Source organism: Mercenaria mercenaria, chromosome 4 (genome assembly GCF_021730395.1).
Source record: "Mercenaria mercenaria strain notata chromosome 4, MADL_Memer_1, whole genome shotgun sequence".
Classification (NCBI taxonomy): Eukaryota; Metazoa; Mollusca; class Bivalvia; order Venerida; family Veneridae; genus Mercenaria; species Mercenaria mercenaria.
Window position 1 is genome coordinate 7,390,503 of NC_069364.1, and position 72,089 is coordinate 7,462,591.

General features: G+C 36.4%; 5 protein-coding genes across 7 annotated transcripts; 1 reads left to right on the forward strand and 4 right to left on the reverse strand.

Annotated features, from left to right (window-relative positions):
* Positions 1-1,750: 1,750 nt before the first annotated feature.
* Positions 1,751-2,677, reverse strand: LOC128556110 (uncharacterized). Its single transcript, XM_053540027.1, has one exon. It carries the CDS (start codon positions 2,675-2,677, stop codon positions 1,751-1,753), a length of 927 nt encoding a protein of 308 aa, XP_053396002.1.
* Positions 2,678-9,077: 6,400 nt separating this feature from the next.
* Positions 9,078-30,557, reverse strand: LOC128556177 (toll-like receptor Tollo). 3 transcript variants are annotated; one of them, XM_053540311.1, is made up of 3 exons: positions 30,260-30,557; positions 26,727-27,543; positions 9,078-15,567 (listed from the first exon to the last, which is right to left on the reverse strand). In XM_053540311.1, exons 2-3 carry the CDS (start codon positions 26,753-26,755, stop codon positions 11,781-11,783), a joined length of 3,816 nt encoding a protein of 1,271 aa, XP_053396286.1. In that variant the 5' UTR covers positions 26,756-27,543; positions 30,260-30,557; the 3' UTR covers positions 9,078-11,780. The 3 variants fall into 3 exon arrangements, with proteins under 3 accessions (XP_053396286.1, XP_053396287.1, XP_053396288.1); XM_053540312.1 differs by lacking the exon at positions 30,260-30,557 and adding an exon at positions 30,053-30,166; XM_053540313.1 differs by lacking the exons at positions 26,727-27,543; positions 30,260-30,557 and adding an exon at positions 21,196-21,215.
* A 6,657-nt stretch (positions 30,558-37,214) lies between these two features.
* Positions 37,215-50,013, forward strand: LOC128556722 (uncharacterized). The gene is made up of 2 exons (XM_053542375.1): positions 37,215-37,369; positions 48,203-50,013. The coding sequence occupies exon 2, from the start codon at positions 48,205-48,207 to the stop codon at positions 49,564-49,566; it is 1,362 nt and encodes a 453-aa protein (XP_053398350.1). The 5' UTR covers positions 37,215-37,369; positions 48,203-48,204; the 3' UTR covers positions 49,567-50,013.
* A 12,403-nt stretch (positions 50,014-62,416) lies between these two features.
* On the reverse strand, positions 62,417-62,881 carry LOC128556111 (uncharacterized). The gene has a single exon (XM_053540028.1). It carries the CDS (start codon positions 62,879-62,881, stop codon positions 62,417-62,419), a length of 465 nt encoding a protein of 154 aa, XP_053396003.1.
* A 3,081-nt stretch (positions 62,882-65,962) lies between these two features.
* Positions 65,963-69,036, reverse strand: LOC123548571 (uncharacterized). Its single transcript, XM_045335938.2, has 2 exons — positions 68,852-69,036; positions 65,963-68,663 (listed from the first exon to the last, which is right to left on the reverse strand). The coding sequence occupies exons 1-2, from the start codon at positions 69,001-69,003 to the stop codon at positions 66,557-66,559; spliced, it is 2,259 nt and encodes a 752-aa protein (XP_045191873.2). The 5' UTR covers positions 69,004-69,036; the 3' UTR covers positions 65,963-66,556.
* Positions 69,037-72,089: the final 3,053 nt, after the last annotated feature.

Genomic DNA, 72,089 nt, shown 5'->3' on the forward strand with positions numbered 1-72,089 from the left:
GGAATTTGTCAGGCCGGGTCCCACTCCATGTCTCGTGTGAATTTTGTCAGGCTGGATCACACTCCGTACCTCGTTTGGTTTTGTCAGGCCAGATCACACTCCGCATCTCGTGTGGATTTTGTCAGGCCAGATCACAATCCCGTCTCGTGTGAATTTTGTCAGGCTGGATCACACTCCGTACCTCGTTTGGATTTTGTCAGGCCAGATCACACTCCACGTCTCGTGTGGATTTTGTCAGGCCAGATCCCACTCCGCGTTTCATGTGGGTTTTGTCAGGCCAGATCACAATCACGTCTCGTGTGAATTTTGTCAGGCTGGATCACACTCCGCGTCTTGTGTGGATTTTGTCAGGCCCGGTCCCACTCCATGCCTCGTGTGAATTTTGTCAGGCTGGATCACACTCCGTGCCTCATTTGGATTTTGTCAGGCTGGAACACATTCCACGTCTCGTGTGGATTTTGTCAGGCCGGGTCCCACTCCATGTCTCGTGTGAATTTTGTCAGGCTGGATCACACTCCATGTCTTGTGTGGATTTTGTCAGGCCAGATCCCACTCCATGTCTCGTGTGAATTTTGTCAGTCTGGATCACACTCCGTGCCTCATTTGGATTTTGTCAGGCTGGAACACATTCCACGTCTCGTGTGGATTTTGTCAGGCCGGGTCCCACTCCATGTCTCGTGTGAACTTTGTCAGGCTGGATCACACTCCATGTCTTGTGTGGATTTTGTCAGGCTAGATCCCACTCCATGTCTCGTGTGAATTTTGTCAGGCTGGATCACACTCCGCACCTCGTTTGGATTTTGTCAGGCGGGATCACATTCCGCATCTCATGTGGATTTTGTCAGGCCAGATCCCACTCCATGTCTCGTGTGGGTTTTGTCAGGCCAGATCACAATCACGTCTCGTGTGAATTTTGTCAGGCTGGATCACACTCCGTGTCTTGTGTGGATTTTGTCAGGCCCGGTCCCACTCCATGCCTCGTGTGAATTTTGTCAGGCTGGATCACACTCCCCACCTCGTTTGGATTTTGTCAGGCCAGAACACATTCCGCGTCTCGTGTGGGTTTTGTCAGGTCAGATCACAATCACGTCTCGTGTGAATTTTGTCAGGCTGGATCACACTCCACGTCTTGTGTGGATTTTGTCAGGCCCGGTCCCACTCCACGTCTCGTGTGAATTTTGTCAGGCTGGATCACACTCCACGTCTTGTGTGGATTTTGTCAGGCCGGATCCCACTCCATGCCTTATGTGAATTTTGTCAGGCTGGATCACACTCCGTGCCTCGTTTGGATTTTGTCAGGCTGGAACACATTCCACGTCTCATGTGGATTTTGTCAGACCGGGTCCCACTCCACGTAACGCAAACTCTTGATCGCAAAAATATTGTTAAAAAGAAACAATTATGTTTTAATTGTTTAGGGAGCCACAAGGTTGCTGCATGCAGATCTAACCATCGATGTCGTATTTGTAGCCGAAAACACCATACAAGTATATGTGAGTTTAGCCGATACAAAACTCTACTTAGAGTGACAGCATATGTCAAAATGTGGGGTTAGAGAGCAATAATTCGCGTTGTGGTTTTATCTGTCTTTATTTACCGGAAGAAAAACATGTAATAACGGAAAGCTGACGTCTGATCAGTGACGTTGACGTTGAACTCGATCCCGCCGTCATGACGTTGTTGGTATTCGAGCCAAAATAGTTGGGTATGTTTCTCGACATCCTCCGGGCCACGAAATGATAACTTTAGTCTATCTTACTTCCAAGGGGTAGAGTTTCACAATGGGTCTGGATGTTATAAGTCCATTACTCAGGCGTAACGTCGCCGCACGTGTAAGACCGTCGTTTCCGGTGATGAGCTGCTCTATAGTTCCAAGTTTCCAATGAGTCCTTGGTGAGTCATCGTATATCTGCACCACATCGCCAACCTTTATAGTCTGTGTGTTGTTTCCTGTCGTCTGGTGGTATTGGCGTAATGACGTCAGGTATTCATGTCGCCATCGTTCACGGAAGTTGCCGATCAGTTGTTTCAGTATCCTTGCACGTTTGGATATGTCCGTTTGTGTAGAGGGTTGGGGTGCAGGAACTTCTTCTAGATGCGGAAGGGGTGTAATACGACGTCCGTAGAGCAGGTGCGCTGGCGTAAGTGGATCCGGATCTGCTGCATCAGTTGTGACGTAGGTAAGCGGTCGGTCATTCATGACTCCCTCTATCTCTGTAACGATCGTACGTAAGCTTTCGTAGCTGACAAATGCACGACCTAGTACCTTTTTAATGGTGGTTTTCATTAGTCCAATCATCCGTTCCCACCACCCACCGAACCATGGTGCTCGCTTAGGTATGAATCTCCACTCGGTGCCTTGGCTATGGAAAGTATCTTGGATAGTCGCTGATCTCAATAATAGCTGAATGCTGTTGGCTGCTGCGTTAAAGGTAGTTGCATTGTCAGATACCAGGATACGGGGTAGTGAATTTCGGCAGGTAAATCGTCTGAAAGCCTGGATGAAAGATTCTTCAGATAAATCTGGTACCACCTCGAGATGAACAGCTCGTGTAGAAGCGCACGTGAAGAGGCAAATGTAGGCTTTCTTCTCAGCATCGTTTCTGTTTCTAACATAAAGCGCCCCCGTGAAATCGACCCCAGTTACTGTAAAAGGGGGTGCGTCTTGAACTCTCATCTTAGGTAGGGGCGGGGGGTCTGTGGCTGCATACGGTCTTCCTGTGACCTTTCGACACTGGGTACACTTTCGCAGAAGGCTCTGGACGTACTGTCTGAGAGCAGGTATCCAGTATCTTTGTCTTAAATGTGTGATCAAGGCACTCGTACCGGCGTGTAGCTGGGTCTCATGCGCGTCTAAAACTATCAAACGCGTCAGGGGGTGTTTGTTCGGGAGTAGGTACGGGAATTTCGTTAATTCTGTCAGTGGTGCATTGTGGATTCTCCCACCGCAGCGAATGTATCCATCTTCGTCAAGGAATAATCGTAACTGTTTCACGAGTGTGACGTTTCTCGTTGGACTTAAGGTTTGTAATTTCGGCTTCGTAATATGTTGACTGGCAGCTATGCAACCACATTCTGCTAGCTTCTTGTAGTTCTAGCACGGTCAAAGGTTCGAGTTTGGACGGACATTTTCTCATAGATCTGTGTCTGGACTTGCATCTGTTTATAAATCTTTTGACATATGCTGTCACTCTGAGTAGAGTTTTGTATCGGCTAAACTTGTTGATGTCGATGACATTGTGAATGCCGTACAGGGACTAAGTTGGATTAAAGGGGCTGCTATTCCTGTCGTTCCCTTGTTCATCGATCGTAGTGAGCAATACAGCGTTCTCGTCAACTTGCCAACTCGTGTGAATTTTGTCAGGCTGGATCACACTCCATGTCTTGTGTGGATTTTGTCAGGCCAGATCCCACTCCATGTCTCGTGTGAATTTTGTCAGGCTGGATCACACTCCGCACCTCGTTTGGATTTTGTGAGGCCGGATCACATTCCGCATCTCGTGTGGATTTTGTCAGGCAGGATCACACTCCACGTCACGTGTGAATTTAGTCAGGATGGATCACACTTCGCGTCTTGTGTAGATTTTGTCAGGCAGGATCACACTCCGCATCTTGTGTGGATTTTGTCAGGCTGGATCACACTCTGCGCCTCGTGTGGATTTTTTTCAGGCCGGATCACACTCCACGTCTCGAGTGAATTTTGTCAGGATGGATCACATTCCGGGTCTCGTGTGGATTTTGTCAGGCCGGATCCCACTCCACGTCTCGTGTGAATTTTGTCAGTCTGGATCACACTCTGCGCCTCGTGTGGATTTTTTCAGGTCGGATTACACTGAAATTGAAAAAAACTGAAACTGTTTTATTTGATTAAACGCCTATTTTTACGCAAAACATATTCAATGGCGTTTTACAAATACATAAAAATACGACAAAAATTAAGATATTTAATGACATATAACATAAATTAGCATAAATACCATTGTGAATAAACTATTTAGTAAGCATTAAAAAAAAGATCATACATCAGATAAGATTAATAAAATATTAGAATATTAAGATACAGTAAGACAGCTGTTTGTTATTAAGTAAGAATAAGTGGGTTATTGCGACATGTCCAGAAGTTATTACAAACAATTGTATTTTGTATTTGTTATAATACAGTTCATATTCGAATGTATTTACACAATAAAATCATCCAGTTCACGTTACTTCAATTTCTTAAAAAATACAGTCACAGTCTCTAAAAGAGTGCAAAGTAATTTCCAAAATAATGAGTTTTCAACTTCTTTTTGAAAACATTTATTGTGTCTGAGTTCCTTATTTCGAGAGGCAATTCATTCCAGAGTTTAGGTCCAACAGTACCAAAACTTCTGTCGCTGAACGTTTTGCGCTTGTTGAAAGGAACAACGAAACACCCAGTAACGGAGTTTGAAGAACGCAAGTTTCTTGTCTGTGTTTGTTTTATGAGAAGTTCAGAAAGATATTCTGGAGAGTTTCCAACTGAACAATTATACATGTAGGTGAGCATTTTGAATGTGATTCTGGCTTTGATTGGTAGCCAGTGAAGGTCATACAGCGCTTGCTTGGAACTGTCATATTTTCTTCGATTTAGGACAAATTTTGCACACATGTTCTGAATTCGTTGCATTTTGTTTACTTCGCTTTGAGCAATACCATACAGAATGGCATTACAATAATCTAAATGGGATATCACCAATGACAGGACAAGGGTTTCGGTAGCCTCCTTGGTAAGATACATTTTATTCTGAAGTAGTTGAGCATTGCTGTTCTACAATTTCGTTTTACATGCTCTTTTAGATTCAAGTTTTCATCCAGGAATGCACCTAGATATCGAATAAAGCTCACTGATTTCACTTCATCACCTACAATGCATACTTTGTCAGTTGAACACTTAGAGAGCTGTTGCCTACTACCAAACATGATGAACTCAGTTTTGGAAGTGTTCATTTTAAGCTTATTTTCATTCATCCAGTTGTTGATTGTTTTAGCACATTGTTCAAGTTCTCGTATTGCCTGGGATTCTACTGTTGGAGATGATGGTTTAAGGCGTTTATTAGCAGTGTGGTCATCCGCAAAGCCGTAAACTGAAATCGACGGCGGAATAACATCAAACAGTGTCCCCGCATATGTCAAATATAGCCACGGTCCTAAGCAGCTCCCTTGTGGAACGCTACAATTTAATTGGCGTGGAAATGACATGGCTGAATTGACACTTACACGACAACTTCTGGGGCGCAGATAGGAATCAACCCAGCTCAGTGCTGTTCCACGAACGCCATACTGCTTGTTTAACACATCAACAAGAATGTCATGATCTACAGTATCAAAAGCGGCACTGAGATCGATGGCAATCAGCGCCGTAACTTCTTTCTTCTCCATAGCATCCAGTAAATCATTTACAAGACGTAACAGTGCTGATTCGCAAGAATGGTTTTTCCTGTAAGCAGATTGGTTTTTTGGTAGAAGTTTGTGTTTGTTTACATGATCATTGAGCCTGAACAGAGCTGCTTTTTCAATTAATTTTGACAGAAACGATAGATTACTAACAGGCCTGTAGTTTGCGAATTCAAGTTCCAGTCCCATTTTCTTCAACAAAGGTCTTGCAATTGCCTGTTTCCATTTTGTTGGAAAGATGCCGTCGCGCAACGACAAATTAACCAATTTGGTAATAACAGGCAACAGCTCATCCAAGTATGATTTTAGCACTTTTGTTGGTAGAATATCAAGTTCACATGATTTTGTCTGTAGTTGGTTTATAAGTTTTCTAACCGTTGTGTAGGTATTGAATAACCCACACTCCACACCTCGTGTGGATTTTGTCAGGCCGGATCACACTCCACACCTCGTGTGGATTTTGACAGGGCGGATCACACTCCGCGCCTCGTGTGATGCGGCCTGACTAGAGTCGGATACAAGACCGGATACAACATCCCAGATCAAGCTACTGTTATTAAAACCGTATTGTATTTCCCTGATGGTAATTACGAGGAGTGTTCGATATGAATTGCTTATTGTCCTCTAGCTCGATATCCACGTGGGGCACGATAAAAACCAATACCTACCTGTATAGGGTTATTCAATACCTACACAACGGTGTATAAATGTACATGTTAGACTAAGTGTAAGACATAAAATTTGCCATTTGAATACACGCAATCATTGACCACTGTAGTAAAAATGGTTGGTAGAAGCGTCGACAAGAAAGATGAAATACGGGCTTACACCAAAGCTCGCTCAAAACTTGGTTGTTCTTTGAAGCAGCTGATGACTGAACTTTCTACTGCTTATGGACCTTCTTGTGTGTCTTATGACACAGTTCGGCGGTGGAAAAAGAAATTTGAGTCTGGTGTAGAGTCCATCAAAAATGCACCGAAATCAAGTAGGCTAAAATCTGCATCTCGTAAAGAAATCCTTTCCAAAATAAAGGAAATCATTGAAGGAGATGCCAGATTTACAGTTCGTGACATTGCACGAAAGGTAGGCATATCACTATCAACGGTTCACCTTATTTTGAAGAAACATTTGAAAGTCAGAAAGATTTCTGCTAGATGGGTGCCACATCTGTTGACTGATGAGCAAAAGAGGCAACGGGTTAAAATGGCCAAAAAGCTGCTTCAAATGTTTCCAAAATATGACAAAAAGCAGTTTGCCAATGTCGTCACAGGTGATGAATTCTGGGTCCATTATTTTGAGCCCGTCAGAAAGGTTAGCAATAAGATCTGGGCCACTAAACACAGCAAACGCCCAATAATTGCCAAACGTTCTTTGAGTGCAAAGAAGGTTTTGTATGCAATCTTCTTCTCTGGTGAAGGAGTCGCAATAAAAGTGCCGGTGAAAAAGGGCAAAAGCATCACCGGAAAGTACTACAAAGACGTAGTACTGAAGAAACTGAAAAAGTATTATCAGAAACGACGCCCTGCCACTGGATTTAAACATGTCCGTCTTCTACATGACAATGCCCCCGCTCATACCTCCGCAATAGTTACGGCGTTTTTGAAGAAAGAAAAAGTAACTGTTTTGCCTCACCCCCCGTATTCCCCAGACCTTGCCCCATGTGATTTCTTTTTGTTTCCGAAATTGAAATCATTCCTTGCTGGGCGGAAATACCAGTCCCGACAGGCACTTGGATCTGCCATTCATCAGTACCTTATTACTGTGACCAAATCAGCGTACCGTGACGCCTTCAAGAAGTGGATACATCGGCTGAAACTTTGCATTTCTAGCCACGGGGAGTACTTCGAGGGCATGAAATGAGCCCTTTTGGGCTAACTTGAAATTTGAAGTCTCCAGATAGAAATAAGCAATTCATTTCGAACATCCCTCGTATATACACGATTTGCATGAAAAATTGTGAAATACAGGTATTTAGATACCAAATAACTGTGAAATGTATTAGACCAAGACAATGTGTTTCATGTCTAAACATTTTCATGAATTCTGCACATCGTCTTGATGAGGTGATCATTTGACCCAAGTTTCATGAATATCCTTCAAGGGGTTTAAGAGATACAGAGCGGATACAAAATGGAAGGCTCAAACCTTTGACATTGAGTTGTGGCCTTGACATTGAGCCGACATGACTGGCTCATGAATTCTGCACATCGTCTTGATGAGGTGATCATTTGACCCAAGTTTCATGAAAATTATTTAAGGGGTTTAGGAGATACAGAGCGGACACAAAATGGAAGGCTCAAACCTTTAACATTGAGTTGTGACTTTGACATTGAGCCGACATGGCTGACTCATGAACTCTCACATCGTCTTGATTAGGCGATCATTTGACCCAAGTTTCATGAAAATCCTTCAAGGGGTTTAGGAGTGTTACGGACGGACATCATTCCTATAACCCCCACCACTCGTGACAGGGGATTAAAAAGAGACTGACTGAATATAAGTTGGCAAATGAAGCTGTGAAAACACAATCATTAATTCAGGGAGGTCCTAAATTGTCCACCTGTCGTTTTGTAGTATAGCTGTGTTACACCAGTATTATCAGAATGATTTTCACGAAGTTCATTGGGGAGGGAAAAGTAGGTCAGTATGTTATGGTGGGTCTTTAGGTCAGGTGTTTTTATTGAAACGCGGCTTTGGATTGGTTGGGGGGAAAAGGTGTAGGGAAACCCGTAATCTTGAGTCAATGAGGCATAAGCTGATTGTATAAAAAGGTAATGTTTACAATTATAAAATTTGTCAGAACCGAGCAATACAATGTTTTCTGTAAAATTTGGAATATTGTAAATACAAGTGTCTGACTGAATGCATGACTTTTCAGTTGTCACTTTAGAATAGTAATTGTCTGTGTGCATTTGACCTCTATATGCCATTCAACAGAGGGAGTAGCCCCGTTTGAAGAGAATTGTAAAAAATGAATCGGTTAAGCCTATATAAAATTACTATTTTTTGGTGTCTGACATGTTACTTTATTAAAAGAAGCACATTTTAATTGCCATCTCTAAATTTTTGGTTATGCGACAGTCATTATGACCTTTAATAGTGTAAGGGAAAGTAAACCTAAGAGACAAATTGATAATTTGATTTTTATTACTTCCCTTAGATACTTCATAGAAAAATCATTAGAGAATGATCTATCCGTTCACTGTTATTTTATAGAAGAGTTAAACCATTTCTGCTATTATTTTGCTAGGCTGAACTGCATGCAGAATAAAGGCTGGTCAATAGTCATGCACTAAGTCCAAAGGACCGTGGACTAATAGTTTTGACTATTAATAAATGAGCGGCAAGCCATTTCAATAATTGTTTTTTTTAAAGTCCCGCAATATTTCCGCTGCAGAACTCGTGCACATTTCTCGATATAAATCTAATAAACTGTAATTATTATGTACGCTATAATGCTGTAAGCGGTATCTTTTAATGTAAGTGTCAAGTGTCAATATGGCAACCCCTGTACCGATAAGGGGAAGTAACATTGTGATGGAGTTTGGTGCTATGGTCAATTGAATTGTCTCCCTTTCGCAAGACTATGCGATGCAGCAGGGCATATAACAGAACACAATGTTACCTATTTTTACCCGTAGATATAGAAAAACAACCAAACATTCAAAGTTAAATTTTATTACTTTACAATTTATATGGCACATATATATCATACTGTAGCTTTCTATAATAGTGTTCTTAGCACCACGCCGAAGTAACATAAAATACAGTCTAATCTCGATACATTGGACATTGTAGAACTTTTGTTAAGACCTCGTAAAATACTAATATGCAAGTCAAAATATGTCAATGTGTTTTCAAATAGGTCAATATGACCGATTTTGTAAATTACAACTTAAGTCGGAGGCGGCTTTACAGAATTCAGATATCAATTTTTACATGTACGAAAGTAAAAAATTTCCCATCCGAGACAACTTCATTTTATAAAACAATAACAATTAAAAAGGAGCATTTCTTTCTCAGAATAATCATACACATTTCTTGTTATAATCTCAAAGTTTTTCTCTTCAGAAACAATTCTAAAGCAATAATTTGCAAATGGAATGATTCAAAATACAACTTACAAAAATTTAATTCAACAACAGCAAATTCAAATTTAACAATTCTATACACTAAAGACGACATCAATTTCCCACTAAATGTTAAAATGTCTTAATATAAAAAAAATCAAGATCGGCATGAACAAATTTCGAATACGAGTACTTTTCAGACTTTGCAACTACGGGTCTGAAAAAAAGTTCTGTAAGTTTAAAAGAAGTAGTCTGTTATTCTCCTTTAAACAATATATCTTGAAACGTTACAATCTATCAAACATTTGAATTTCATTTACTGTTTGCCCAACCCCAACCCGCAACCCCCATAAAAGGTAAAGTAAAGTAAAACATTTCTCGTTTACTTATTTCAGGAACTCATGTTTTCGCGTGCGCCATTATGGTTTCGTCAACAGAGACCGTACGGCTTTTTTGTTACTATTTATAGTAAGGTTACTGTAACTGTGCAATATACATGTACTATTATATTCATAACTTGAAATTTACCCTGTATAACACTATGTAACAATAGTCAAAATCCTATCATTTATAAAAGTATAATAAATGCTTGATATTATAATAATGAAATAATTTACCCAATGTTTTATTTCTCAAAAATCACTAGAATGCGAAAACATGTCGATTTTTGTTAAAATTATTCTAGTCAGCAATTTTCTACAACACATAAACTGACTAGGTTATAGGAAAGATAAAATTTATAGAAATATTTAAAAACATATTTACAATATAGACCATACTAAACAGAAACAATTAAGCTCTATTATATTGAACACTATGCATATTCACACCGGAAGGTTTAAAAATAGTCCAGACTTAGTCTGTTTATATGGTAAGTATGAAAATATTAAAACACTAAGTAGGAAAGCACCAATACAAAGCAGGAGCGTAGTAAGAGGTGTACATCTATTTTTCTCGGCTTGAAGTTTTATGAAAAACTAATCAGTTTTCAAAACTGTCAATAACCTACGTACAGACGGTCAGAGATTAAAAACTGTATGTACTTTAAATATCTTGCAGACTTAGGCGGCTTTTGATACAGTTCTAATAATGCTTATGGCGTAATATGATTATTAGTAAGTATTCTTTTTAATTACGCGAAGGATACCTAACTGATGGTTCAATAAGGCGTAAAAAATTGTTTGTTTCCGGTAGCCCGACCTACCCTAAATTTTTGGCCCGACCATAAATGTTTTTATGGCCTTGGAGATTTTTTTTTTCCAACTTTTTAACAAAAAAATTGCAAAACTGCACTTTTTATGCTTTAAATATGGTCAGTGATGTTAGAAATCAACGTATTGATGCTCTAAAGGCATAACCCCCATATTTGTATTCATTTTTTTTGACACAAAAGTAATTTCCAAAAAGTCTCCCTTAATAATAATAATAAAAAATAAGTAAATAAAAAAATAAAAAAAATATATATAATCATTTCCGACCTACCTTCCCCATTTTTTTTTTTAGCAATTTACCGGAAACAAAGATTTATTTTAGGCCTAAAGTGTCTATTTATTTTTACATAAAACTCCTTCGTGTAGCCATATTACTCTAGTCTCCAGCTCATAAAAGATACACTTTTTTGAACACAGAAAAATGTAACATATCAAATGTATTTTACATTACTTCATAAAAATTATTAAACAGTATTTTTCATAACTGTTCAAGGGCTAAGTCAAATCATTACAGATACCTCTACCCGACAAGGATTTGGCGTTTTTGAAAAGTCAGTTTCAAAACTGTATTCAACACACAGCGTGAAAAATCCATACATTCATGAATTAATGTCATGTAGATCTATATTGACTTTTTACCAACGTTTAAACTAACAACATTGCCAAAGAGGCCATATTATAATACAATAGAGAATATGGTTATTATAAAAGCTGCTTGATCTTGGCAAACTCAAACACAGTGTTGCGTCCCCTTACCAGTACATTGGATACTGTATTCGGCTTGAATTGTCAGGTCGGAGTTTGATCCAGTCTGGCAAAATCCATGAGAGCGGAATACAACATCCTAGATGTAAAATGAATTGTACTGTATTGATAAACTTGTAGTGAATCCTCTGTCGGATGCATTCGAGTGCATGTCGATTGAGTTTGTCAAGATAAATAAATTAAGCTAGTACAAGAAAGCTAAGCAGTTAGCTTTTAAATATAAAAACCAATAGATTCAGTCAATATTTCACAATATATAAATCAAATATGGGTGTTATTGGTCCTCTACCAGAAAGAATGAGTTTTATAAACGACGACGTTACGCCTTCGAGGCGCGCGACAGCGTTTCTACATTGGTCTGAAGCTGGGAATCAGTCCAAGGCTCTGCGTATTTCAATGACGTGTTTTCTTGGTCTTTTATTTCTTCATAAATGTTTGAACTCTGCTGAGAACCAGCTGTATACTGGTATGATTGTGATGGTGGCGTGTAATCGGCAACCGCCGGTAAAGGTCGGGTTGCTAAGGAAGAAACTGAAAACGGTTCCTCGTACGCCTGGTTATCCATCATGGAAGAAGAAAGTCTCGCTAGATCCGTACAAGCGTAAGGATGAACCTCAGCACGAGCAATGTCTCGTTCAACTTTACCTGGCTCTGGGAGGCAAAGTTTCAATTTTTCCCAAAACCATCTTTCGCCAAACTGAAGACATTTTTCACTTTTCACAACTGTCTGCATAACTGGGTCTAGTTTTGACTTTTCTACCTTATCTAAAACTATAACAATAAGTCTGCGAATAGAATCTAGTTTAACAGATTCTAGAACATATTTTAAAGATGCATTATCAGCGGCATAGTCTTTAGACAACACAATGATTGTTCTATGACTGGACTTCACACTGCTGTCTATATAGTTTGGAACTGATGTCCCTGAAGGACAATCACGGTGTTGAAGTTGCAGAAGATATTTATGCTCTCCGCGTTCAAGTCTTAGTGCCAAATCTCTGATGACGTAGAGCTCATCACGTGGATGATAAGCAACAAACGCATCATAGAAACGCTTTTTGTCATATAAAAGCTCAAGTTCGTCTGTTTTGCCCCTAAATTTGGTAAGAAACCAACATTTTACGAATTCTCGTCTGCACAAAACTATTAAAACAACAATGAAAAGAATCGTTGCTGCGACAATGGCTGGAATGAATATTTTCATCGTATCGTTCCAAATGTTTCCATCAAGATTCTGGCGAATGACGTCATTTCCGTTACTATTTTCGGGTATTTGGTTCCGGGATTCTTCAGTGTTTGGTTTGTTAACATCTTCACCAGAAGATGCTATTTCTTCCATAAACGAGACTGTCAATTTCGCAGTAGGCGTTGTTTGGCGTTCACAAATTCCCCTGTAATCTTGCAAAGCTTTTGCTTGATTCAATCCATTAATAGAATGCACGGTACAGTTTATTTTAGAGGCGTCCTTGCTTTTTCCTGCTGTCATATTGATAAATGCCCTCGGCTTTCCTCTTGCAGAGAAAAACAGGATGCAATTACACGTCCATGGATTGGAATAAAGTTCTATATCTTTTATACTAAATACTAGAGCCGATACATAATCGCTCATATACTGAAGGAAGTTATTTGTAAGACTTAATTTTGTCATGGATGAAATGTGATTAAATACTCCATCTTGAATCACAGATATATAATTGTTGTCCAAGTACAATGTTTCTAAATTATCCAAACCGTTGAACATATCTTTCCAAAGAGTTTTGATTAAGTTATGGTTAAGGTAAAGTGTCTTTAGATGCGTTAATCCAATAAAAGTTCCATTCGAAATTAACTTAATATTGCTATTGTTTAGTAATAACGATTTCAAATTGACCATTCCGATGAAACTATGACTTTCAAGTTGAACGAGGTCACTTCCGCTGTAGTCAAGTTTGGTGGCTATCTTTGGAATGAATTTATCTATGGCGGTTATATTCTCATTGGAACATTTGATATAATGTGTTGTCAAATAGTCGGCGCTGTTATAGCATTCGCAGTTTTCAGGGCACTTGTACTTACAATCACAAGCCATGAAGTCACAACATTTACACGCAGACGTACACACACTCTCATATTTACACAGAAATCGTTCTTCCGGCACTGCTTTTACAGGGGATTGTGGGTAATTGTACGCTCCGCTGCACCGCGTGATGTTTAAGTTGACTATGATTGGTCCGCTTGTGGCCTGGTTCCAGTGTTTTAACCAGAGGAGATTGCAGTCGCATTTTAATGGGTTTTCGTTTATCCGGAAACCAGTTTGTGCATATTGTCCAGTAGACACAGTCAATGATTCTTTTGAAAGCGTAAAAACTCGATTATATCGAAGGTCTATCATTCGAATCTGATCGAGACCGACAAATGCGAAAGGTCTGATGTGCTCTATTCTGTTATAAGACAAATCTAACATAACAAGATTTTCTGGGAAAGTAAGTCTTTGAATTGTATCAGTAATTTCATTACTGCTCAGGTTCAATTCCTGCAGTTGTTTAAGACTGTAAAACATTGTCCCGACATCCTGGAGACTGTTTCTCTGCAAAAACAATTTCTGAAGATTCATGCCAAAAAATAACGATGGATGAATGTACTTAATGAAATTGTTCGATAAATCCAGATTTTCCAATGATTTGCATGACAAGAAAAGAGTGTCTGGAAGCTCCGTGATATGATTATCTGAAAGGTTTATGTCTCTGATGTTGTTATGAGCTTTGAACATTTTCTCTGAAATCTTCTCAATGCTGTTGTGACTGGCGTCAAACACTTTCAAAGACAAAAGCTTATCCAAGGAAGGTAACTCCTGCAAATAATTGTGAGAAATGTTCAGATGAAATAGTTGAGTTACTGGAGAGAAGGTGTTTTGATTCATACTGTAAAGTCTATTATTTTGAAGCTCTAGTCGAGTAAGAGAGAGCAGCCCGTATAGAGCCTCGTTATCAAGTGTATGAATCATACTTCCGTCAAGATTTAGCGTTTTTAAGCCTTGCTGGTTCTCGAATGTCCTTACGGGAAAATGCGAAATCCAGTTACGTGCTAGGTTCAAATAAAGCAGATCAGGCAACACAGTTATTGTAGTTTGATTAAGGAATGTAAGTTCGTTGTCACTTAAATCTAGGTACAGAAGGTTTTTGACGTCTGCTAGTTCAAGCCATACGGAATCACCCAAAGAATTTTCCTGAATCTCGACTTGAAGAAGACGACTTGACTGTCTGAAGATATCCGACGGTAAGTGTTGTAAGTTATTAGCCGACAAACTTATTTCTTGAATATCTTTGTTCGCGTCTAACAATGTGTCTGGAAGTACAGATATTTTATTTCTGGATAATGATAATACACGTAGATTCTTAAAGTTACTAAAAGGATTTTCATTGGACGACATTTTGATATCGTTATCGGAAGCCATAAATATTTCAACATTTGGACAATGTTTGCCGATAGTTTCCATTTCTTTGACAGTTTGAAAATAATTATTTGATATATCAATAACAGTAAGACTTTGAAGAGCTGAATCACCCGTGCAATTAATTCCTGCAGTCTCAAATGATACAAGCGAATTAGACGAGACATTCAACACGTTCAGATCACCTAAGTTACAAAGGGTTGGTACTTTCACAATACCACTTCCGGTTAGGACTAAAGTATTGAGTTTTGTCACCTTTTTGAACACATCCGGGTGGAACTGAAGATGTAAATTTGATGCCGAATTAATAGCAATGGTGTGTAAATCTGGAACTCCGATGAAGGCATGTCTGTGAACATATGATATTTTACAGTTGTCAAATGAAATTGATTTCATGTAAGGTAGATAGGAAAACATGTTGTTGTCCAGTTCAACAGGAATACCAGAGTCACAAACCAACGTCAACTCAAAATCTTCCTGCACTACTGACAGGGAACGTGAATTCACGTCATTTATATCCCAAACAAAACACTTAATGTCCAGAATTCTCTCTTGTGCATTCTTCTGCACGTGATTGCAGTCACATGACCTTGGGCACGGGATGCTCAATGTGGTTGCAGACGATGCTATGTAAACACTGAGTATGATCGGGAATATGGAAATCAACATCTTCATCCTGAAAAGACAATTAAACATATTATAAATACCTTTAATACGAATCATGACGAGCACGTGCTTCGTATAACGTCGGTGCAAATTTTCATTATTTTTGTCGTTTATTTCACTCATTAATACTCTAACTATGTTTGTTTTAAAACGGATTCAACAACATAACTGGGTTATTCTTAATATACACGGATACAAGTTGATATTCAAAATTGATTATATTGAAAAAGCAAGTTTCTGTGAAGCTCGGCGCGTCTTTATTAATTCTGTATAAAAACTGAAACTAAGACGTGTTATACAATGTTTTTTTTTCTTGTTCTATATCTTTTGTTTACAGATATCTGTGCATAACCTGTTATGCCATTTGAACAGTATTTCAGTTGTTTTTTACTAGAATACTGAATTCCACAAGTACCTACAACGTCCCAACACGATTTAGTTGCAGAGGACGTATGGCTCGAGGCATGACTGTTTTTATCAAAGTTTGCCCCGTGTGGAGACAAAACTCTCGACATTCTGACTTTTTTTTCAACGTTTGTTTGACAAGTTTGGAAATACTGATTCGAGGCATACCTCAGCTTAGCCTTTGTTTAAGCTCAAAGTAATTTTAGATGCATACAATGCATAAAGGTAAAAGTTCATATTCATATTGCAACTGCATTTTGTTTCTGAAAAAAAAAATCAAACTCGAACCGTTAAGGATAAACGATGGTAGAGCCGCGAATTCACTTTATTTTTTTTGTTGCTGAAAACCGCACTGCAAGTTATAATATTAAAATATTTATATTATTGTCGGAAACTGTTGTAAATGATGTCTCGAGCAGGCTATTACGCATAAACAGATGCGAAACAAAAGGCTACAGACAAATTAGTTTTACAAATTGCGATATCATCTGTCTATTTTGTCGACAAATTGGTGCTTATTGTAAGTGGCTGATAACATTTATGATAAACATGTGAATATGTGTAAACACTTTGTGCATTAATATCTGTGAAAATATCTAGAAATGTCTGAATAAAGTGCAATACAATTGCAAATCTTGAAATGTCTCTGTTTCCAGCACCCCCATTAATGTCCCTTATCCACGCGTGCAGGTCTTTCATCACAACATATTTTTTGTTTGTTTATTCCATCTAAGAGATATACAATTACCAAAAATAACTCTCATTAAAGGCACATAATGTCATTGTTTAAAATGTGGCTGTCACATTATTCGTTATTAACATAAAATATATTAAGTTCTTGTTAAATCCTATGTATGATAATTGTTTTCTATTATTTTTACAATGGTTTGAATATTGATGAATATAGTAGAAGGTTTTATTGAATCTGTTGTCTTTGATTACCTCCCTTTGTAGCTCTAACTGTACAGTCTCATATGCAGTATTAAAAGTAACGCTTTTCTAACCATATAATTTTGCATGACATCTACTTTGACAGCTGTTTTATCAGTTTTTAAAAAAAAAATTTAAAGCCTTATGGGACTTTAAAATAAAACTAGGATATTTTGATTATGATATGAAATTGTGAGCGTTGTGTGTATGAATGAGTGTGGGGTGAATAGGTGGGAAGGGGCTATTTACTTAAAGAATAATATATACGCGGGTTGACGAAGAAGAAGTTTCCAAGTAAAATGATTTGCCTGTCAAGAATCATAGAAACTTTATTCCTCCTCAAAAACCAATGCATTTAAATATACTCTCCTAACATAAGAGTTCCCTCTACAAATATTTCCGTATTTTGTTTTCTGACAGTTTTTCATCGCTGTACTTATAGTTTGCCGACATCTTTGCTAAAATATCTTCCTCTCAAAACTACAATATCCCAAGGGAACTCGAATAATGACACACTGAGAGGAACAAAGGCGCCTCTGTCACCAAAAGCGTGAAATTCGCTTAACAAATTGAATCAAGACAAATTGGAAGATCAGCAGAGCAGACAGACAACTAACTCCAAACTCAAAATGCAATACTTGCCGCTAGCTAATTTTGCTCAGAAAAAAAAAAAAACAATCAGATTTCTGAGTTTTTGTTTAAAACTTGTCTATAGTCTTGACCCTTGGACGATTATGAACAGGACAGAACAGATATTTTTATTAAGACTTATACATAAAGTACATCGCCTAAACACATCTGTAAACATTTTTAACATGTTATGAACCTGATCGCGTTAAGTAGGGTTCCTTCTAGTTGCTCCTTCGTAAGGCAACATAGAGATACATGCTAATTTGAACCAAAAGTTATTATACGTTTTAAATAATAACGTTTTATGAGTGAATATAATAAACCATGGGAATTTTTGTTTAAGAGTTTAGAAGTGAAACGATGTTTTCTTATTATATTGACAAACACCATATTGAGAAGGGGGTGATACTGGACGATAAGAAGCGGAAAGATCCAATTTCCTGTTTTACATCGAGTACAATATGCACTTTGTTGTACATACTTTACAAAAAGGCGTCATCTGACTTATACTGAAAAACAAGAGGGCCATGAAGGCCCTGTATCGCTCACCTGACCTATTGACCTAAAGATTAACATTCTGACCAAGTTTCATTAAGATACGGTCATAAATGTGGCCTCTAAAGTGTTAACTAGCTATTCCTTTGATTTGACCCTGTGACCTAGTTTTTGACCCGACATGAACCAGATTCGAACTTGACCTAAAGATCATCAAGATTAACATTCTGACTAAGTTTCATGAAGATACAGTCATAAATGTGGCCTCTAGAGTGTTAACAAGCTTTTCCTTTGATTTGACCCCGTGACCTAGTTTTTGACCCAACATGAACCAGATTCGAACTTGACCTAAAGATCATTAAGTTTAACATTCTGACTAAGTTTCATGAAGATACAGTCATAAATGTGGCCTCTAGAGTGTTAACAAGCTTTTCCTTTGATTTGATCCCATGACCTAGTTTTTGACCCAACATGACCCAGATTCGAACTTGACCTAAAGATCATCAAGTTTAACATTCTGACTAAGTTTCATGAAGATACAGTCATAAATGAGGCCTCTAGAGAGTTAACAAGCTTTTCCTTTGATTTGATCTAGTGACCTAGTTTTTGATCCCAGCTGACCCAGATTTAAACTTGACCTAAAGATCACCAAGATAAACATTCTGACCAAGTTTCATTAAGATATGGTCATAAATGTGGCCTCTACAGTGTTAATTAGCTTTTCCTATGATTTGACCGGGTGACCTAGTTTTTGATCCTACATGACCCAGATTCGAAATTGACCTTAGGATCATCAAGTTTAACATTCTGACCAAGTTTCATGAAGATATAGTCATAAATGCGGCATCTACAGTGTTAAAAAGCTTTTCCCTTGATTTGACCTGGTGACCTAGTTTTTGACCCCAGATGACCCAATATCAAACTCGTCCAAGACTTTATTAAGGATAAAACTCTGACCAAGTTTCATTAAGATTGGGTCAAAATTGTGACCTCTAGAGTGTTAACAAGCTTTTCCTTTGATTTGACCTGGTGACCTATATTTTGACCCCAGATGACCCAATATCAAACTCGTCCAAGATTTTATTGAGGGTAACATTCTGACCAAGTTTCATTAAGATAGGGCCAAAATTGTGACCTCTAGAGTGTTAACAAGCTTTTCCTTTGATTTGACCTGACGACCTAGTTTTTGACCCCAGATGACCCAATATCGAACTCGTCCAAGATTTTATCGAGGGTAACATTCTGACTAAGTTTCATTAAGATTGGGCAAAAAATGTGACCTCTAGAGTGTTAACAGTCAAATTGTTGACGACGGACGGACGGACGGACGGACGGACGACGGACGACGACGGACGCCGGACACAGGGTGATCACTAAAGCTCACCTTTGAGCACTTCGTGCTCAGGTGAGCTAAAAAATGCACAAAAATATGCAGTTATTTATATATCTTTATCATCATAATCATAATGGCAGTTTATAAAATCGTGGGAAAAGAAAAGAAACTGGTCAACAATTTGATTAAAATACAGGAGAGTAACAGGCGTGCAAAAATTCACTTTGCCCTAATATCTTTAACAAAACACTTTTATTAATCCCAGAAACAGAGTAAGTGTTTCAAACAAATATTAGTTTTTCCTGGTAAATTTACTTTCGTCCCTGGAGAGAGAAACTTTTCGTTTTATTCCGGAATCAATGATGTAGCGCCTGAGTGGAATAAATCAAACTTGTATCAAAAATATTAGTTTAGATTGGACCTAACTCCCCAGCGCAGTCAATATTCATGGAAATAATTGAACAGAAGATGTGGAGAGGAAGTTAGGTATTTTTATTTTCCCAGGAAAGGAGATTGTATCAACAGCAGGGTAATAAAATACAGGAACGGTTTAAGTTTTGATATCTATCTCAAGACAGTGGATAACAGCTCAAATAAAACGACTATATTAGTTAGGGCTAAACTACCTGTGAGTTTTAAGTACCCGCATTCACTTATGTTTCTTAAAGTCTCTAAGTGTTCCTGGATTCCTTTCCATAACTGAACTATTCTCCGCTAGTAACTGACAACTTCCCTACGTTAATAATGGGTAAAGAACAAACCTCTAAATTTATCACAATTAAAAATCATGTGTTCTACCAGCCTTCCTATAAAGTTATACATTAGAAAATACCAGATTAAGTCTTCCTAACTAGATAAATTTCGGGTCAGCCTTCCTTTAACCCTTAGCCTGCTGGCGGCAGATGATTCTGCCTTTGCGACCAGTGCAGACCAAGATCAGCCTGCACATCCGTGTAGTCTGATCATGGTCTGCACTGTTCGCTATTCAGTCAGTAAATTTTCAGTGAAAACCCCTTTGAATAATAAGTGGTACTGTCCAAATTGAAAGAGGGATCAGTCCATTATAAAAATTTAGCAGGGTAAGGGTTAAAGCAATGCACTATAAAATACCGAGTCAGGATGCCTAAAGTACAGCAGTCGCTTTGAGATGTTCCCAGATCTTTCCAGTTTATCTTTTATCTGCAACCAATTGATCTAAAAAGCACCTAATTTTAAGAGAAAATTTCAAAATTGATCTGGAATGAAGTTAGTATGGATTTGATATCAGAAAAGTCTTATAAGTGAACCAATCACAAATGCAATATGCGGCAGAAAGTGGCCATTAAGTCTGAGGAAAATCGTGGAAGCCCTCTCAAAGACGACTATTTATGTTCTCCATCAATAACATATAAATGAGATATCGATAGAGAAACGATTAATTTGTTTGTTTTGATGTTGTAAGAACCACTACATATTGTGCAATTGTTGGCAGAGGTAGAATTTTCCTCTCTGTATGTTCATTTCCCTGCTTGTAGCGAGAGAGATAATGCTTTAGATTTTCCAGGATTATCTAGAACGTTGTAGTGATGTAAATGGAACATGAAACGTTTTCATTCAGTTTTTGAGTTTTTTCCCCCCTGAGACATTCGTCAGTAGTAAAATAAGGTGCAAAGTTTACTTGTACAAATATTTTAGATAAGTGATGAACTATTAATAAGCCGCACCATGAGAAAACCAACATAGTGCATTTGCGACCAGCATGCGCATCGGCGCAGTCTGGTCAGGATGATGCTGGTCGCAAATGCACTATGCTGGTTTTCTCATGGTGCGGCTCATTTGTACATTTGATACATTTATATTAATCACCTGTTTGCAGCGATTTTGAGTAGAAGTTTGTGTTCCTACATCATTTCTACTTGGCCTCAGGAGAAAATGTAATGTCTCCACCTCTGTGCAGCAACACCGCTATGTGATTGCTCCGGAGAGGCAATTCAGTTTAAACCAGGACTACTCTGAGAAAGAACAATGCATCAGTAAAAAGGTATTCGCTCTACAGAGGTGTCGTTTATAGAGGGTATACGTAGAAAGCTGTGTTATAATTATGATACCTGTGATTTACTGAAACAATTGTTAAACTTGTATTTACATATCTGCAATCTTGCTATACATGTTATATTTATTACTTTGTATGTATACTGAAAATATACTGATGGATCCTGTTTGATTTATTGCATAATAAAGATTCTTCTTCTCATTTGTCTTCATTATCATTTTATAATTACCAGTACTAATTAAGATTAATGGTTTGCATTTTCTTGTTTATAAATAAATGTTTATGAGGTTTTTCATGTTTTTACAGTTTTATCATTTTGACACAGAATCTTGGCACAGAAACGATATGAACAGTCGTTAGTCACAGGCACGTGTGTTCCATAATTATGCTCGTTTTTGAATTTCATATATTCGTTTTCTATTCTATATTACTTTTTATTGAATCAAAATGAGATTAGTATAATTATAGAAGCATGCCAGTCCAACAGACCGGAAGTGAAACTTCTTATACTAACCCTTACCCTGCTAAATTTCTATAATGAACTTGTCCGTCTTTCAGTTTGGACAGTACCATTAACTGCTAAAAGGAGTGCTTACCAAAAAGATACCGACTTAATAGCGAACAGTGCAGATCATGATCAGACTGCACGGATATGCAGGCTGATCATGATCTACACTGGTCGCAAAGGCAGAATCAGTCATGTCCAGCATATGATAAGAGCTAATACATCAGACTCTCTTCATATTTGCCAGATCTATATAATAGCGAAACACACTTTCGGAACAATATTATCGTGCGAAACCTGCTGATTAGCGCTTAATTACGGCCACATTCCTGTAGCGCCATATATACGAGGAAACCAGTGGATTATGTAGTAAACTTCATCATAAATTATACATAAATATTTAATATACGCAGTAATCAAAAGAGTCCAACGTTAATCAAAAGAAACTGGCACTGTTTTATGCGGCAGATCAGCCTGTACCTCTGTGTACTTACACCTGCTTCTGTGAGGTTCTGTAAAATTGGGGTGGTACTTGAAAGTTATTTGTGAGCCCCGCCAAAGGTTCAGAAAAAATACTTCAATGTGCTCATCAATGAGAGAAAAAAAAAACACAACTTTATAGTTATTTACATTTTATAACAGCCGGCGTAATAGAATTCAGTAATTGATGACTCAAGTCCACGTACTGCCCTCTTCAAAATACTGTAAACGCATATATTTTCGCGGTGTCAAAATTTCATGAAATTTGAAATTTTGAGTATGTTTGCGAGGTTAATATTCCCGAAATTGTAAAAATTGTATCCTGCTTGAATTAGAATTATAATAATGGTGAATATTTACGCGAGGATTAATTTTCGCGAGATGTAGGGCCTCGCGAATATAGCGAAAATTAAATACTCGCGAAAATTTCTGCTTTTACAGTATCCTAACGTATCTACAATGTTAGCACAATGCTCCCCGCTTCTTACATTTGTTTCACACAAATAAGTGCACAAGCACATGCTCACCTTGGCCAAATTTCATCTGCATCACTACCTTAACATCCAACACCTCGATGCGGCATCGAAACTATAAACAGCATCCATTATATTAATCTGACAGTGTCCGTAAGTTCATGTGCATAGTTAAACAAATCAGGCACTTATTACAAGACACCTCGAGAACCTTGTGCCGCCATTGTAATAAAACAAACATCATCGATACAGAGTGTAGCATAACAACTGACCCATACATACCGCCATCTCTTCACACTGTAACCTACCAAAATTACCCTTACTGCATTAAAGCTAACAATAGCAGCCTGATTATACACTTAGGTTTCCACTAGACGTGATATTCGCCACATTACACTTATATACACATCATCTTTGGCGTTATGCACCGCTACAAGACAGGAGATCTTCATTGGGTTTTCCACTATCATAAAGGCTTAAAATTTCTGTTCCGCCTCTTATTCAATATCTGATCATACCATCGCCTGTCACCCTCTACTATCCAGTTTCTGATCTTATCATCGTTTACCTCTCTCTACTATTCCACATCTGACCCTATCATCGTCTTCCGCCCTGTACAGTCCAATATCTAGTCCTACCATCGTCTATCACCCACTACAACCCCATATCTGACCTTACTTTCATCGACGCATTGAACGTACTATCCTATATCTGACCCTGTATCATCGTTGAAAAGCCTTTACTGCCCGATATCTGACCCTAACATCGTCTACCGCCCTCTCCAATTTCTCGTCTACAACCTTCTCCCCTATCTGACATTACCATCGTCTGTCACTCTCCTCTGTGCAACCAATTTAGTACTATACCATATCTGACACTACCATCGTCTGCCACCTTCTGCTATTCCATATCTGACACCGCCCTATACTGTCTCATATTTGACCCTACCATCGTCTACCGCCCTCCACTATCCCATATCTGACCATACAATCGTCCAGCACCCTCTAATATCCCATACCTGACCCTACCAACGTCTATCACCCTCTGCAATCCAATATATGCCTTTCATCATCTACAATCCCATAGCTGACCATACCATCGTATTTCGCCCTATACAGTCTCATATCTACCATACCATCGTCCACAACCCTCTACTATCCCATATCTGGTCCTACCATCGTCTTTCATCCTCTACTATCCCATATCTGGTCCTACCATCGTCTTTCATCCTCTACTATCCCATATCTGTCCTACCTTCTTCCACAACCCTCTACTATCCCATATCTGGTCCTACCATCGTCTATCACCCTCTACTATCCCATATCTGCCCTAACATCGTCCAAAACCCATTACTATCTCATATGTGGTCCTACCATCGTCTATCACCCTCTGCTATCCAATATCTGCCCTACCATCGTCCAAAATCCACTTTTATTCCATATCTGACCCTTAGATCGTCTTCCACCCTCTACAATCCCAAATATGCCCCACCATCGTCCACAATCCACTACTTTCCCATATCTGACCCTTAAATCGTTTTCCGCCCGCTACAAGCCCACATCTGCCCTGCCATCGTTCACCACCCTTTACAATTCCATATCCTACCATCGTCTTACGCCTTTTGCATCCCATGCCCTACTATCGTCCACAACCCACTACAATCCCATATCTGACCCTACCGTCATCTATCACCCTATACTATCCCATATGTGGCCTACCATCGTCTACAACCCACTACTGTGCCATATCTGGTCCTACCGTCATCTATCACCCTCTACTATCCCATATGTGGCCTACCATCGTCTACAACCCACTACTGTGCCATATCTGGTCCTACCGTCATCTATCACCCTCTACTATCCCATATGTGGCCTACCATCGTCTACAACCCACTACTGTGCCATATCTGGTCCTACCGTCATCTATCACCCTCTACTATCCCATATGTGGCCTACCATCGTCTACAACCCACTACTATGCCATATCTGGTCCTACCGTCATCTATCACCCTCTACTATCCCATATGTGGCCTACCATCGTCTACAACTCACTACTATGCCATATCTGGTCCTACCGTCATCTATCACCCTCTACTATCCCATATGTGGCCTACCATCGTCTACAACCCACTACTATGCCATATCTGGTCCTACCGTCATCTATCACCCTCTACTATCCCATATGTGGCCTACCATCGTCCACAACCCACTACTATGCCATATCTGGTCCTACCATCGTCTTCCACCCTCTTCAATCCCATATCCGCCCTACCATCTTCCACCACCCTTTACAATCCCATGTCTGATCCTGCAATTGTCTACTGCCCTCTATAATCCCATTTCTGACCCTACCATCTTCCACCACCCTCTATAATCCCATATCTGACCCCACCATCTTCCACCACCCTTTACAAACCCATATCTGACCCTACAATCGTGTACCGCCCTCTGCTATCCCATATACAACATTACCACGTTCTGCCACTCTAATGTCCAAAGCAAGTGTTTTAATGAGGATGGAAGAACAAAACTAAATAAAGATCGAGCATGCAACTAGGCTGATTACATCTTTCATATGTTGGAAACAAGGTAAACGATAGTAACAATATAATTACCGTGTGTAACAATCTGTATTACCTGCCAGACTGTATACATGTCGTGGTATATGGAGCCAAGAATTGCATGTTATTATAACATTTGTAACCGTAATAATATGGATATTAACAGGTGTAAGGGCGTACAGAAATCTTTTTCTCATTTTAATACGCACTTTTTTTTGCAACGTAATGAATATTTTGGATAGTTTTGTCATGTGTTTATTTTACTACTCATACCTCACAGTATAACACTGGTACATATATTTAAAGACATTGTACGGCTGCTGGTAAAAACAAACTGAAATGAGGTGTTCCTTCTTGTGCGTTATCTCAAAATGTTAAATCATGTACGCGAGGAATGCATGTATACATGCAATATTTAATTTACATACATGCAGTATGAAATAATTTACTTCTAAATTGCGTGCGTATCTGCTTTACATAAAGTTTGTTAATTAGCAATAAAACATTAGCAGATAGTATCGTTCTATTCTGTTACATGACACAGCTGTTTTAGCCGGCAAAATATGTCGCTAAAATATCAACTATAAAACAGCTGTCATTTGAGACACGCATGAATAATTCGCTTCTAACGGTAAATTTTGCTAAATGTAAAAATCAATTTTGCATTAATGATTGAGATTTAATGTTTGTGTATTCTGTAAGGATGGAAAACGGCAGTATGTAATGCGAGTCGCCCGCGGTTGAAAATGCCTGTATTAAACTAATATATACAAAAAAAAAAACATTTTTGCAAAAAGTATCAACTGATTAAGAATATCTAAAAAAATACAATGTACAAAATTTGAGAGAGAGAAAAAAAAAACTGTACTAAAGAGAGCTTTAACCCTTTTATCGTGCAGATTATGGCTGTGTTACATTACTTTTCATTGCGCAGTAATACAAATAATTGGCAGTCATTTCCTAGCCCATTATGCATTACATTTGCTAATAAATTGAATAACATGTAATAAAGATAGAAGTGTATTTTGCACTTTTTATATATTTCTAAATGACAAACAGTGTTTAGATTGTTTTACGAAGATAAAAGTGTGATTCGCCATATGGTTAAAAAACTAATCTCGTTTAGCAATAATTAAGTTAGTTGCAATGCAGAAATATTGACATTTGTATGATTATTTATGAATTTCAAAACAACATGATACTGTAAACATAGTATAATGATCATTTAAGATATGAGCCTTATGTCCCTGCCATTATAAACACGATAACACATGCATTAAAAAATGCCTTCCAAAAATAATGGTTAGTTCTTATATCTTTACTTACCAAATGTGTAACAACACTGTCGGGTCCATTGTACATCAAACTTGCCAGATATCTTCGAGGAACCAGCTATCTTTGCATCGTTGGAAACATATTTCCGTTTGTAAATGCACAAATATTAATTTCCATTATTTCTAACACTATTTGTCTTGTTTCTGCAACTTTCACTTATCGTCTGCTTCAACTGGCACGTTCATCTGCTATGAGTTACTGTTTTGTTACGATTGCGCGTGCAGCGTTTTCAATAGTAGCAAGCGTCTTTGACTTGAGCGCGTGACTCAATAAAAGCGTCTCATGCCTCTGTGATGTTTTTCAATACCGGGATCAAAGAAGTTGAAATGTTCATGAATCAATTCAATCTGTGCGACTTGTTTCAATGAAACTTACTTTATGATTAATGGTTTAATCTATAATGATATTCCAGCCCCTCTGCTTCCATAAATCAAGTCCAGAAATCTTTATGAACTGTTTTATTGATGAAAAGTACAAAGTATCAATAAAGCTGAAAACGCATGTTTTTTACACTAACTGTTTCAAGCTAAGCATTTTATAAACATTTACTCTGTATATCTTTTATATTTGCACTGCCTTCAACTCGTTAGCAACAGAAATGAAGAAAAGTGCATAATTCGAACTTATTCCAAAAATTATATCTGCTTACTATAAGTCTTAATCTTAGAAAAGCGACTTTCTTTGCCAGCTCTAGGCGCTAAAGATTATGTAGTTTCACAAATATAAAGTGGCGCCCGCCGAATAATGAATACTTGGGACGAAGTGTCTATTAAAGTGTCACCACTTGAGTTGCAATCCATTTAATGACCTGAAAGTAACGGAAAATGGTTAGGATATATATACAATTGCTGGAAACTGCATTAACAAAGACAAAAAATATCTTACATAATACTTTAGTTTTGTTTTTAAAACAACATTGATGCCTATTAGGAAAAATTAAAGGTTTGTGGCTGAATAGCCTTCTTCTACATGTATAGAGCGTTTTACACTCTCAGCTCTATATTGTTAAGTTGAAGACGGCAACAGGCAAATGAAATATGACAAAACGAACAACAACATTTCAAGCATCCAGAAAAGTTCATTTAACTACAAGATCTGAGTTAATGTTCTGTTAGATGAAAAAAGTTACTATTTTATCCTCTAATACCAGCTATTATCATTTTGATATTTTCCCACAATCAATTCATGCTGAGGACTTCCTGTCATTTTCGAAGCAGACGACATTTTTTTCCCTGAAAGCACGCGATATTTTCAAGAAATCGTCAGTGATATTTGCAGGAACTTCAGCAGTCATATTTTATCGATTTAAAAGAACATTTAGATTAATGAAACAAAAGGTTTCACATCTCAAATTCGCTAGTTTAGTCAATTATACATAATGAGAAAGATTACGGCGCCTGACGGCGTTATTTGGTGAACAAAACAGGGAAATGGGTTAAAGATCTAATACAGAAAGCTCTCTGTTTTTAGTTATGAAATTAAAAAAAAAAGTGCAATGTGAAATGACAAAGTGCACGAGGAAAAATACACGTGTTGTGGTCGGAGATGGTGCCCACTTTGAAGTTTATTGAGGAAATTAGAGTCATATCTTCTTCTTAGATATAATAATATATAAGATATTGAAATGAGTTTTTTTTCGAAAGTTTTCAATGAGTGTAACATCAGTTTAAAGTTTCGGCGCAAGTGCACGGTAGTAAATGTTGAAAACACTTCAGGATATCTAATGCACATCTTTCACCAGCGTGCTTTATTTTAAGATACTAACTTTAAATATAGAAAATCCTCATCACATCAACTTAAAGGGACTGACCCACACATTTCAGGCGAAAAATAATTTCTCTCAAAAATCCATAAATAGTGAAACTCCGAAACTGACTATAGACATTATATTTTTGCAAGATATTCTTATAAATAACCAAAAAGTGTTATGCAGAAGGTAGAAAACCGTTGCAATTTAAAAAAAAAATGCAGAAAATTTACATTCTTCTTGCATTTACAATATCTAACTTTTATTTTCTCCCCCTTTATCAGTGTCGTATATGCATTCTATGCCATACTTTGTGGAAATGAACATGTTTAAAAACTTTAATTTGAATAAACTTTGATGTAATTGTCGGTGTAAAAAGCTCCTTAGAGCTTATATTTCTTGATATTATCTCCTATTTTGTAAATGATATCACCTGACTTGACTTGAATTTCTTATATTTTCAAATATGAATTTTGGTCTTACATAGTGATAATGAAAGAGATAATAAAAATTATAAACAATTTATTTCCGCATTTTTTTTTCAAGTTTGTCTAAATCATTATACAGTTATGAAGATTGCGCGATATTGCTTTGAAATTGTGGCAAACTACGACTGAAATGATATCTGGTTCTTATGTTAAAACCTATAAAAACACTTATACATGATCCAGGTTGTGTAGAAAATAATATAGTCACTCAGTACAACCTACATAAACACTTAACTCCTTTCCTGTACAACATTTTAATAGGTAAAGTCACCAGTAATCAAAGTTTTTTTGTAATCTAAGGTCATATAACGCTACTTTTTAGTAATACACGTCCGTGACAGCAAATATAATTTGCATAAACCATTTATTTAGCAATGCGGCCATGTCCAATCAATACACATTTCCGCAGATTTTCATCATGAAATGTGACAAATCAGAAATGGAATCAACATTTTTTTTTTATGTAACAAAGAAATTATCGATCAGCAGATTTAAATTAATTATGATCTTTCCTTCTGCTGAACAAAGAATGAATTTATTTCTTGTAACACAACTCGCATAATCAGATCAAAACAAAATAAAACATGTGAAAATATTCATGTACAAGGCATGGTGATGTACAAATGGAGCATTTTCAGAACGACGTTGTTTTACTTGTAGAAAACGAGGTCAACGGCAGTGAAAATTTATGCAGATTCTTTGCTCACTATACCGTAATTACTAATAGCTCCCATTTTCGTGAATAAAATAAGTTATTTAAAAAAAAAAAGAAATCTTATATTTTATGATTAAACAAAACCAATAGAAAAGAAAGAAAAAGGATCTTAACAAGTCTAAAAATGGTCTATTTTCCTTTGACGATTCATAAATTGTTCATTTGCAATTTTCAAACAAAGAATCGTTTCATTTAAAATTTCCGCACATCATTATTAGGTCTACAAATGTGTATTGAACAGACAGCAATATGTCTGAAAGTATATCGTAAGTATCACAAAAAAAGAGAGAAATTCTTCAAATAGATTATGTCTGATACGGAAACAATATGATATGCCTGATGTTGTTTCCAATGTATCTTTACTTACCAACATATTTTCTGAATGTTTAGAATAATCCATATGAGACAGAACTATGTATTCTCAAAAATATTCCTCACCTACTAGTATTTGTTTGTTTTCCCAAGGGGTGGGTAACTCCCAAGTGAATCAAAGTAGCTTTAATTTTTCTTCAAAATTTCGTAAGTATCAGCTAAATTACAGAACAGTTTACTAAGCAGTATAAATTCAACTTACTGAATAGCTGCCAAACACTGCTCGCATGATGTTCTCGCAATTATATCCATCAAAATGTCCAAGTCTAATCTAACCATATGCACAGTGGGTTTTCTTTATCATATTACTCAGTGAAACCTCCCAAAATATTAATTGTTCGTGTTTGAATATTATCAGCAACGTCTGGCTTCCATCACAGAGAAGCCTTGACATAATAACTACACTGGTCTCACATATACTCACACAAACACTTTACATTTGTAGTATCTACAGGATGTATAGTATCTCAAATTGTGGTTATAACTATTTCCGTTTAGCAAAATATGTAGGCTGGGCAACCTCTAGTGAATAAAGCTCTAGTGTCCTTTTAATTTTGTTGTATTTACTTCGTTATGGTGTACTGGCAGTAGACATGATGTTGATATCAAAACATCAAGTGTATTTTTTATTACAGTACAGGTGAACTAGTATTGCTCTCGGTGTGGGAGTTGCAAAAGACTGCACTTCTTTCCCATACAAAGGTTTACCTACATACCAACTTATTTTTTATCTTGAACGAATTTTAAGTGTCTTTTAAACGCTCTGTGAAATGAAACTCGTGCATTTAGAGCGAGTAGTGGACCAAGTAACCTTTGAATCTAGTGTTCAAGGTCATAAAACGTTTGGAGACGAGTCTCAGAATGCTACTTTGTCATTGGTCAATTTCAAACCTGTGATGAGAATCACCTAAATAAATGCTGGACATTGGAACATGTACCCTCATACTTAAATACTTGCTACCTCGTAATGACGTTTTCACTACACTGTGATTATTTCTATTCTTACCTGTGTTTCTAACACAAGAAAATAACGTGGAAGCTTTGGACAGACTGTCATACTTTTATTTAGAATAATAAGAAAATTTTATCTTGCTTTTCATATTTTTGAATTAGAATGAATAGATTAATTCCAAATTTGTCAAATAAAAAGCGTAGAAACGAAGCGTTTCCGTCCTATAATAGTTCGACATTATATAATTATGTCGCCAAGGACGATATTAAATGCAAATATGTCAGTTTAACTACCGTTCCGATCCGGATGGTCGTCTGCCATTGAATTAAAAAGATGGTATACATGACAGATGGGGAACCACTTCCGCCACATCTATCGTCTGCTTTTGTCCAGGGTGTGCTTGGTAAGTGTCTAAAACAAAATGGTTCTAAATATTTTGGGACATGTACTTTACTGTACAATTATATACTAAATATGATGACTGTACAGGAAAAACATCTGTGGGGGAGTGTCACGTGCTTTATATATACCACAGATTCGTTTTTTTACATACGTGTCCATTTTGCCGAAAAGTGTCCCAGTATAATACAACTGAGTTTAGAGGCCAGCTTAAAATGCATCTAAACAGTGCCCAGAAATAATCGGTCAGATGTTAGTGGTCCAATGGCAAAAGTAAGGACCCACTTTCTATTTCATATCAAATACATCAAGCAGCGATTTCTTCTTAACAGTTCTTTTTTTCAGGTTAGTGAGTGCGATATATATTTTGCATCAGTTTTTATAAAAGAGATATGACTCAATTATAATTGCTTGTTAAATTTAAAGAGTATACCTGTACTAACGACTGAAAGTTCCAAGTTTTGTTGATTTGTCACGCTGTTGCAAAATAATGCCGCACCTCTCACTGATACAGAATACATTGCATGTTCAAGATGTTTACGTAAGATTGTGAGAAACTGTCTGTATCTACAAGATTATCAAATTTATGTTGTTTTTGTATAATTATCTATTTGCACTTAGACGCTCCGCAAAAACATGCGGTATTTTTATTTTGATAAAAAGTTAAGAAACGGATATGAACTGCACATCCTTTTGCTCTTGTTGTAGTATATTTTACACAATGGTTTACTTTACACAGAAATTCTTTTCTGTCTGTGTTGGCCAGTACTTTAAAGAAATTTATTATAGTTAGATTGTGAACGTGCAAAGCTTACAAATGATTCAGATCACTTTTGTGTAAGCTTTCCTTTTCAACTCGCCGATATACATGTATGTATACTATTCCGCTCTGTTTCTTTAGGATGTCGAAATGCTACCACATTTAGCCATCGATATTCACACGAATCAAGAAAACACATTCTGGAAAATTTTTGTTGCTATGGCACCCACAACTTTAGATATGGCAAAATATCAAAATAGCCTATATATTTCTCCGTACTGTATAACAGGACCTAAATATTCTTTAAGAAACAAAAACAAAAACAAAAAATAACCCGCACATAATTTCCTTATGGCCGTCATTCATTATCATAAAATTTTATCAAAATATGTAAGATACATTTAAAGGTATCGCAGGATCCAACTTTTGCGCACGAGCGGACGGACGGGAAACAAGCCTACTTCATCCGGTTTAAAGTGGTAGATGACAAAAACATACTTAATAGTTTAAGGCTTTTAACTCTAAGTAAATCAAATATTAGACAACTAGGCTGAATCCAGCAGATCAAATTTTGCGTCCATTAAGAAGCGGTCTCAAAAGAAATTAGCAGGATACGTTTTGACACAATAATTGAATCAATTTTATCATACTAATCACCCAAGTTGCAATTTTAAAGGGGCACACTTCCAAATTTATGTCTTTTTTTCCATATGTCTGTCTCGAAATGTAGATAATAGTTCCAGTGAGCAAATCTAATTTGAAAATGAAAATAAATTGATTCAATGAGTGTATTTATTCTGTAAAACTACCACTATATAAACACAATTATCTGCTACGTTGGTCGCACAGTAACATGTTGATATAAAGCAGAAAGCATTTAGCTGTACTTAACTTGTCAATAATATTTCCTAACTTATCAATAATATTTCCTAGTGTCGCTGCAGCATATATACTGGAACAGCAATATTTTCCATTATTACTGCAGTTTATATACCAAGTTATTGGTTGGCGGACATACAGATGGCCGGATATAATATTGAAGTTATATCAGAAGAACGTTTTGAACTGCTGCTTTAACAAGTGAATGGTAATTTTCATTGCAAAATAAGCATTCTGAAGAAGAAAACATAGACTCCCACGCAGCGAAATATCCTGTTTTTAGATTCAAAACAAAAATAGGCAGTGAAACATTTTACATGGAATAAAGAAATAGTTCAGCCACAATAAAACGACAAATGTCTGAATCCGAGCCAGAGTTGAGTCATATCGTTATCTTTTATTTTCGTCCTGAATTGTCACCGTCAGCCTCGCACAGCGTTCGTCCTCGGCTATTGTTCTCCGGGGCTGTACGAAATCCCTACAGAGTAGGGGGCCGTAGCTCATAATGGGGATTCTCAGTATAACGTTGAAAAATGTCATTTACACACTTCTTCCAAGCCCTTGACCAATATTGTATGATTTATTGCTTTGACAAAGAATTTCTGTTGACTCTTCTCTGATATAATCATCATATTTCATGCATCTTACAGTACATGCACATGATTCAGCCAGTTGTTTAAACACTTTAAAATGCTGGTATTGTCTGAATAACGTTTTAACAATTTTAGACAATTGATTTTGTATCTGTGCATAATATGTCTGGATTTTTCTGACTGACATATTTTTCATTCAGTTTTTTTTAATAAGACCAACCCTTTGGTGGTCAAATAAACATGCCTTCTCATTAATGTTCCTAGAAATTCATTTATTTTTCTTTCAGAAGTAAGTAAGAAACTCATTTTAAGATCATAGTAAAGGCATGTTGCTAGAAAACCTGTAATATAGATCTCAATTAAAATCACAGTCATAAGATCTTGTCAACAACAAAAAACGTTTGGTTAAAAATTTTAATTGTACATACAATGTATAAATGTTTGATTTTTAGATTACCAAGAATAACTTCATTCTCACGTATACACTTCAAAAGGAAATAAACAGGAACAGAAAATGCAAGAGATGTGGAAACGTTCTAGACATGTTTCTGCAATTACGAGAGTAATTTCCATAAATCCAGTTAATAATGTCGATCAAATATTGTTATCAAGAACATGATCACGTTAACAGATTGTGATCTTTTTGGTAATACGCAGAGAAAAACAACAACAAAAACAATACTTTTTGTTGATCTTTTTTTTCTCTGGCAAACCATAGTGTAGACCGTTCACGTTCAATGAAAAGGCCCTTAATGCTGTTATAGAAGAGTTCAGACCCGTTTTTGACGGGTCCATTTCATGCAGACATCTTACTCCAGGGAGATTGTTTTACTTAAATAAAATGTAATACCATGGCTGGGTATATGTCGCATGTTGACGTAAAACAACAACAATAACAACAACAGCAGCAGCAGCAGCAGCAGCAACAACAACAACAACAAAAATATAGCGAACCTACACATCTTGATCTTTTCTTTGTGCTATAAAGATGAATTTGGAATAAGAATGTACTAGGGCGAACTATATTTTATATCCGTTTTCGGATGTTTTATTAATTTATTAACAAGGCAGAAGACATTTATGATTTTTCTGCATTTGCTTTGTCGAATGTTTTCCTATATATTGTAAATACATGCATATAGCAGTCAAATATGGTTTAAATAACTAACCAACGTTCGATATTTTGTAACAGCATGTACAAATTAATCAAAAGAGAAAACCGCATCCTTCATGGGCCGCCGCCCAACCGTGACACGCTCTGCATGCTGACGCCCAATTTACCCATAACTTGATTCGTAACCATTACAGGGCCGCAATCAATAATTGATGAAGAGTTCATTAAAACGCTAATAAATATCAAAACACATTTTAGATTGCCTTTGTTTCCAACAATAATGCTGGCCATTTCGTCTGTCATTTTTATGCTAACTGAGAAAAAAGATAATTGAAATCAATAATATAGAGGAAAATTGTCATTGGCATTTATAGACATTTATTAACATTTTAAGGCATTCGATATAGTGCTCCCTCGGTTTCATTTCAAACAGACTAATCTACATATGGTAATATGTCGAGGGACTTCGTTTTTGCCTAAAATGCAAACTTATTGTGATGGGATAGATAAGAAAAATGATTTATTGCGGACATTATCTCCAGTAAGACTGGTGTATTTTCGTTTAGAAAGTCTGCCAGAAGTAATTTCCTCCAAGGGCATCCAAAAGTTTCAGACGAAATAACCATTTGGTTTTCATTTGTGGAAGGATGTGAAATTATGACCACTCGCTCGCTCGCTCGCTCGCCCACCCGCCCACTCACTCACTCACTTACTCTTGGGGTCAAGACCCTCCTCCGTATTGCATAAAGAATTGTTTATGGTTTGATAGTAAATAAGTACATTTAGAAATGCTTAAATTGCCACAAAAACTGTTTGTGATCGCGGACTATATATACCTCCATTCGCGCATTCAATCATACTGTTACACTGTAGCAACAGGAAACTTTCTAATCTACGGGTATCCGCGTATAATTTTTTCCATAGATACCCGGAAATATAATGATGCACCTTTGGGATCGAACACTTTGAAAATTCTTCAGTATGAACAAAATTAAATCAGGAAATCATTATTTATTAGTGTGTCTTAAATATAGAGATTTAGAGGTTCTTTAAACAATAGTTCTATCATTGAACTACCCTGATGAAATTATTCTTTATTTCAAAATATGAGCCGCACCATGAGAAAACCAACATAGTGCATTTGCGACCAGCATTGATCCAGACCAGCCTGCGCAGGATCCATGCTGTTCCCTAACGGTTTCTCTAATTGCAATAGGTTTTGAAAGCGAACAGTATGGATCCTGATCAGACTGCGCTGATGCGCAGGCTGGTCTGAATCCATGCTGGTCGCAAATGCCTATGCTGGTTTTCTCATGGTGCGGTTCAATTATTATATCTTTTGTTTCAAACAATTAAAGCTGACATGTCAGCCAACAATTTTCTTGAGTCTTTTTTCCTCTTTACACATTTTAAGAGGTCTGTTTCACGTTTTCTCTCTTGTAAGAAGTATTTTGAAGACAAAAGTCAAAAAATATGAATTTCAAAAATTGCGACTGTCATAAATTCAGCTGTACTTACAAAGTAGATCGGCCTGGAACTGCGGCTAAGAGAGAAAATATTAACATAAAGCAAAAACTCATCACTTCTCAATTAAGAAAAGGAAATGCATGTGATTAATTTCGCCAGAGAGTTGATGAGAAGATCCAGGTTTGGCACGGATGACACGTTACAAGGAAACTAAAATCGCTGTTTCTGCCGTCTTCATTAATTTACTTTAGCGATGAGTTATACGAGGTTACTGTCATTCTGTATTGACTTTTCTGTCTTGAGGCGCTGTATAATGAATATCTCCCAGTTTCTCCAACAGACTATGATAAAGTCATTTGTCTGAGTTTCTTTAAAATGTTTGTAAAAGCTTTTCGTTTAGACGCCGGGCCATAATATTTGGCGTTTTCAACATTATTTATTCTGAACTGGAAGAAAGGATATCTCGAAATGACTTTCATCTTGCTACATCATTATTGAAAAAAAAAAAAAAAACACTGATAGATATAGAAAGAATGGTCGCATTTAGCAAAATAACGTAGACCTAAATAAGTACATACACGGAGCCATGGTTACAAACATTTTGAATAGACGTAAAAGTATTTCAACTTCATAATACATATTATGATGCAATAAAGTTAAGAATAGCTGTATTTTCTTAATTTTTGTACAAATGCATCGTCACTCGTGAACTTTTAAAAAAACAAAAACAAAAGAATTCCTTTGATGTTATGTTTGAAATAAAATCTTTCTTTAGAAGTAACGTGTAACAACGCCGATTCTAAAACTGAGAAAACACACACCATCTTTAATCATTTAATTGATATAATTAAGTTGTTAATGGATTAAGACATGTATTAAAAGCGCAATTTTAGACGTAACTGACTCGGTTTTAATTGACATTATGTCAGAAATTTAACAGTTTTCATAATTGCCTGCACGTGTTTTACGTGTGAAAAAGTAGGCGGTGCAGACCCCGTGTGTTTCAAGATAAATATCTGGAAAGTCTGTATACCATTAATTATACCTTTACTGATACATAAGTTTACGCTGATTGTTAGTTTATACATTGTTTGTGCATATAAAATTGTGTTTTCTAGTTACATATTGGATACACTTCCACAGAGAAGGTAATAAATTCTTATTCTTCATTTATTGTGTAAAGTAAAGTGCATTTGCCAATATCAACAAAGAGGGATAATATATCTGAAAAAGTTATTCATTAAACATTTTTGATTATCTCCCTTATAAATTTAATTTCTTCCAGGACAAGCAATTGCTGATAGTTTGTCTTATAACTCTTTTTTTGTATATATACGTTCCAGAGAGGGCTTCTTCCTAGTACATACTGTATGATTTTAAGACGGGAAAGTATGCAGATTGAAAATTATATTATACGCTGTTTTCAAAAGTGAAAGTACCATGTATTTGAATGATTCATTGTTATACTGAATGGCTGCGTAATCTCTCTTAAGAAATTAGGGAAATCTTCCTCTATAATAGATAAATCAATCATATTTAACTAAATAAATCAAATTTATTTAGGATAAAAAATGCAATTAGCTGCCGTCACTCTTGCTCAAAAAGGGAAACACTCTTTTTCCAAACAGAAAATACAGTAGGTACACAACTAAAGATTAGGATTTTCAAAAATTTAATCGTATTGTACATTCTGTAGTATGGCAACAGTCACTCTGTAGTATAAGGAGACGTTCCCGCTCATAAACCTGAATCCAAATTTAGTAGACATGACAAGCAGTGTTAAGACCCAAGAAAAAGTTTACAGTAAATTTTATGTTCTATGTCATTCATAAACATTTAAGAGCTAAAACATCATTTTATCTTGTAATTAAAACTAACAAAAAAGTAGTGGTTGTTGCTAAATATGGTAGTATTGTGAGTATAAATTTGAATTTTACGAAAATGTGAAGCAATAAAAGTTATACAAACTATGAAACGTCTCGCCACCAGCCACCCACCCCCTCCAACAACATTGTATAATAAAAAATAGTTGGAAGAAAAGAATAACTGCATACTCAATCCACTGTGTCTCGATATTTTTTTATTTATTTTTTCTAATACCATTAAATCCTCTTTTCACGCACATAACACATTTATGTTGAGTTTGTTTGTGAAAGCTTTATCATTGATTAAATCAAAGTCTTGATTTAGTTATATATTTAAGAAAATTGTTTAAAACAGAGTCAGAGATTTAATGTGTACAGAATTGGAATAGTACAGTGCAGGATTCAAATATATGCCGTAACTATAAAATGTGCAGAGGGGAGCCAAGTTGTATTTGAAAACTATTTCAAGATTCTACCATCTGATCTTGCAATCATGTTGTGTAAAAGTTTAGATGCACTAGTTGAGAAGGGTAGATTTAGTAATATTCCAAGAGAATTAAGATATTGTCATCTCTGTGCTTCGAATCTTTTAAGTGATGACTTTCACTATCTTTTTAATCGTAGTTATTTGTCTAATATAAGAAAAAAGTATATTGAAAAGTTTTATTTTGAATATCTAAATGTTGTAAAAATTTTCATTACTAGTGAATAGTAATTGTAAAGACACACTGTTGAAATTGTCAATATTTTGTAAAAAAAAAAATCATGCTAGCCGACTGTAAATGATCCGCATTCTATTTGTTTGGCCGGATGGTGTTGAGTTTACCATCTTTTAATTGGACAGGATTTGTCTTTTTGCTATTGGAAGGGACGTGATGTTTGTTGTAAATTTTGGTAAGTCAGATTTTGATAAGGATGGAATACTCAACATTTTCTGGTAAATAATGGATGTCAAAACGTTGTTTTTTTGTATGTTTATTACTGTCTCGGAGAGGAGTGTTTTTTTATATGTTTATTACTGTCTCGGAGAGGAGTTTTTTTGGATGTTTATTACTGTCTCGGAGAGGAGTGTTTTTTTTGTATGTTTATTACTGTCTCGGAGAGAAGTGGTTTTTGTATTGTTTATTACTGTCTCGGAGAGGAGTGTTTTTTTTATATATCTGTCTCAAAGAGGAGTTTTTTTTGATGTTTATTACTGCCTCGGAGAGGAGTGTTTTTTTGTATGTTTATTACTGTCTCGGAGAGAAGTGGTTTTTATTTGTATGTTTATTACAGTCTCGGAGAGGAGTGTCTTTTTGTATGTTTATTACTGCCTCGAAGAGGAGTGTTTTTTGTATTGTTTATTACTGTCTCGGAGTGTTTTTTTGTATTGTTTATTACTGTCTCGGAGAGGAGTGTTTTTTGTATGTTTATTACTGTCTCGGAGAGGAGTGTTTTTTGTATTGTTTATTACTGTCTCGGAGAGGAGTGTTTTTTTGTATGTTTATTACTGTCTCGGAGAGGAGTGTTTTTTGTATTGTTTATTACTGTCTCGGAGAGGAGTGTCTTTTTGTATGTTTATTACTGTCTCGGAGAGGAGTGTTTTTTGTATTGTTTATTACTGTCTCGGAGAGGAGTGTTTTTTGTATGTTTATTACTGTCTCGGAGAGGAGTGTTTTTTTTTGTATGTTTATTACTGTCTCGGAGAGGAGTGTTTTTTTTGTATGTTTATTACTGTCTCAGGAGTGTCGTGTTTTTGAATGCTCATTACTGTATCTGCAAAGAGAGGGGAGGGAGGGTTGTTATTATAAGCTCATTACTGTCTCGGCTAGGACTAAATGGGAGGGAGGGGTGTTATTGTATGTTCATAACTGTCTAAGCGAACACTTTAAAGGGAGGCGTGTTTTGTATGCTCATTACTGTATCAGCTAAGAGAGTTTTTGCATGTTTGTTACTGTCTCGGAGAGGAGTGAGTTTTGTATGTTTATTAATAACTGTCTGAGGAGTGTTTTTCTATGCTCATTAATAACTTTCTCGGGGAGGAGTGTTTTTGTATGGCCATTAATATCTCGGGGAGGACTGTTTTTGTATGCTCAATTAATAACTGTCTCGGGGAGGAGTGTTTTTGTATGCCAATTAATAACTGTTTCGGGGTGGAGTGTTATTGTATGCTCATAAATGACTGTCTCGGGGAGGAGAGTTTTTGTATGCTCATTAATAACTGTCTCGGGGAGGAGTGTTTTTGTATGCTCATAAATGACTGTCTCGGGGAGGAGATTTTTTGTATGCTCATAAATAACTGTCTCGGGGAGGAGTGTTTTTGTATTCTCATAAATAACTGTCTCGGGGAGGACTGTTTTTGTATGCTCATAAATGACTGTCTCGGGGAGGAGTGTTATTGTATGCTCATAAATAACTTACTCGGGGTGGAGTGTTTTTGTATGCTCATAAATAACTGTCTCGAGGAGGAATAATTTTGTATGCTCATAAATAACTGTCTCGAGGAGGAATAATTTTGTATGCTCATAAATAACTGTCTCGGGGAGGAAAATTTTTGTATGCTCATAAATAACTGTCTCGGGGAGAAGTGTTTTTGTATTCTCATAAATAACTGTCTCGGAGGGAGTGTTTTTGTATGCTCATTAATTACTGTCTCGGAGAGGAGTGTTTTTGTATGCACATTAATTACTGCTTCGAAGAGGAGTGTTTTTGTATGCTCATTAATAACTGTCACGGGAAGGAGTGTTTTGTATGCTCATTAATACCTGTCTCGGGGAGGAGTGTTTTTGTATGCTCATAAATGACTGTCTCGGGGAGGAGTGTTTTTGTATGCTCATAAATGACTGTCTCGGGGAGGAGGTTTTTTATATGCTCATAAAAAAACTGTCTCGGGGAGGAGTGTTTTTGTATGCTCATAAATAACTTACTCGGGGTGGAATAATTTTGTATGCTCATAAATAACTGTCTCGGGGAGGAAAGTTTTTGTATGCTCATAAATAATTGTCTCGGGGAGGAGTGTTTTTGTATTCCCATAAATAACTGTCTCGGGGAGGAGTATTATTGTATGCTCATAAATAACTGTCTCGGGTAGGAGTGTTTTTGTATGCTCATAAATAACTGTCTCGGGGAGGAAAGTTTTGTATGCTCATTAATAACTGTCCCGGGGAGGAGTGTTTTTGTATGCTCATTAATTACTGTCTCGGAGAGGAGTGTTTTTGTATGCTCATTAATTACTGTCTCGGGTAGGAGTGTTTTTGTATGCTCATTAATTACTGTTTCGGAGAGGAGTTTTTTTGTATGCTCATTAATAACTGTCTCGGGGAGGAGTGTTTTTGTATGCTCATTAATAACTGTCACGGAGAGGAGTGTTTTTGTATGCTCATTAATGACTGTCTCGGGGAGGAGATTTTTTGTATGCTCATAAATAACTGTCTCGGGGAGGAGTGTTATTGTATGCTCATAAATAACTTACTCGGGGAGGAATAATTTTGTATGCTCATAAATAACTGTCTCGGGGAGGAAAGTTTTTGTATGCTCATAAATAACTGTCTCGAGGAGGAGTGTTTTTGTATTCCCATAAATAACTGTCTCGGGGAGGAGTGTTTTTGTATGCTCATAAATAACTGTCTCGGGTAGGAGTGTTTTTGTATGCTCATAAATAACTATCTCGGGGAGGAAAGTTTTTGTATGCTCATTAATAACTGTCCCGGGGAGGAGTGTTTTTGTATGCTCATTAATTACTGTCTCGAAGAGGAGTGTTTTTGTATGCTCATTAATTACTGTCTCGGAGAGGAGTGTTTTTGTATGCTCATTAATTACTGTTTCGGAGAGGAGTGTTTTTGTATGCTCATTAATAACTGTCTCGGAGAGGAGTGTTTTTGTATGCTCATTAATAACTGTCACGGGGAGGAGTGTTTTTGTATGCTCATTAATACCTGTCTCGGGGAGGAGTGTTTTTGTATGCTCATAAATGACTGTCTCGGGGAGGAGATTTTTTGTATGCTCATAAATAACTGTCTCGGGGAGGAGTGTTATTGTATGCTCATAAATAACTTACTCGGGGTGGAGTGTTTTTGTATGCTCATAAATAACTGTCTCAGGGAGGAATAATTTTGTATGCTCATAAATAACTGTCTCGGGGAGGAAAGTTTTTGTATGCTCATAAATAACTGTCTCGGGGAGGAGTGTTTTTGTATTCCCATAAATAACTGTCTCGGGGAGGAGTATTATTGTATACACATAAATAACTGTCTCGGGTAGGAGTGTTTTTTATGCTCATAAATAACTTATTCGGGGAGGAGAGTTTTTGTATGCTCATTAATAACTGTCTCGGGGAGGAATGATTTTGTATGCTCATAAATAACTGTCTCGGGGAGGAAAGTTTTTGTATGCTGATTAATAACTGTCCCGGGGAGGAGTGTTTTTGTATGCTCATTAATTACTGTCTCGGAGAGGAGTGTTTTTGTATGCTGATTAATTACTGTCTCGGAGAGGAGTGTTTTTGTATGCTCATTAATAACTGTCTCGGAGAGGAGTGTTTTTGTATGCTCATTAATAACTGTCACGGGGAGGAGTGTTTTTGTATACTCATTAATACCTGTCTCGGGGAGGAGTGATTTTGTATGCTCATTAATAACTGTCACGGGGAGGAGTGTTTTTGTATACTCATTAATACCTGTCTCGGGGAGGAGTGTTTTTGTATGCTTATTAATAACTGTCTCGGAGAGGAGTGTTTTGTATGCTCATTAATAAATGTCTTGGGGAGGAGTGTTTTTGTATGCTCATAAATAATTGTCTCGGGGAGGAGTGTTTTTGTATGCTCATTAATAACTGTCTCGGGGAGGAGTGTTTTTGTATGCTCATAAATAACTGTCTCAGAGAGGAGAGTTTTTGTATACAAATTAATAACTGTCTCGGGGAGAAGTGTTTTTGTATGCCAATTAATAACTGCCTTGGGGAGGAGTGTTTTGTATGCTCATTAATTACTGTCTCGGAGAGGAGTGTTTTTGTATGCTCATTATTAACTGTCTCGGGTAGGAGTGTTTTTGTATGCTCATAAATTACTGTCTCGAGGAGGAGCGTTTATGTATGATCATTAATAACTGTCTCGGAGAGGAGTGTTTTTGTATGCTCATTAATAGCTGTCTCGGGGAGGAGTGTTTTTGTATGCTCATTAATAACTGTCTCGGGGAGGAGTGTTTTTGTATGCTCATTAATAACTGTCTCGGGGAGGAGTGTTTTTGTATGCTCATTAATAACTGTCTCGGGGAGGAGTGTTTTTGTATGCTCATTAATAACTGTCTCGGGGAGGAGAGTTTTTGTATGCTCATAAATAACTGACTCGGGGAGGAGTGTTTTTGTATGCTCATAAATAACTGTCTCGGGGAGGAGAGTTTTTGTATGCTCATAAATAACTGTCTCGGGGAGGGGTGTTTTTGTATGTTCATTGCTGTTTAAGATAATGTCCTTTCAAAATTCACTTAGCTGAAAAGAATGGTTGTTATTGTATGTTCATAACAGTATACACTAAGACATTAAGGGAGGAAGTGTTATCACATGTTTATCACTAAGCTGAGACGTAAAATGCATAAGTAAAGTCTACTGAAATTCTATGCTGCTGTGATTATACATGCTTCTGATGATGCGTACCTCGTGTTTAGAGATAAACTGAAATGTAGACATTTAAATATACAACTATAAAAACTTAAGAAGCAAAAATAATTTTGTATAAATATTGATACATTATATATAAAGAGCCATGCGAAGGTCTTAATTAATCGAAATCTGAATAAATCAGTTACATGGAGTGAAAAATGCAGTCCCGCTGTCAGAAAAAACGTCAGAAAAATGTGGGTTGTACTAATGTCAGGACTGTCTATTCAGAGCACAATCGAAGGACATGAGGTTATAAGCTAACACTTTAAAGATAGTTAATCAGATTTTGGTCAATTTATGGATTTGTTCAAAACTTAGTCCACTGATCATTAACACTTATCTATGTTCTTTGAGTTCTTATTCGCTTGAAGTATTTCTAAAATTTGATTTTACTATCCCAACCTAGATAGCGTTATTTTAGCAGATGTATAAATTAAATAAACAAATTTTGCCTAATTTTGCCTTTTGAATAATATGAATATCAGCACTACTATATTAAAGTTGTCTAACATTTGCAGTCACAAGAACATATTTTGCCGCAACTGATTAGAAATACAGGTTTATCAAATTATTATTACCTCCGTTGCGCAACCAAAATAGATTGAAAATAGATGTATTCTAAGCTACACGTTGTTTTAGGTTCGCCTTCTATGACCGGCTGTTAAGATGTCCCAATATTATCAAATGCAAATATAAAACTAAAAATTATATTGAAATCAATAGAAATAGTCTACTTTTTAAATGTTTTATATTAAAGGGATGTAATTACAAAATTTTTTAAAAAGTAACAAAATACACATTTCCAGTAGGAGTCTAACCCTATATGTAATGACTTTTTATTCTTTAAATCTCTTAACAGAATATATAAAAACTAAAACCAAGTCATAAAATGTTGCTCGAATGTGACTGACCGCCTTTAAGGATTGGAGCGTTATTGTATGTTGATATGTTCATAATTGTACACGCATTAAGATAAAACTATAAAGATAGGTGCATAATTGTATTGCAATAGCTGTTATACTTCTATGTACTTAAATAGGTTCATATATTCAAAGCATAACTGTCCATATATTTAGCTTGACTATTCGGAGAATACTCACCCTGGCGTCGGCGTCGGCACCTTGGTTCAAGTTTTGTATGCAAGTATATATGGCTCTCATTTAAAGGCATATATTTTTGAAACTTATTTTTTTCTTTTTCTTGGTCAACTACCAACTTCACTGGATCAAGTCCCATTACTCTTACATGTATTTTGGCCAAATTATGCTCCCTTTTGGACTTAAAAAATCCTGGTTAAAGTTTTACATGCAAATTATGTCCCCTTTTGTACTCCTGGGTTTTTCTTTTTCTAGGTCAATTACCAACCTCAAAGATAGAAATCTTTAAACAACTTCTTTTCATTTTAAAACCGCTCGATGGCTCTTCATCAAACTTGGTTTGCAGCATCATTATATGATCCTCTCCCAAATTTGTTCAAATGGGGAAAGTGGCCCTTTTATAGGTGCCGCATGAGCTAAAAATAGAAGTATCTTTAAACGACTTCTTATCATGCACCGCTTGATGGATCTTTATTAAAAACAAAGACAAATCTAGTCTTTGGCATCATTATATGGTCATCTTCCAAGTTTGTTCAAATGGAGGCACCTGGCCCCTTTTAAGGGTCGCTAAAGCTAAAAATAGAAGTACCTTGAATAACTTCTTCCTATTAACCGCTTGATTGATCTTTATTAAACCTGATCTGTGGCATCATTATGTAGTCCTCTCCCAACTTTATTCAACTGGGGACACTTGGCCTCTATTAGGGGCCGCTAGAGCTAAAAATAGACATACCTTTAAAAGCCTTTTTTAAATTTAATTTTTTAAAAAAATTTTAATATTCTTTTTCGTAATTTTTACTTTGTCACAAGGTCAAGGTCTGCCTCAAGTGAGCGACTGAGGCCCATTTGGGCCTCTTGTTCGTACTGATATTGTTTGGGAATAAACTTATAGGACTAAGGAAAAACGGGAGTGCTGTTTAGTATTGATTAATATGTAGGGCTCTAAAAAGAAAGTATGCGGCTTACTTTGTATTGTTTGTATTGTACAGAATGATAGTTACAGAGCCTGTTTTTAGCGCAACGATTCAAAGAGTCTAGCTATCCTTCTCACTCAGGCGTCGGCGTCGGCGTCGGCGTCATACCATGGTTTGTATGCAAGTAGATATGGCTTATAGGCATATAGCTTTGAAACTTTTTTTCTCTCTAACAAGGTCAATGCACAACCTCATTGCGTAAAATTCCATAATTCTGACATGTATTTTTGCCAAATTATGCCCCCTTTTGGACTTATAAAATCCTGGTCAAAGTTTTACATGCAAGTTACTATTTCCAAAACTAATGCAGATATTGAATTGAAACTTCACATGTGTCTTTTGGGTTATGAAACTAGGTGACAGCATCATGTTCCATAACTGTGACATTTTGGCCAAATTATGCCCCCTTTTATATTTTGAAAATCCTGGTTAAAGTTTTTCGTGCAAGTATATATGGCTATCATTTGAAGGCATATAGCTTTTGAAACTCATTTTTTTTGCACTCTGACATGCATTTTAGCCGAATTATGTCCACTTTTGAACTTAAAACTTCAGGTTAATGTTTTACATACAAGTTGCTCCAAAACTAATGCAGATACTGGATTGAACATTGACATTTTTAATTTTAACATTTACGGTAGTACATCATTTCTTTAGCTGTAAAGGTGACCAACCGTACCAAAAATGTAGGTCCTACTAATGTCTTGCAAACTCATGGAAAGCACGGTGCTATTATAAATGTTTTTTTTTTTCGTTTTTTTTTTCAAGCTTGGATTTCATTTCTAAAATAGACATGATATTGCTCGTCTGTTAATTTTCCCCCTTTTACTTACAACGGGTAAATCATGCTGTCAGTAGTATCTTTTATTTAAATAAATCGCAAAACTTGCAGATTACACTATTTCCTAAGAAAATTATTTTTATTGACGCCGTTTTTCTCCTGTCATCGAATGTTTCAATATTCCAAAGTCATTTAGCTTTCCGTCCGAACTAATGTAATTTATGTTGATTCGTATTGTTCTCATACCATAAAGCTGCAATTACTTAAACAGTTGGGTGAAAAATCAAATTTCTGTTCTAATGTATTCTGTTTTGTTCATTTTTTTTGTCTAATGAGACAATTATGAACATCATTTCCAAAATCTATATTGAATCGTACGTCATTTGCTGGTATATGAGTTCCGTAAATTAGCGCCATTTAAGTAATATTAGAACTTAAGAAATACAACAGTTTTTAATTTCTTGAAACACTTTGACGCTCTTTGGAAGCAAGAAGCTTTTACCCTATTACAATTATAAATGTACTATTGTATTGTTTATAAAGTCAAGAACAACTACATTCGAGTTAATTAGTTGTCATGTTTTAGAAAATATAATTTGTTTGCCTCTAAAGTAAAAGAAATTGAAAAGTTTAGTGATTTTCACTATATGTTCAATATAAGCGGTGGTGATACTTTTAAAACAAAATTGGCACCAAGAAGATGTCCAGTTAGAATAAATTTTTTCACATGAAATTGAAGAGAAGAAATTGATGTATACTGTCATATGTGCTAAAATATTCACAAACTAAAATACATATTTAAAATTAATCATTGAAAATTAATTTCCTATATAATCTATTGCTCGAAGTGATATCAGTAGGGAAACCAATATTGATTATCAGATGATTTTCAAGGGGGACAACCTACTAAGATATGTCAGTCAAATATAATAAAAGCTGGTGATGCCTTTAATTAAACGATGTCTTGCATAACGTAATACACGAAATACCCGAAACATAACTTTTTAGAACCTGTTTCTATGATAGAATAGTTACCTGTATACATTTTGGAAAGCTCTTTTTTCATGGTGAGTTCATAGATGCAAGATGCCAGTGACGAGTGTCACAATTATCCGGAACCCGCCCGCTTAGCTCAGTAGGTAAGAGCGTTGGTCTACGGATCGCAGGATCGCGAGTTCGATCCTCGGGCGGGGTGTATGTTCTCCGTGACTATTTGATAAACGACATTGTGTCTGAAATCATTAGTCCTCCACCTCTGATTGTCCTCCACCTCTGATTCATGTGGGGCAGTTGGCAGTTACTTGCGGAGAACAGGTTTGTACTGGTACAGAATCCAGGAACACTGGTTAGGTTAACTGCCCGCCGTTATATGACTTAGATACTCTTGAAAAACGGCGTTAAACCCAAACCAAACAAAACAATTATTCGACGGGTTTCATACTGAAATAAAACGTAACAACAGGCATTGACAATAGTTTCTTTTTTTTGATTCGTTTCCTTCAATTTGATTTGCTAACAGATAACTGCTTTGTAACGGTCGTATATCTGCGGAAATAGTCCTCTCTATATATTTTGTAACAGTCTGTAAACTTTCTGGCATGACTAACATGAGTTCTTTTTATAATTTCAGAGATGATGGCCGACCTGATACGTACGTCAATGTTCTGTGACGTCAATGACGTATTTACTGACGATGAACAAAGGTTTCTTGTTGATATCGAACACACGTGCATACCGGATGCTTCTTATTGTGACAATTTCCTGGAATTCATGGCTAGAACCTCGGACAGTGTTGATGAGGTGTCATCGGCTCACGAGATTTCACTGGATCCTCTTCAACAACAACAGCAGCAGCAGCAGCAGACACAACAGCAGATGACATATAACGCTGAAAATGACGTCACTATCATAGATCAACAGACGATATCCATCGGTAGTTCGTGTCACAGTTCTGTTGCCACAGAAGAGACTTGTCAAGACTTCTTGTCACGAATTGTACAAGCGTCAAAAGTTGATTTATGCACGTTCAACAATGTAGCTGCTAGTGAAATCTTTGGTAATGATTATCTTCAACCGGTTGTATTTGATACAGAGACAAATTCGCCCGTGAAGCAGACACAAATCAATGACTCAAAACCTGTGAGAACTTCGGTCAAAATAACTAGACCACCGTATTCATACACCGCATGTGCCGTCGCCGCCATTTACTTATCAGGCAAGGACTGTCTCAGTACAAATGCCATCATGGAAAAACTGTGTTCTATGTTTGAAGAAGTGAGACCATGTAGATCACAGTTCAGAAAACATCTTTCCAAAACCTTGAAAACCAACAAGTTATTCAAACAGGTTGATCGAGACATCTACAGTGTGGTTCCTGGGCGTGTTAACAGAAACGTATTTCACCGACAATACTGTGTTAATCAAGATCAAAGAGAAAAATATGCCGACATGATTCACAATCATCTTGAAATTCCGTCTATGTTGAAACATTTTGGTATTGAACTCACTACTACGGTGAAATGCTCACAGAAGAAGCGCGTGAATGTTGTGAGTGACCTACTTAAGTATCGTAAATCGGTCAAAGAACAGTTGCAGTCAGTGAGGCACGTGAATGAGAACACTGGTGACTTAGAAATGCCAGGGCGTCCGTGTTTCCATGACAACTCTGATAATGAAGATGACGAAATGCTGAAGAATCCTCTCGGACGGAACATCTCACCAGTGTCTGTAGAACCGTTTCCGGACAATGCTAATGTGTATAGTGACGAATCGAGAAGTTGTGTTGAAACTGTAGAATCTGAACGAATTCCTCCATGTGCAGATAACGTTACTTATACTCCGGCCGTGGTTGTTCCCGTTCCGCGTTATGCTGTACCAACTCCGTCAGCATGTGTACCACTCCGCTGCCAGGATTACCACATTCCTTATGTAGGAACATTTCGATTGGTTGACATGTACTATAACGGTCAGATCATTCATCAGTTGTATTCCTAATTCATGAGTGTTTACAATAGATTTTAAACGTCTTACGAAGAATTTGATTTGTTAATGTTTAACATGATGATAAATTCATATCAAGTATGTACATAAAGTGAGCATGTATGTTTTATATCTTGAAAATTACAATTTTAGCAAGTTCAAACCCCCATTATCAGATTGGCCTCGGCAATTTCCCCGTGCCTCTATGCAACTAACGCTTAGAATACACATGTTAATAATTGTAATATTTCAGTAGAAATGTATATACTTTGTATTATTTTGATTTTATTCGACCCGTTGAAGTTATACATGGGGATGTGTGTCCTACTTCATTTATATTAACGGTGGCTAATCGCAGTTAATGTAACATCTATTTCTTTTTCTACTGAATGGCTGTCAGAATATAATTATCAGTATTAAATATATTTGAGCCGTGCCATGAGAAAACTAACATAGTGGCTTTGCGACCAGCATGTATCCAGACCAGCCTGCGCATCCGCGCAGTCTAGTCAGGATCCATGCTGTTCGCTAGTGGTTTCGCTTATTACAATAGTCTTTGAAAGCGAACATCATGGATCCTGACCAGACTGCACTGCGCGGATGCGCAGGCTGGTCTGGATCCATGCTGGTCGCAAAGCCACTATGTTGGTTTTCTCATCGCACGGCTCATTTGTTCTTTTACTTCTGTCGTTAATTGCGAAATATGATAATTTTTACTACTTTTTTGCTTTATTGCCGTATCTTGGTTAGATATTTTTAAAGATATATTATATATCCAGTAAATAAAAATAAATAAAATAAGTTTTTAAACAGTTTAAAGATAATCCATATCATGATCAAAATTTGATTAACCACAGACGACAGCTGAAATTGTTAAATTTGACTTTAAAGCAATATAATGCTATACTTCGACTGTTACGATTAGGGCGTTGTACTTTTTTAACGAATCCATAATGAATTATGTAAAAAAGGGCAATCTATTGATAAAAAATTGAAAACAACACTGGAAAGGAAGCATATCGGTAGCTATAGTTTTCAGCCTACACCATTATGACAATGTGAATCTGCCTCATGATGTAAAAACCTTAGGTGGCAGGAGAGCGGGCTTTTCGTGGTTTTGAGCACGTCTTGAATACTCATCCAGGTGCAGCCAAATATACGCATCTGTAATTTATAGTACATGCATACATAAACTCATTTCTTCAGCTTTCAATAATTGAAAAGAAATTAACACACTTTCAATAATGGTACCCGAAATATCTATAAACAATCGATGGGGCCTTCTTCGAAACTTCTCCCTTGTCACCTGAACATGTGCGAAAATATGTTAATTTTTTTTTGACTAATTTTCTAGAAAGGTTAATAGAATTATATATATGAGCCGCGCCATAAGAAAACAAACATAGTGTAATGGGCATCCATGCTGTTCGCTAACAGTTTCTCTTATTGCAATAAAATGGATGCGCAGGCTAGTCTGGATCCATGCTGGTCGCAAAGCCACTATGTTGGTTTTCTCATGGCGCGGCTCATATAATGTTAAAGGTAACTTTAGTTTGTTTCATACATAATATATATCTATTGTATATAACTTTGTTATATTATTCATAGTTTACTAATTTAGTTAATACTTGCCAATGAATATTTTTTCTGTTCTTGAAGATTATAGTCATTAATGTTGTAGCAGGGGCCTACAAAAAGAAAAAAAAATCAAGCGAGTATAAAAAAGACAGTCGACGTCATGACTACTTCTCTAAATTACGCTCTTATAGGCGTCACTGTGTCGATAAAATGCGTCAATTTCATATTTTTCTTTTAAGCTCAAAAGCGTTGTCTTTATGGTTTTGTCAGAAAATTTACTTGAGAAATCACTTGTTTATCACAAGGAACAGTATATGTACATATGTTGTTTTGTATGAATGAATATAGCAATTCAGTCATTTATGTATTTTTTCTGTGCTATTATTTCGCTCTGTTTGCATAAATTTGTAATTAAAAATACAGTTTACGCATTCGTTTAGTTATTTTTTGTAAGGTGTTGAAACCGTTCCCAAAGTTTAACTGCTGGTGCTGCTGTACCTTGTATGCTTTATGTTTTATGCAGATGTGCACAAGATTAAAGAACGCTTTTTAGCTCCACTATTTGAAATTTTTCACATAACAGAGATATTGTTATCACCCTTTTGTCGGCGTCAAAAAAGTGGGTTAGTCTAAATGTTCTCAAACCTCACAAGTATTCAGCATCATACGATGAGCTCACAGGGCAGGTTACATAACTCTAGATTTAAGTTTGGCAAATTATGCCCCTTTTTAAAGTTCTATCTCGAAAACTTATGCAAGGAAAGTCATTCTTCCATTTGCAAGAAACAATATGAACCAATACTACCATAAACAGTGACAAAACAGATTTTTTTCCCGAACGGAAAAAGCGGTCCAGGGTCTAGTTACTAGTACTACCAAAACAGTCACGCTTGAACCGAATATTCCCATCTGGTCCAGCCACTGGAAATGTCTGAGATGCTCTGTCTCCCACCTGACCTCTAGCCAAGAGTTAAGTATTGGTTCTACCCAGGAAAGACTGCCTATTTGCAAAAAGCTAGGCTAAGTTAGCCAGACAGGCCTGTATCTAATGGGATTCTCACTCTCTGTTCTGGTGCTTTTTCTCGCTCTGTCCGTCTGGTCAGATCTTTTTGAGTGGCTGCCTTTGTATTTAAAGCACCCTTGAACGTGTTTATTATGAAAATGGCGCTAAATAAATCATTCTGGTGTATAATATATATCTGTATCTACTGGATGAGAACGAGACTAACGCCGCTCTAGCGTTGTTAGCGTCAAAGTTCGAATTATTTATCACATAGCAGTTACAAGGTTTAGCTCTACATAGGGAATTACCCTTAGATTCCATCGCTCAAGATTTAATGGCAGATGACAGAAAGACATTTTTTACTTCATTGTAATTAAGTATGATTTGACACATTCTAATTTGAAATGGTGATTTTTGATGAAACAAAAATTATTTCAGGGTGCGGCGAAAAACCGCCGGTGGTATCATTTAAATTTCTACGTATTCAAAACAACACAAGAAAATAATATTTGTCCGTGTGATCACAACTGAATCATTCTTGAGGGTTGATGCAGAAGTAATGTCACTGCGCCTATAGGCTTTTATTCATTACTGACGGTACTACTTTCTTTGTAGCACTCTTTCTTGTAGTCTAGCGTATTTTAAGATTATTATGCAACACATGCACTGTTTATACGTCACAATTTTTACGTTATAGAGTCGACCGTCATTGAAAAGAAGACCACACAAAACAGACAACTCTTTCTTTAAAGATTGTAGATAATAATCCTAGAATAGAAAAAAAAAATATCTAAAACTGGTTTGAATAAAATCATTGTTTGTCGTTCAGATGCACCTATTATTAAAAAATGTCTGCTATTAGACCTATATAATTTGCTTGGTTGCGATCTATGTTTCCAAAGGATCTGTCCGCAGATTGCATAATAGAATACATTCCAAAACAAGAGCTGTCACTAATGGTGACAAATGCCCCCGCAGCACCTTGACCTTTGACCTGGTGACCCCAAAGTCAGTAGGGGTGGTGTACTCAATAAGTACTATCAGCATGTGAAGTTTGAAGGTCCTGGGTACAGTGGTTCCGCGAGTAAAGTGCCTTCATGCAAAAAGTTAACGTTGGCCCCTGTGACCTTGACCTTTGACCTGGTGACCCCAAAGTCAGTAGGGTGGTGTACTCAATAAGTACTAACAGCGAGGAAGTTTGAAGGTCCTGGGTACAGTGGTTCGCGAGTAAAATGCCTTCATGCAAAAAGTTAACGTTGTGACGAACTAACTAACTAACTAACTAACTAACTAACGAACGGACGGACAGTTGAAAACTAATATGCCTCCCTTCGGGGGCATAAAAATACAGATGATTTAAGCTACCCAAAGCAAGTAAGGATATTGTAACACCCCGGGTTTTATGAAAACCCGTCAGTCTATCTTTACACGTATCATCTACATAATTTTATGTTATCGTTTACCTTATCGTTTCATGGTACTTTCTGTAGATCTTTTTAATCTTCAAGGTCTCCAGTCGCGACACACCATACATAAAATACATAGTCTGACATGATTTATTTTACTTGCCAGTCTACGCATAGAACAAATAGTGGTCGCCATTTATCTATCTGCAATTTATCTGTTTCCAATTTTCCTTATTTTCCTTCCTAGCTTGAAGTGAAAGCCACATGATTCCGCGATTTCGTAGTTTTTCATACTGTTTACACTTATTCCATTGTTTATCCATAAATTCTGTTAAAACTACTGATGCCATCGTAAACTATGGCTTTAAAGCAATGTTTTAGCTAAGTCTCAACATCCATTTCCGTTTTTTAATAAGTTTAAATTGTAGAAAATTTCAAATACGTAAGATAGCAGGGTACACTTCGAATTTTGGCCCCCGTCAATATTTGTTATAATTAGAACATCGTGATTTTGGTGTCTGAAAATTAAGGTGAGAGATAATGATTGTTAATTCTTTAGAAAATTTAAACAGCCGATACATGTAAAATTCTGATGTAAGTTGTAAAACTAACTGCTGCTAGCTTTGTATGAATCGGTGAGTCACCTTGGCGCGAGAAATTCAAATCACGGAAGGGTTCCGTGCTTGTTGATTGATACTCAGGAACTTTTTCGCTATTTTGTGAAAAAACGAGCTAAATGGGCCCCCATTCCGTTTATATCTGTATGACTGTAGTTCAGTAGGGACTATTAAATTGAGAAATGCAATAAAATTGGGCATTGTTCTTGCATGGGGATCATTGCAGGCTGTTCAAAAAGTGCAAAATTTATGATTTTTGCATGCTATTTTTAATGGAATATGTAAAACTTTCGTTTTGATAACTTTCTGTATTCTTGTATGAGAGTCCTGATCTTGCCATTAATTGAAAGCACAAAACATGCACGAAATTTATAAAATGGCCACCCATATTCTGCTCATTAGGGAAGTGCAATATTGCGACTCGCTACATGTAAGCCTGGCCGTGCCCAAAATTTTCGAATCTAAGTGTACCCTGCTATCTAATTGATTTTTACAAAGTCAACAGATAACGCCATTTTTCCTGTTGCATTCTGGGACGTTTACTACTGACTGTCTTTATCGATATCTTAAACTTATTGTAGTGTGGTAAAGATTGTTACCGTACTTATCACAATATTCAATGTTAAAACTGAGACAGTCTAATTTCTTAGAATATTGGCAGCCATTTTCTTGGTTAACATAACCTAAGTTGGTACCACAGTTTTTGGTCTCTACCATGTTTGGGTAGTGGTCGTTCTACCAGTTCTTGGTAGACACTACCAGATAAAAGTTGTTCTACCCACTTTGGGTCATTTCTACCACTGCCTAGTATATACGCAGCGCATTTTGGTCACAAAATCAGTCAAGCATACGAAGTTCTAGGGCAAACCTTTGCTATATTTTTCTGTGGAATCAAGGATCTTATATTGGAAATCTTGAATTTAGAAATATTAGCCAATTATTGACAAAGTAAATAAAGCATTTACATAGAAATCTATTTTATCGTCCAGACACTTATTATATTTTAGCACTTGATATATTTAAGCCAGTTTTACAGACTTTTATAGCATTTTTGGATATTTTTAAAGAGAACATAATTGTAAGTCTATAGGATTGTTTGAATTTGTCTAACTTTATAAACCCGAGTTTGGTACCTATTGCCACTGTGAGAGTAATTTACGCGCACTGTACCGTGTATCAGTATACGGAGACCTTGAACACGATATTTAATCGAAGCACCATTTAATTGAATTGATGACTTAATATTTTGTGTATTGAGTAATTAAACAGCTAGCAGAATTGTTAAAAGTTTATTAATTTGAAAGCTGACTTTATTTATTCATCTGGGTTTCAATACCATCTACACGTATATTAATACAGCAAGCGTATAATTGCATTGGTTAAGACAACTACCGTATTTATCCTAATACGCAGAGCTTCATCTTATCTGGTATAATACAACTACCGTATCTATCCTAAAATATGAAGCAGTGTTTCGTTTTATCTGATATACAACTACTGTACATATCCTAATACGCAGATCTTCATCTTATCTGGTATATACAACTACCGTACTTATCCCAACATACGGTTTTGTCTTGTCTGGTATACAACTACCATACTTACCTTACATACAGAGCAGTGTTTTACTTCGATTGGAACACAACTACCGTACTTATCCAAACATACAGTTTTGTCTTGCCTGGCATACAACTACAATACTTACCTTACATACAGAGCAGTGTTTTACTTCCACTGGTATACAACTACCGTATTTACCCTCACATGTAGAACAGCGTTACGGTATCTTATCTAGTAAGCAACTACCATACTTACTCTAAAATACAGGGCAATGTGGTAAACGAGTACCGTACTTACTCTAGCAGACAAAATAGTGTTGTGATACTCCATCCTGTGTATACAATACCGTATTTACCCTATGATTTATTACAAGTTACCACAGCATTGTGTGAAAGAAGAGCGGTTCAAGCAAGGTGGTTTCTAAAGAAGGGCTGTTTTACTCATAAGTTAGTGGCCCCCTACCCATTGGACCGTAACAATATGAAAGATACAAATAGATCTTACATGCTCAAACAAGATAAACATACACGGGTGGTAAACGCGCAATCAAATTCCCGCTGGGAATACTCGCGACGTCCGGTGCTGGTGTTGGGCGTCAAAATATACAATATCGAGGTAGGTAGGTTTTTGTTTTTGTAAATAATGACACATTTAGAGTGTTTTTGCAAAATGAAAAATGCTATTCGACACAAAAGTGAATAAAGATCATGTGTGTGAATTACCAGATTATTAATTTAAGAATCAGCCCTGATATCACGAAAACACTGCTGGCTCGAACTGTCAAAAAAGTATGGAATCATGAAAAAGGCAGATTTTCTGTTGCGTCTTCTTTCTGGAAATGTGACGCTGCTAATGATCAAACAGGTGTAAAACAGTCTTGACTATTACATGTACTTGAATAAAATGTTGTTTTGGGGGAAAAATTGGCAAAAAAATAATCGGGAATTTGCGCCCCGGGAATGGAGTTGCAAATAATTATTTTTACATCCCTGTTGTTTTTACAATGTCTTTGTTTCCATCTTTTATTATTTTATTAATTTAGTTTTTGGCAAGAAAACTTTTTTGTAGTCAGTGTCCTTATAATAGCAGTTTACGGTCAACGCTAGGCTGAAAGTACACATAGGTGGGTGGGCAGTTAACTAGAGATTCGGTACCCGTAGTAACCTGTTTTCCGTATGTGTCAACTTCTCTGCATGAATCAGAGTTGGAGGACAAATTATTTCAGATCGAAGTCTTTCATCAAGGCGGAGACCATACGCCTCACTCATAACCCTGCGATACGTAGATCTGCTCTCTTCCTGATTATTGATGGCCGCGATCATATTGAATAGGACAAGTATATGCGCGCTGGGGAAAATATTTCATGATGGACCTGTGAATTCTTTACTTGTGGGTAAAACAGGTCTCATAAGCGTAAATACGACTAGCTTCTACTGATTATAAAACATACCGTACGATTTGTTGTGAATTAACTGTTGTTGTACTTTTAGTAGTTCAACCGCCACCCTTGTTTAAGAGCAACATTTAAAAAACACGTTTTTTTTTCATCCTCAAGTAATAAGTAAGTAGACTCGCCCAGTTTAATCAATCTAGACGCATAATCTAATTCTATACATAGAGCGCCTAGTTCATCCGATTTACATTGGGAACATTTTCACGCGTTTCGGGCTTTATCATATGTTTAACATGGGATTTTTGAACCGTCCAAAGATGTTGGAAATGTTTGTCTCATTGTTTATTTTTTTTAATAAAACTGTTAGTGCTTTCATTGTCTACCACTTTTTTTCCACCCTTGCCTGAAAAATCAGTAATGAGTTTGTACACTGTTCAGACAATTGTGCTCTGTTGAAATTTAACCAAACACAAGTTTACCTGCATAAACAGAAAGCATGATATGTCACCATGCGCGGATCCAGAGGGAAAGAAATGTTTTTCGAAAAAGGCAACATTAGGACTGCATGTAAAGTATATGCGGCTGCTGCTACATACGACCCCGACATAATTCATATTATTTATCTAAAAGAAACTAAGAATTTTACCTTCAAGAAAGCTTGATTTTATCATTTTCCCAAATTTAACAGGTAAGTCCATAAAACTGTCCCAGAATGCAAAAAATGAAGTGCTAAATTTCAAAATTTCCAGGGTGGGGGTGGGGGGGGGGGTGCAGGGGATCGGACCCCCTCTCAGAAAATTGGCTGTGTCGTGCATGGTCACTATACCTGTCCAGTACTGGACATTATGGTAAACGCTTCTTTCCTGCACAAATGACAATTTCGCAACTTCTGTCCGGTTTGTACAAATTTCTGGCCGCGATAAACCATTTGACTTGTTGCTGTTTTGTATACGTGCGACCTGTTTAGCAACATTTCAGCAGGAAGACATCTTAATCTTTGCAACAACAATATTCCGACAGAAGAGTGTCCAAAAATACAAAGAAACTTCACTACCAGCATTCCTTAACCATGGAATATTAGATTTGTGTAAATGCAGTTTATGGCATTTGGTCAATGTTAGTCCACAACTGCAAACGTTGCACATTTGTTTTTCTGCTAATTGCCATGTAATTATGCAAAAGAAATAGACAATGATAATAGCTTGGTTTAAAATATAGTACTTACGCATGTTTTTCTTATGACTATATTTCCATTATAATTACACTAACATTTCTAAGGTCTATTGTACCATTGGTAAGAATAATGATACAATGCGTGTGTTTCTTTATCTTCGATTGAATCCAAATCATGGTCCCACATTTCTTGACATAAGTCAGGCAGTTATTTCCATTGAAACGATACAGTTATAAGTACATGGGTGGGCGCAAACTTGTTGTGCAGTCAATTACGTGACAGCATACTAGTAGTTTGACAGTATGGTGTATACAAGCAACTCCATTCCCTTGGCGCAACCCCATTCCCGATGATATTTTGTCAATTATAGCCCCGTAAGCAGGATTTGAAGCAAATAAATGTAATATTCGCTACTTTATTACAGTAAGTTTATCATCACAAACGTCAGATGTCCTCAGATTAGGCATATGAGGCCAGAAACTGCCATTTTTGTTGATTTCATACTTTTTTCATGCTTCGTGTCGCCAGAGTTGTCGAATCATAAATTACAAACTAGATATTTTACCGATATGATGTATTGTCATATCTACGGTGCCCCTAAAGTGACATGTTACACACATTTTTTCCAGTTAGGTAATGTGAGACTTTTTTTTATTTCGTTTAAACGAAATCATTTCTACGGTGCCCCTAAAGTGACATGTTACACACATTTTTTCCAATTAGGTAATGTGAGACTTTTTTTTATTTCGTTTAAACGAAATGATTTCGTATAAACGAAATAATGATTTCGTTTAAACGAAATAAGTTATTTCGTTTAAACGAAATGATTTCGTATAAACGAAATAACTTATTCCGTTTAAACGAAATAAAAAAAAGTCTCACATTACCTAATTGGAAAAAATGTGTGTAACATGTCACTTTAGGGGCACCGTACATATCTGTGCCGAATAACATTTTGATTTTTTCGAGAAAATGTATTAGTGTCTCATACTGAGCAAAATCATAACTTAACATACCGCAATTTCGTCCTTTTTTACGCGCAACACTAGCACCGGACGTCGCGCAACCCATTTGAAGCGTATTCCCAGCGGGAATTGGATTGCGCGTTTACGACCCGTGATATATAAATTCACGGGCATCTTAATATTCTCTCATCCTCTTGCAGAAAAAAATCGTATGAAAATCAAATCAAGGGCGGCCCTTTCCGCAAGAAGCACGTACGATCCAGTATCATTCAACAAAATGGCGTCGTTCGAAAAAAAAACTTTCAAAATTCGATAAACACCTTCAAATTATAGCTGACACTATTATTTTTCTGAAGGTAAAATTAAAACGACATCACTATTCAATCTATTCGTAGATTCAATGACATTTCTTTTATTTTTATTGGAAGGTGAATTGCAATTCAATCTGGGTTGTTCTTCTTGGCTGTTCTATTTAGAATATATAATATAATTTGCTTTTCTGATACCTATGGACCACAAACCCCTTATTTTTGTAATATTAAATGTAAAAATATAACATAAGGATTGAATGCTATTTTTATGCGTTTATAAACCACACTGGGACTTCTTGTAAGTCACCCAAGCTCGAATAATGGATTTGCATGAAGTCCTAGTCTAAGAGTGGTTTAGGCCCGTCCAAACGCAAATCCATGAATCGCGCTTGCGATTGATGTTTAATTTGCCGATCCTATTCTGTTGTTCGTTTCGCATGAATACCGAAAAAAAGTTTTATTTTTATTTACATTATAATTCCTTCCCATTTTTAAACAAGATGATATAATAAATTGCACACATTTTGTAGCATTTAGCATTAAAATCAGCTTTCCGGCCATTCTGTTCACCAGACAGAACAACTGCGACGTCATCTAAGGAACGTTCTCCCTAACTATACTCGGACGTTGTCAAAACAACGGCCCGTTATCACCCCGCTTTTTAGATTCACTGGCATACAATACGCCATCAATACACTTGACTCTCAGTCCAGTGGTTACGAGTTCGACACCCCGTTTCTCCCTAATATTACTAACAGTCTACAATGGACGAATTTTAAACAGAGGTCCTATGTATCATTGCTTTACACCAGACCCGACTAACATTTAGATCAGATGGAAAATGGCATGATCATATGCATAACATCATCTCATCAGCATCGAAAGTTCTTGGATCTATGCGAGCTTTAAAGTTTAAAATTAATCGTAATTCACTAAATCAGATATATATTTCGTACTTGAGAGCCCTATTAGAGTATGCTTCTGTTGTATGGGATGGGTGTTCCGAATGTGAAAAGCAATCTCAAGAAAAACGACAGTATGAGGCTGCGAGAGTTGTCATGGGACTAACCCGATCTGTCTCCATTGAAAAATTAATAACAGAAATAGGCTTGATTTCATTAAAAGACAGACGTATTATTCAAAAACTAACTATTGTATACAAAGCAAGACAAGGAAAGCTACCAGATTATCTGGATGATTTATTTCCCGGAACTGTATCCGAATCAAACTCATACCGACTTCGTAATAGCAATGACTATGTAACATTAGCCCGTCGTACCCAGATATATAATTCATGTTTTATTCCGTCTGCCACTCCTCTCTGTAACAATCTTGAAATGGATGTTTGAAACTCAGATTCATTGAGTATTTTCAAAACCAAATTAAAGGCAAAATACAAAGCAGATATAGTTCCTAAATATTTTTGTATTTGTGACCGAAAATTTTCTGTATATCACGCAAGCATACGCAACGGTTGTAGTAACCTGAATGCTGATCTTAATCATTTACGTAACAACTCTTCATGTGAATGTGGTCATCGAAACGAAGAGGCCAATCATTTTTTCTTTAACTGTAGAAATTATCATACTCAGAGAATCGTTTTGTTTCACGAGAAACGTATATTTCATCCGCTAAACCTACAAACAATTCCATTTGGGAATGATCAATATACGGAGGATGAAAACACATTCATCTTTCTACAAGTTCAAAAATATATAAAACAGACAGGCAGATTCTAATGACACTTTCTTAAATATAAAAAAGTCTTAACTAACAGACGACACTTTAAAATGCTGGACAAGCACCACCTCTCTCTCTCTCTCTCTCTCTCTCCCCTCTCCCCCCCCTTCTCTCTCTCTTAATCATAAATTATTTCAATAATAATAAAAAACACAACTTCTCATATTTATTTTGTTTTCCCCGACTAGTTACTTTATGTTATTTCTATTGGGAAGGGCCGTTTACTGATGTTGTAAGAACTTGTGGCCTGACCCATTTGCTTATTATCTTGGCTGTACATGTACACGTTTTGATATTGTTATTATAAATGTAAATAATAATAAGCAATAAAATATGACTAAACTAAACCCGCAAACAATTCATGGATGTTTTTAATACTTGAGCAACGTTTGTCTTCCAAATCCTAGACCAAATTTCACTGGATGCTTCGCTAACACGGGAAATGGTGGGACAGATACACTCAAGCTGCCTCCATGTGAAAACAAATATTAGGAGTTAAACATTTTCTTTATTTTTCAACATTTGCATACACAGAACTCATAGCCTTTTCAGTCAAGCTTGTGCAATTTCAGAAGTCATTTCAGTGAAATTCCATGATTTTAATTTATGTCCAGTGCACGACTTCATAAGCTTTTTAATCATCATATCTTGTTTTTTTTAACAAATTTCTGATTGTTTCCTTTGCTCTTTCTGAACTTTTATTTGTTCCTTTCTTTCATTTTCCCCTTTCTTTTCGTCAAAAATATCTATGCTTGTAACTATACGATGGGCGGTTAACTTCCTAGAGGATGGTGGTTTAGCTGGAGTTCGATCCGCGGCCGGAAGACTGAATTCGTTTTCAATAGAAGCAGACCAGCTGGAATAGAATGGTTCGTTGCTTGTTTCGGGACTGGTCACAGGGACCGCTGGCTCACTAAACTGAGCCACTGGTAAAGTTATAAGCAAGCTTCCAGATTCATCCATGTTGCAAGGAACGTCGCCGAACAACACAAAATTAATCAGTTCCTGCTCTGACAGAATTTCATAGGGTATGCTATCTGTCGAAGGTTCAGACTGTGCGACAGCGGGCTGCTCTGCTCTGAGGAACCTGTTACTGTACCTTTTGACTGCAAGGGTTTTTATGATATATCGAAAGACTCTGGCAGAGCCTCCCGATCAAGTGGGAATATTCCGCACTTTTGAAAGCCACTGCGAATGTTAGAGGGAGTAAAGGCTTTGTCATGGGCCGTTCTAAACAGACGAGGCCATTCCCATTTGGTCACCATATTATTTGGACTGCTCGCCATGAACTCGGAGCAGACAGTGAAATACGCCCTGGACAATGGTCCAAAAACTGTTTTATCAAGTGGACAAAACCATTGGGTAGTATGTGGTGGAAATGCCAGCAAGGCGATGTCATTTTGTAAGCAAATATCAATAAATCCAAGTGTTTCGTGGGACGACTGGGAATTTAATATAGTAAGTTGTGGACGTTTAGGGCTACAGTATTTAAGGAAATGGCCCTGGAGCCAGAGCTCGCCGAGTGTAACTTCCATCCATGCCCGTTCCTGATATGTGTAAACGCTGCCCGGAAAGCCATCCATGGTATTGTAAGCATTTAGACTTGTGTGCGTTTTCACCTTTACAATAACTATGGGTGGTATTTCACCTCCAGCAGCGTACACGCATGCCAAGACGGACACGATATCTCTGGTATTTCCCACACGACCGGGATTATTCCTTGACCCGCTGGGACCAAGCACTTAGTTAGCTTATGTACTAGTGGAACACTCGTTTCATCGATATTCCATATTTTTCTTGGCTGGTCGGTTAAGCTCAGTTGTTTCAGCATATTTTGAAAATGTCTGATGGCCTGAGAAAAGAAAATATAGGCATGATGAATATGAATAAACAAAAAGGAAACATAGTGTATATTTGTCTTCAATGTGTTATATTTGCAATTTGTTTGTTGTTTATAATACTTCTTTCAATAAGGCATTAAGATAGTTTCAATTTTATTAGGGCATGTCGTTCACTAAGGGCGGCTACTAGTCCTGAAGGGTGAGTGGTGGTATTTTACACCCTGATTCATAGTTTACCAAAGTGAAATTCGAGTACATTCTTAGCATGCAAGAGTGAAATTCAAGTCAGTACATTCTTAGTGTGCAAGAGTCAAATTAGTCAGTACATTTGAAGCTGTACGTTAAGAGTGTGCGAAAGTGAAATTTAAGTCATTACATTTACATCTATTCATTAGCAGTAGTGGTGAAAACTTTTAAAGTATGATCATTTCCATTTCATTTAGGGCGGGTAAAATAGGTTACAAACTTTTACTGATATTCACTCTCATTAAGAACTACTGTAAACATAGAAACGTTCGCGAACACCATATTTTTTTATTTATGATAAGTAACGTAAATATCAAGGCGATAGTTCCTTGTTGTAAATTATGTAACATAGAACTTCTCAGAACAGTACAGCTAAACATAACACAACACAATAAACATTATTCAATCATATAATACATCAAACATAACATAACGTAACGTAACGTAACGTAGCATTAACATAACATAACATAACATAACATAACATAACACAACTCAACACAACACAAAATACAACACAACTTAAGATTAACATCAACATAACACAATGTGACATAATGCAACATAACAACGTAAGAGTTTACAAGTATTTTATATGGTTTATATTCTCTGAAGCAATCCTTCTTAATTACTAAATATCGCACACTGCCTTTATTTAGTGTCCGAACATACTCAGTTGTAGATTAGCGTCCCTCTCTCCTATTTCTATATGAAACATCTCTTATGTATCACTTGTTTTATTTATTTTATTGTATTCTATCTTATCCTCCTTTTGTCTTTCTCTATGTATCCACCTGTGATGATACTACAAGTGATCTTTCGTGTCCACTATCTAAGTCAGGTTCGGGGCATTCCTTGACCAAACACTTAACTTCACTTCCATTCGATAATGGTTAAACATGCACGTGTTTTTGCAAATGTCCCGAATAGAAGCAAGTCATTATCTAGGGGTGTTTTGAGTATTTACAGGAACCCTTTTTCTTTTCCATTGTGACCCACTTCTGAAATATTTGTGAAACTACCCTGCTCTTTGGTTCACTAATAATTAACATTGACTTTCATTGTGACATGTGCTGTAATATCTTGATAACACCTGACATCCTTCTACGTTTTAACTGGTTCATCTGCAGGTGGATTATTTCTATTTTCATTATTTTTCACTTATTTTCATTTATTGATTTATTCCTTTCTTTCTCTACATATTTTTTCTTATAACTATCACGATTTGAAATTCTTTACTTCTCTTACTAGCACTTAACTTATTTGTGACTTCTGAAATATGACTGAACAGGCTGATAATATTTTGTCTTTTTCTTGGTAACTATAGGAATAAAAGAGCCTTGTATGATGTTAAGTGACTACGATTTTCTTACTAGCACTTAACTTATTTGTGACTTCTAAAATATGTACGAACAGGCTGTCAATATTTTGTTTTGTTCTTGGGATTTATAGGAATACAGCCTTATATGTTAAGTGTCTACGATTTTAAGAAACATCTCTTATCGTATATTTTCTTCTAAAATTGGATGTATTGCACAAGAAATATTATTCTGTTTTGTAAATTTAAGCCATGTTTTTGGTGTATATCTTATAATAGAAGATTGACCTTATAAGTACAATGTGCTTTCGTCAATATTCTTTGCATGCAAAATGGTTACTGTACTATTGTTATTTGTGAAATTCATGCAATAAATATGTTTAAACTAACACCATATTTCGCGTTTTTATGACGACAAACGATTTAGCGTCTACAAAGATTCGCGGAATACGCCGGTCGCGAAATACGCTAAAATTTAATAGCTTAACCACATAGCAAACGGTCGCAGATAAAATAACAGATAAGGCTGCACATAAATTGGGCAAATAGAAGTAATTGGTCATCTATCCTTAACACATTTTAAATCTACCCTATTTGGTGATCGTGAGTGAAATTCAGGTTCTATAATATACCGTTTGTAATCACATATCACTGTATAATAGTACAAGCTAGCAGATCAATATTTCTATACGGATTTTTTTCTTTGATATCAATTTTGATCAAACAAACACAAGCATTATTCCCTGTGATAACTGGACCATGGCTGAGAATGGTAACAGTGTTTTAACAATAAAATTTATTGTTTGATATGGTAACATAGCCAAGGTGATTAAAATAATAGGCTCGAACAAATATTTTACTATTGTCAGGGTTTCACATAATTTTCGCTAAAATAAAATGTTTGCATATTGTCCCATGCGATGTATTTGTTTTACTCGAATTTTAAATGAATTATAGACAACATACGGGTGGTGACATAAACCGCGCTGATCGGATAGGGCTTAACATGATCGGAAAGGGCCTGCTATATGTTTATTATTGGGAATTATTTTCATTAAAAATCGAATAATGATAATTTTTTATCTTAAATTATTTTTTTTTCATTTGTTAAATAAAATGTGAAGAAACAATAAAATAATTTCCAATAATAAACATATAGCAGGCCCTTTCCGATCATTTTAAGCCCTTTCCGATCAGCGCGGTTTATTCCATGACTCGTATTTTGTCTAAAAGTCATCTAAAAATAACAAATTGATAACTCTTTTTCATAATTTATTTTCTTTTATTATATCATAATGAAATCTGAAGAAATAATTAAATATATTCCAATAATAAACATATGGCAGGCCCTTTCCGATCATGTCAGGCCCTTTCCGATCAAATACCACGGAAAGGGCCCTTTCCGGTATCTAGTCATGCACTGTTTGTATAACATTTTTTCTTAAATACTTTGATCCGTGATATAAGTATATCATATGAATATACTATAATAGGAAATTTCTACATTATTAAAACATTTCAATTAATAAAACATTTATGTCAAACTTTTCAGGTGCCAAGCTCTTACCAGCTTAGAAGATAAACGGCAAATCACAGCATTGTTGTCATGTACAATGAAAACTACAAACTTTCGCGTTTTCATGGTAGCTGGCTGGTTCGCGGATACAAAACTTTGCGGATACACATCAACCGCGAAAGTCACTAACTTGAATAGCGCGAAACCATTTCTAGGTTAACAATATTCCTGTTATGTGTAGGTAATATAGCACTGGCTTATAACAAGAATAAGAACTTCTCAAAATGTGAATTATTTCTGTCACTGTGCCAGTTAAAAATCAGAATCGCCAGTCAGTTCATGTTGGTAGATCTTTATGAGTTTGTTTAGCCAAACACCTGCAGATATGAATTTTCGCAGCATTATTTCTTTTCCTGTGACGTAAAGATAACATGTAACACTTTAGAGCATCAACAGGTCTGTTCTCCTGTTCCATACACTGTCCTAGTAAATTCAGTTCCGTTTCTTTGTGTGCAAGGTTGCGCTCTGTTTCAATGGCCCATATAAGTTTGTTCAGTGCTTGTTGCTGTTCCTCAGGTCTCTGTAGTTTGCCGTATGTCTTGTATTGTAGAAAATAAAGATATGGAAGTGAGTCTACCACAGCCCAGTCCATCCAGTTATCATATATACTTCTATGTAGTAGGTCCTCACGTGTTGATCTAAACAGTTCGTACTGAAGTTCATGTGGTACACAGTTTATTTCAGGTGGTAAAAATCTTACACAAAGTGCAACAGTATATTTCAATGCCTCTGCACCATATTGACTAGAAAGTCTACCAAATCCTCTCTTAAAGTAAGGTGTATTGAAGTCGTAGCAGCGACATACAGGCTCAGTAACTTCTATGTTATATTGTTCTTCTATACGAGAAAGAATTAAAACAGTTATTTCTGCATTGCCTACACGATACATTATAGATGCCAGTTTTAGTCTGCCTGAAGCAACATCCGAGTCCATTCCAGCTTCAATCCATGTAAATGCTTGAGGAGAAACTGTGTTGTTATTTTGAATGTTCTTTGAGGCTATCAGAGATCCTATTGAGGTAAAGAGTGGAGGTACTAGAAGTCTGCATGCTGTCTTTTCTAACATGTCACCATCTATGTAGTGTCTTGTCAGGTATATCACTTTCTGTAATAGTGTTTCTATATTTTCATCTTTTATCATCCGTATGGCTAAATCAGATGGAGTTATCAGTTTTAATAAACCACTTGTTATACTCATAGTGTATTCCTCTGACTGTTGTATATCATAATGTACTTCATTCATCATATTTAGCTTAATCTGAAGTCTTTCACCAAGGTTGTCAATCTGAATTCCAAAAGGAAAAATTCCATCAAATGGTATTAAATTTAACATTCTTTCAAGTAACTGCTGTTTGACTTCAGCAGAAAATTTTCCTGCCATTAAATTGTTTTCATGAACAATGAAATGGGGACAGTGTTCATTCAATATACAATTGTTCAGTGTGAATATACAGAAACTTAAACAGTTTAATATATTACACTCCTTCCATACACTTGCAGGTTTACTTGCTATGCAGTGAAACAAAACAGTTTTACACATGTAACTTGAAATACAGGTTCCATTGTCAAGATTTTCAACATTAATGTATGTTTTAAGAATCATTTTCATTAAGGTATAACATTTTATCTGAGTAATATTTAAATTGAACATCAGACACCGTTCAACTAATGAGGTAGAAAGTCTCCATTCAAAGTCTGCATTTTCACTTGCTCTGCTGCCAACACCCACAACAAAACAGTTTGTTGTTTTGGCATATCTCTTCATTTCTGCTGTTGGCCATATGTTTGTTTCTTGCTGGTCCAACCAAGCTCTTGATGACTGGGGCCATGATTTATAAGGATATGCTATTACTATGTCACTAGCAAGAACATATGGTTTTGCAGCTGATGCTGCTGATGGTCCTTGTCGCTGACATCCTTCTTGCATGATAGCATCAATCACTGTATTCTTGAACAATATCCGTCCATGTGTATCCTTGACAAAGATATTGTCCGTTTCATGTGTTACAGGAAGTGGAGCGTCACGTGTAAGTAACTGTAGAAGACAATAACCAGGAGGTGTTGTTTCATTTTGAATCATCAGGAGGTTACTTTTACCTGGAGACCATTCTGACCAGTCCTGTATCACACTGATATTATCCAGACAGAAAAGTGTGTCAGCATCTGATTGCAGTCCTCCTGTTGTGGTGCCTTCTGATTGACTTCCTAAATTATATACAGTCATTTGTCTACCATCTGCTCTGTGTGTGATTGTGCAAATAGTTTCTTCTAGTAAAAATGCCCTTCTCCTCTTCACCACAATATTTTCATTGACTCCAATATCATCCAGGACCTCAGAAAGTCTCTTGGATATATTATGATAGTAATCTGGTGTATGAAACATCCTGAAATATAATTTTAAACATGACAGACTTCATAAAATATTTTCATGATTCATACTTAAGCCACAGATTTGTATACATGATATATTTTACTCTCTTTTTTAAAAACAATTTGTCAATGAGCAAAAACATAAAATAAGTACTAAAATATGGCAAGAAGTTGATAAAGATAAGAAAATAAAATAACTGACCTGGTAAATTTACAGAAAACTAAAATATAAATGTCTACGTAGTTAGTGATTATATTTTTTCCAAACAATATAACTTCCTCTTTTGGTTTCAAAATCTTATTTGTCAAGGGGAAAGCAACTCTGATATCAATGTATAGGATGACCATTTGCATTCAGTCCCTTGCATTAATGAAGTCTTTCTAAAGTAATATTCTATTTGTATGTTTACTTTTAAAGTTTCCCTGTACATCAACAGCTTTCTCTAAAACCACCAAAACATCTATTGCCTTCTGAATCTTAATTAATCACATTTTCGTACTCTCTAACATAAACAAATCATTGCAGAACATGATTTCAACTGCCTGCCTGTTTTGTTGCATGCTTTCCACAATTACGCAGGGAAGGAAACAAAACACATTATACTTGTATTTTATAATTGTCCAGACAGTAACTCTGCAAGTACTGATCGGAATATATACATGTAGAAACATGTCATAATCATAGATTGCAAAGAATGGAAGTGCAATTCTTAAGAACGATTTATCTTTGATACTTTTTTTATAGTCATCTCCCTGTTAGCTCACCTGAGCACGAAGTGCTCAATGTGAGCTTTGTCGGTCGTCCGTCGTCGTCCGTCGTTGTCAGTCGTCGTCCGTCGTCAACAATTTGACTGTTAAGACTCTAGAGGTTACAATTTTAGCCCAATCTTAATGAAGCTTGGTCAGAATGTTACTCTCAATAACATCTTGGACGAGTTTGATATCAGGCCATCTTGGGTCAAAACTAGGTCACCAGGTCAAATCAAAGAAAAAGCTTGTTAACACTCTAGAGGCCAAATTTATGAAAATATCTCGAATATATCTTGAAACTTGATCAGAATGTTAATCTTGATAATCTTTAGGTCGAATTCAAATCTGGGTTAAGTGGGGTCAAAAACTAGGTCACCAGATCAAAAAATAAAAGGAACAGCCTGTTAGCACTATAGAGGCCACATTTATGACTGTATCTATATGGAACTTGGTCAGAATATTAATCTTGATGATCTTTAGGTCAAGTTCGAATCTGAGTCAGGTGGGGTCAAAATCTAGGTCACCAGGTCAAATCAAAGGAAAAGTTAGTTAACATTCTAGAGACCACATTTGTAACCACATCTTAATGAAACTTGGTCAGAATGTTAATCTTGATGATCTTCAGGTAAAGTTAAGTGGGGTCAAAAACTAGTTCACCTGGTAAAAAATCGTAGGAAAAGTTTGTTAACATTCTAGAGGCCACATTTATGACTGTATCTTCATGAAACGTGGGCAAAATGTTAACATTGATAATCTTTAGGTCAACTTAGAATCTGGGTTATATGGGGTTAAAATTAGGTCACCAGGTCAAATCAAAGGAAAAGCTAGCTGAAACTATAGAGGCCACATTTATGACCATATCTTAATGAAACGTGGTCAGAAAATTACTCTTGATGATCTGTAGGTCAAGTTCTAATCTGGGTCAGGTGAGGTCAAAAACTATGTCACTAGGTCAAATCAAATGAAAAGCTTTTTAACACTCTAGAGACCTAATTTTAAGTTTGAACCTTATGAGAATTAATTACCTTGATGCTCTCTAGGTCAAGTTTGAATCTGAGTCATGTGGGGTCAAAAACTAGGTCATCAGGTCAAATCAAAGGAAAAGCTAGTAAACACTCTAGAGACCAAATTTATGACCAAATCTTAATGAAACTTAGTCAGAATGTTTATCTTAATGATTTTTAGGTCAAGTTCTAATCTGGGTCAGGTAGGGTTAAAAACTAGGTCACCAGGTCAAATCAGATGTAAAGATTGTTAACAATCTAGAGGCCATATTTATGACTGAATCTTCATGAAGCTTGGTCAGAATATTAATCTTGATGATCGTCAGAATAAGTTGGAATCTGGATAATGTGGGGTCAAAAACTAGGTCACCAGATCAAATCAAACAAAAAACTAGTTAACACACTAGAGACCACATTTATGACCATATCTTATTAAAACATGGTCAGAGTGTAAATCTTAATGATCTTAAGCTCAAGTTCTAATCTGGCTTAGATGGGGTCAAAAACTAGGTCACCAGGTCAAATCGAAGGTAAAACTTGTTAACAATCTAGAGGCCACATTTATGACCATATCTTCATTAAACTTGGTCAGAATGTTAATCTTTATAATCTTTAGGTCAAGGTAGAATCTCCGTCATGTGGGGTCAAGAACTAGGTCACTAGATTAAATCAAAGGGAAAGCTATTTAACACTCTAGAGGCCGCATTTATGACCATATCTTAATGAAACTTGGTCAGAATGTTAAACTTGATAATTTTTAGGACAAGTTCTAATCTTGGTTAGGTGGGGTCAAAAACTAGGACACCAGTTTAAATCAAAGGTAAAACTTGTTAACACTCTAGAGACCTAAGTTTAAGTTCAAAACTCATGAGAATTGATCAGAAGGTTTGTCTTGATGACATCTAGGTTAGAGTCGAATCTGGGTCATGTGGGGTCAAAAACAAGATCACCAGTTCAAATGAAATGAAAAGCTTGTAAACACTGTGGAGGCCACATTTATGACCATATCTTCACGGAACTTGGTCAGAATGTTATTCGTGATGATCTTTAGATCAAGTTTAAATCTAGATAATGATTGGTCAAAAACTAGGTCACCAGGTCAAATCAAAGGAAAAGCTAGTAAACACTCTAGATACCAAATATATGATCAAATCATAATGAAACTTGGTCAGTGTTAATCTTAATGATCTTAAGGTCAAGTTCTAATCTGGGTCAGGTAGGGTTAAAAACTAGGTCACCAGGTCAAATCAGATGTAAAGATTGTTAACAATCTAGAGGCCATATTTATGACTGAATCTTCATGAAGCTTGGTCAGAATATTAATCTTGATGATCGTCAGATTAAGTTGGAATCTGGATAATGTGGGATCAAAAACTAGGTCACCAGATCAAATCAAACAAAAAACTAGTTAACACACTAGAGACCACATTTATGACCATATCTTATTAAAACATGGTCAGAGTGTAAATCTTAATGATCTTAAGCTCAAGTTCTAATCTGGCTTAGATGGGGTCAAAAACTAGGTCACCAGGTCAAATCGAAGGTAAAGCTTGTTAACAATCTAGAGGCCACATTTATGATCATATCTTCATGAAACTTGGTCAGAATGTTAATCTTTATAATCTTTAGGTCAAGGTAGAATCTCCGTCATGTGGGGTCAAGAACTAGGTCACTAGATTAAATCAA

Bases quoted from the DNA above. Each gene is read 5' to 3' on its own strand.
- LOC128556110 (XM_053540027.1), bottom strand. From the start codon at position 2,677: ATGAGAGTTCAAGACGCACCCCCTTTTACAGTAACTGGGGTCGATTTC.
- LOC123548571 (XM_045335938.2), bottom strand. From the start codon at position 69,003: ATGCAAATGGTCATCCTATACATTGATATCAGAGTTGCTTTCCCCTTG. The intron at 68,664-68,851 runs GTCAGTTATTTT...ATTATATTTCAG, and splicing joins GTTTTCTGTAAATTTACCAG to GATGTTTCATACACCAGATT.
- LOC128556177 (XM_053540311.1), bottom strand. From the start codon at position 26,755: ATGGACCCGACAGTGTTGTTACACATTTG. The intron at 15,568-26,726 runs GTAAGTAAAGAT...TTGTCTTTTCAG, and splicing joins ACAGTGTTGTTACACATTTG to GATGAAGATGTTGATTTCCA.
- LOC128556722 (XM_053542375.1), top strand. From the start codon at position 48,205: ATGATGGCCGACCTGATACGTACGTCAATGTTCTGTGACGTCAATGAC.
- LOC128556111 (XM_053540028.1), bottom strand. From the start codon at position 62,881: ATGGATGGCTTTCCGGGCAGCGTTTACACATATCAGGAACGGGCATGG.